This window comes from Dermochelys coriacea, chromosome 2 (genome assembly GCF_009764565.3).
Source record: "Dermochelys coriacea isolate rDerCor1 chromosome 2, rDerCor1.pri.v4, whole genome shotgun sequence".
Lineage (NCBI taxonomy): Eukaryota > Metazoa > Chordata > Testudines > Dermochelyidae > Dermochelys > Dermochelys coriacea.
In genome coordinates, this window is record NC_050069.1 from 117,266,045 (window position 1) to 117,338,133 (window position 72,089).

The 72,089-nt window shown below is 40.6% G+C and overlaps 1 long non-coding RNA gene across 1 annotated transcript; it reads right to left on the reverse strand.

The window, feature by feature from the left end:
- Positions 1-15,158: 15,158 nt before the first annotated feature.
- Positions 15,159-42,396, reverse strand: LOC119851916. Its single transcript, XR_005291451.1, has 3 exons — positions 42,291-42,396; positions 17,467-17,548; positions 15,159-15,351 (listed from the first exon to the last, which is right to left on the reverse strand). It is a non-coding gene; the product is annotated as an uncharacterized LOC119851916 (long non-coding RNA).
- Between the last annotated feature and the right edge of the window lie 29,693 nt (positions 42,397-72,089).

The following is a 72,089-nucleotide window of genomic DNA, read 5'->3' on the forward strand; positions in this document are numbered from 1 at the left end:
TTTGTGGAAGCCCGTTAATAGTAGTGACGGTCCAAACTGGAACACTGGCTGGGAACTCTCCAAACTTTGAGAAAGTTCAGATTTGATGCCAGATATGGAGTCAGTACTCTCTCAGACCTCTCTCTGTAATCAGCTTTGGAATAATGATTCCAAATATCCTTAGGAGTGTGGAAAAGTACAGATCTGGATCCAATTCTAGATTCAAACTTTGCAAATAAGGTTTTCACTTTGCAAGGGCCGTTGAAGCCAATGGAATGCACAGGCTGTTTCTGTGTCATTGCTGATTTACAGAAACTGAATTCACACTGTTGCAAGTGTGTTCCCATCCCCCCCACCACCACAACACACACACACAAAAGTGGCTCCATACCAAAAGAAGTGGGTTGCCCATATTTGAGAAAATTATTATTCAGGCTATGAAGCCTTTTCAGACAGTTGTTCAAATCAACACTAAAACAGGCAGTCTTCCTTCCCTCAGAAGTGTGGGGGCAGACAACTGAAGGGTAAAGTAGTATATCTTCCACTTCTTTTAGAGGAAAATATATCTACTTTACGTACCAATTCAGCTCCGGAGAATAATTTAATCATACTTGTAAATGGCATTCCAACAAAAAAAGTCATCAGATCTGACAGCACCTGACTGACTTATGGAAAACTAGAACTATTTGCTGATGTTAGAAAATGTTAACCCTTCTGCAGGAAAATTTTAGATGCTGACACCAAGAATCAGCAAAAAGTTTACAAAAAAAGAGGCAAATGATGTTCAAATGCCTACTCTTATCCAATACTCTTTGCAGAACTTCTTGGTGCATCTTGAGCTGAACATATTGCCCTCTGTATATGTGCAGAATTCCCTTTAGGTGACACTGCATAGCCCCAGCCAGCCCTTAGGGAGCTATCCTGAAGTGCCCTCAGCTGATTACAGTGGAATTGATTGAGCTAAGCATCTCCCAGGAGGGGCTCAGCAACTTGCTGGATTGTGTCCTTAGTTTAGAGTGCAGTGTCAGTTTTGTGAGTGGCATTCCCATCCATTTTTAGGAGACCTTATTATTTATGGAGGGCCAGATTAAGGGCCACAGGTCCATGCTGAGGGCTCTAGCTCCTCCACAATCTCCACTTATATTTTTAAAATATTATGTTTCTAGCAAGGACACGCTGGAACACATGAATTGAGTATAACTGATGCCTGTCTGAGTTTGCAGATAGCCTGAAACAATGGCTCCATGATGTGTGAAATACCTTATTTATATTAACTCTTAAACCTGCTGCCAAACCAAGGAGTATCAGGCTCATGGTACTTGGGTGGGGGTGGGCCCTATGTGGGATGCACCTAGAACCCCCTAATTTGGTGCTGCATAGGCCCCAAGTAGGGATACCCTTAAAATTTTCAGAGAGTTGCTGTGTTTTCTGGTCACTGAAGAACTAGTTTCCTGGAGTGCTATAAAGAATCCATGTTCATGGACAGTTACCATGCTGGAATGCCAACATTCATGAACAGTTCAACCTGTGGATTTTTCAAACAATGTAATGTACATCCATCTGACTGCAAAACATTTCTTCTGCTGCTGATCACCTGTATCTGAAACAAAGTTTTTTCAACAAAAAGTCAAACTCTTTTGTGTATCTTGAACCTGTGTCACCCAGTGAAACAGTGGAAGGATAATACAATCAGGCCTCCAGATCACCCAGCTATCACAAAAGCCTTTCTTGGAGCTCCACCAAGAAGTGTTCCAGCAGACAGGATGTTCAATTCAGCTGAAGATCTCTACACTGAACATCATTGCAGGTTCTTTCCAGAACCTTGACTTATTTATTTATGTTGTAATTTATCTAGTGCTGTTAGCCATAGTGATCCCAGATGCTGTACAAATTCAGACATCATTGTTTTTAAAAGTGCATTGCCAATTATTAAGTGAAATTACTAAGGGCGTTGTCTATCTTAAATACAGGCAATGCTCTCAACAAAAAGTGTGTGCAAAAATAATCCCTCCAAATTGTACTAACCATCCCTAGTGTACTGAGTCTTGCAGTGGGAATGTGTGTGGAGAACGTAGGGGCCTCTTTCAACCTGCGCACCATGAAGGGTGTCACCATGTTGACTCCAAAGAGGCCAGCAAGAAAGAAATTCAGTGGAAGGCACGGGGGATGAGGGGCACAGGATGTATCTGTGTGAAGGCAATGGCTCTAAAGCCCTGCACAGATGTTGAAAGGGGACAGTACCTATTCCTTGAGATCCTAAACTGAAATAGTGGCCTCCAAAGCAATGATCTCATCACCTGCCCATAGATTGGAGGAAAGGATTTTGTCTTGCCTGCCCTGCTCACTTGAGTGTCTATATAAAACCCAGTTTCTAACATTTTGTATGGGTAGAGTGAACAGCAATCTTAGGGCCTGATTCTGCTGAATTTCCACATCCAAAAGACTTTAGTTTCAGGACCGGAGCACTGTAACCTTCCTGCTCTAAAGAGCTCCAGTCCCAACCTAAGTAAGTAACCCTGCAAAGGAGATGTGAAGAGTAGAGCAGGTTGAAAATTTTCCGACAGAACCATTTTCTATCAGAAACACTGATTCGATGACATTGAAATGTTTCATGGCAATTAATTTTAACAGAATATAATATAACAAAATGCCAACAATAAAGTCAAAATGAACCATGTCAAGCATCTCAAAACAAAGCACTTCAATAATGTCATTTTGCTGTTTCCAATTGTTTCAGAAATTTTGTTCTGATTCAGGACAAAAGAAAATGTTGGGATTTTGCACAGAATGTGAATTCTGAGTTTCAGCTAGTTTGCGTGAATAAGGACTGTGCATGTGAGTAAACTTGCTCACATGTGTAACAGTTTGCAGGATGGAGGCCTCAGATTATCAACTCTTTTGGGGCAAGACCAAGACGCACAACTCCTTCCCTGTGTGCCAATCAATGGTGCTCTTAAATGACTAGTAGGGTGGGATCTTAGGCATTCCAATGCTGAGCACCAGATTATTTGACTTTTAGGAACCTAGAAAACCACAGGAACAGCACTGTGATCCAAACCTGAGGTACCGGCCTAGGATTCCTGTACAACGAATATGGAGAGATAGGTCCCTTAGAATAAGATCCACAAAAGCCAACACACTAGGCATGGAACTGCCTGAGATAGCCAATGGAAGATGCAGACCATAGGGGTGTGCAAAGCCCCAGCCCACTCATAGAGATAGGCGCCAAAGGGCATATCTATACTCACTGATGGTAGCATGTAGGGTATGTATAGCTACACACTGCAGTGAAAAGCAGACTGCATCTACACTCAGTGTAGTTTGTAGCTACACAAGGTAGTGAAAGGCTTTGGCAGCGGGGAGTCAATGGGAAGGCACTGCTTGGGTGTGATGAGAACTGTGTAGGGTACAGACCCGAAGGTTCTGGTTTGTCTTAACTCTACTCACCAAAGCAGTGCTTCACCATCTACACTGCTATTTATACCTGAGCTAAGGATGTGTGCAGTGCATATGCTCTACATGCTGCCATAAGGGAGTGTGTAGAATAGACATATCCTAAGTCCATACTGCAGGGAGGCGCCTATCTCTGCTTGTGATCCATGAATGGAAACCTGCCTCCTGGAGTCAGGTGACAAGTTGTTTCTTGTCAGAATGAGATGCTTGCCTCATTCCCCACAAAACCACCACAAGAGGTGTCTGTTTTATAGCTTTTAGCCTACAGGTTAGAACACTCACCTGAGCTGTGTGAGACCCAGGTTCAGTTCCCATCTCTGCTTGTCAGGCAGAAAGGATTTGAATAGGGGTCTCCCACTTCTCAGGAGAGAGTTCTAACAACTAAGCTGAAGAGCTCCCTCAGTTTCTCCTGTTGAAGCTGTTCTACTGTGGATAAATAATGAAAGAGTTGGAGACTGGACCTACGATCTTCCACCACCCACAGGGATGCCCTTAGCACTGGACTATAGAATCATTCCCTCTCTCTCTCTCTCTCTCTCTCTCTCTCCCAATGGCCATTTAAGCACATAACCACAGTGGAACAGTCATTGGGCCAGAGAGAGAAAATGAGAATGAGACTGTAGTCCAAAGGTTAGGGCACGCATGTGAGATGGGGAAAACCATGGGTCCAGTCCCCCTGCTCCAATTGCTATTTCATTATTTATCCACAGTGGAACAGTTTTAACAGGAGAGCGTGAGGAAGCCCTACATCAGAATAGCCTCTGGCTCAGTGGTTAGAGTGCTCCTCTGAGAGGTGGGAGACCCCTATTTAAATCCTCTGTCTCCTTCTAGCACAAAGGGAGGAATTGAACATGATTCTCCCACATCCCAGGCAAGTGCTCTAACCAATTGACTAAAAGTTGTAAGAGCAGCACCTCCTCCTCATCCTGCAGATGGATTTTGAATGGAAGTTCATCCAGTAGGTATCCACAAATCAGGTCCAGTGTGAGACTTAGGCAGCTGAATTGCCTGATTTTCCCCAGTTTGTCAATCATCTGGGGGCTTTGGCCTGAGATAGGTGTCCGCACACCTATGATGGGGCAGCAGTCCACATATGCCAGAATCTAAAACTTAGGTGCCTAGACAACTTTTATAGTGGAAAGTTAGGCACCGCATAAGATTAAGCACCTGTGGGGTTAGCCAGCAGCCAAGTAGAAGTTTAACAGTAGTGCCATGCACAGGAACGTAGGCACCTAACTCTGAATTTTAGACACTTAAGTTGCTTCCTAAGTCACACCCTTAGTGAGCATATATCTGTAAACATGCAATGCACTAAATAAGTGCTTACTGAGTGCATGTGGTTTACATGCTCCCCCAGCAGGGGAAGCTCATCTAGAGATCTGCCCTGCAGCCCCCAGGATGTATTGGTAGGAATAACAACTCTGACTGCATCAACACTTTCATTCAAAACAAACATTGAACATAAACCTGCAAGTGTAAGGAGTGGTAATTTTTTACCATTTTTTCCTGTTAATGATGAAAACAAATGAGCATGATTTATCTCTTTGACAAGTTATGTGGGTGTGAATCTTTAATTAGCATATAACAGGTTTAGACTCTGAGTCCCCATAGGGCGTGGGAATCACTTAAAGAAGAAAATCCCACTTGGTAATCTCTTCCTAAGAAAGCCAAGAATGTTATTTTAAAAGATACCTGTAAAGATGAAGATAGCAATCTTCATGCATGTCAAGGTAAAATGCAAGCCATTTTATCTCCCAGAAACTCAGTGACCATGCTTTGATGACAAGCCAGATGGCAGCTGTTCCCCAAGCCCTGTGCCAAGAAAGATGATTGGAGCTGCAATTTACCTTCCGTGGTATAGCTCGATGCTGGAGCATACCACAGCTGTGAATCAGGCTTCTGCCAGTAGGTGTATGCACAGTTGGTTTCCTCCCAATTTGGATTCAGCAGGTAAGAGGCTGTATCAGTACCCAGCAATTATGAAATTGGCATGCATCAGATTGTTTACTCACAGTAATATTCCTACTGGACTTTATTAAAACACCATCTGTTGTCAGTGCAGACAAAGAATCAAAGCAGAACTATCCACCGAGTGAGTGTATATGTGTGTGTTCAGCCATGTTGTAGGATTAAGTTAGGCTGCTGAAAGAACACATTTTTGTCCCTTTAAAGGTAGCTTTTAAGAATACGCTTAGGTTCCTAATGGAGTTTTTTCTCTAATACCAACTAGACAAAAAATAATTTGTGGTCAAAATGAAGTTGTCTGTCTGTGCGTCATGTGGGAATGGAAGGAAATGAGTGCATGCGTATGGGTGGAACCCAACAACATTAGTTTTACTACAAATTAAAGCTGAAATGTTTGAAGGCAAAGGCATCTGACTGAATGATGCTCAGTTAGAGCAAACTTCTGAGTTATTGTTTAGTATAAAGGGTGAGTAATAAAGGATATCTGCCAATAATAATACCTTCAGGGCTTGAGAAACAAGGGACAAGCTTTTACAATCAGCTGCTTTCTCTTACTTTCTTTTTAATTCTTCAGATGGGGATCAGATATTCCTAATACACAGCTGGTCTCCATAAATGGCCAAATGTAATTTTTTCATACACCAGCATGCCATTCCAGGTGAAATTAATTAGTCAGAATTCTTCATCAGGTAACATACTTATAAAATGTGATGCAAGTAATTAAATATGCAAATATAGGGAAGAGAGCACTAAAACTCAGATATGTCATTTCAGTTCCACAAAAAGGCATCTGTCAATTTAGAACTTGAATGCACACACTCACTCTCTCTCTCACACACATACACATACATACACACACAGACACACACACCTTTTAAAAAATAAAAATGTAAACAAGTCCCAGTTCAGATTGTAAGATTAAAGCTGTAATAAAAGGAGAGAACACAAGCCAAGAACACCCCAAGGGAGAAGAAACAAAGTGCACTAAAATGCCTAGGTTGTTTAAGAACCAAGTGTTTGGAGGTCTCTCTTTGCTGAATGAGGAAGTGGGAGTATTTTAGTGGACTCACAGGGAAAATGTACAGTACTATAAGGAGTCTCTGTAGTCTGTTTTGCTCAGTATTTCTAGACACCAGAAGGACAAATTTAGCCCTCATATAAGTATTGCACCTGGCTAAAAGGGCTATGATTTGTCCCATATTTCTTTGCCAGGCTCTGTACTGTTATGATATGGGCCATTATCTATAAAGTACACATGGGGCTAAATTCTGCCCTTAATTAAACGCATGGTGCCTCAGGTTGCAAAAGTGTAACTGAGTGCAGAATGTGTCACCATTCCTAGGACTAAGGTCTAAATCATAGACTATATGTCATGCATGCGGATTGTTGTAATTAATTATATCTCGGTTGAGATAGATCTATTATTTTAAAGGTTTGTAATAGTCGCCTATTTCACACACACTATGTGCTGCCAAAATCCAGCTCCAATTCCATTGTAAACCGCAGATGACAGCTCTTCTAAAGTTAAGATCATTAAGCCTCGATGCAAAATGTGGTTTCCTTCAACTATGATTTTCTTTATAATGGGATGAAGATAACACACCAAATGCTGCCCTAACTTACATCCCCTGCCAAATCATTGCAGTCATTTTGGCCCAGATCCTCAAAGGTATTTAGGCACTTAACTTCCCTGGGAATTTGTCCATCACTTCCTTTAGTGTAGCTGAGGTCCATATTTAGCTCCTGTGATGTATAAAACGTCCATAGATGCAAATAGGATGAGTACCCCAGAGTGACAGTTCTGGCAGAAGCGGAAGTACAGTACCACTAGCCACCTGCAAAACCCATTCTGTCATGGGGGGGTGGAGCTGTGTAGGGCAACCTACAAAGTGGACCAGGTCAGCTCCAGAGGAGGCAGAGTCAGGCTGGCCAGGAGATGTGCAGATTCAACACATCTCCTAGGGACCTTCCACTGTACAATCAACGAGCCCTCTCCTGGCCGAACTTCACAGAGCAGACAGACAGCAGGATGTGTATGAATGTATGAATCTGCAACCCAAACCACAGCTCTAATTTTAGATATCACAGCCCTGACAGCATTCCTTTTAATTACCTGAGTAATTGTCAGACTTTCTTGCATGCAGTAGGAGAACTGGGAGAAAAAGAGAACAGCACCTCAACTCCCTCTGCCCTATCCCCTTTGATGCTCAGCCATAGTGGACATAATCAAACAGCACCCTAGAAGAAATAAAACACTTTGTCATAATTTTAATGTACACAGTGTGTGGGTTCTGGCCTCCTTGCCACACCCACACATCTGGCTCTTTAGAACATTGGGCAATGTTGCTTTGAATGAAGCCCTAACGGGCTATATGGAACTTATGGTCCAGCCCTGATAAATGCTCATTCTTCCCAAATGTGAAAAATATTTGAAACACATTTTTAAAATGCTCTGCTGATGCTGAAAATCACAGTTTCCCTGATAACATCAGCCTTCCAGAAAGACATGAAACAAGGCCCCCACTGCGTAATAAGCTTTTGTTCTCCATATCCATGCAGTCTTTCAGCTTCCTTTAAGAAAAGAGACAAAAACAAACAACAAACTCTAAGCTGCCAACTGCTCCACAATGGAATTTTTTTATGATCCACAATTCCATTAGGAATTCAGCAGAGGCAACTAATAACAAGAACCAAACAACCCACTCCCCAATGTACAGCGCACAGAAATGACCTGCTAAAAAAGATGAATTCCAAATATTTTCACCATCAGCAGAGCCCTGTGCTGTTACTCTGTGGACACTGCTGGCACAAGTGCCAGTTCCCTCTCTACCTGTGTATTGACACATTCAAAATAGTCTGTCACACTGTGCAATGCAAACATGCTGAGGCTGTGCAACATCTGTGCCAACACTTCTGCATCCTTATAAATCATGTCCTGGCTCTTGCTGGGGTAACAAGGAAGAAAACATTGGCATATAATGTAAATCATTCTATGTCCTCTGGAATAGAATAATAATTGAGTTGATTTACCAGCTATGCATTGTTCCTGGAGATGTGGGGGAAGTATTGGCAAAGAAAGGCCTTCTTCCAACAAAAGAAAGGATTTGCTGAGCTATACAAAAGTGATTGAAATAATCAGCTAGGCTGAGCATGGGGGCTTCACCTCACTGCAGGCTGAAATGTAACTAATTCACCTCTGATCATGTCCAGAAGAAAAATGTACAGGATTCTAGTATTATTGAACCAGATACCTGGTGAACATGTAGGGGCAAATTGTGCCCTCATACATATATGCCTGGATTTCTCCAAAGTCAAGGGCAGCCAGCCACATGCATTCAAAGGCAGAATTTAGACATTAGATAGTATTAGACAACAATATTTGTTGATTTTAAAATGGAAATTAATAATATATGTTTTTTTAAATCATTGGGCAGAAAAAAAAATTCACCAAATGGTGAATGGCTAATAAATGGTCTTGTATTTACATTCTCTAACTTGAAATCCAAAGGTGAAATCCTGCCTCCATAGAGCTCAATAGCAAAACTTCTACTAAAAAGAAAAGGAGTACTTGTGGCACCTTAGAGACTAACAAATTTATTTGAGCATAAGCTTTCGTGAGCTGAAGTGAGCTGTAGCTCACGAAAGCTTATGCTCTAATAAATTTGTTAGTCTCTAAGGTGCCACAAGTACTCCTTTTCTTTTTGCGAATAACACGGCTGCTATTCTGAAACTGTAAGGAGAGTGATCACTTAAGATGAGCTATTACCAGCAGAAGGGGGGGGGGGAGGAAAACCTTTCATGGTGACAAGCAAGGTGGGCCATTTCCAGCAGTTACAAGAACATCTGAGGAACAGTGGGGGGTGGGGTGTTCCTCAGATGTTCTTGTTAACTGCTGGAAATGGCCCACCTTGCTTGTCACCATGAAAGGTTTTTCTCCTTCCCCCCCCCCCCCCCCCCCCGCTGGTGATGGCTCATCTTAAGTGATCACTCTCCTTACAGTGTGTATGATAAAACCCACTGTTTCATGTTCTCTGTGTGTGTATATAAATCTCCCCACTGTATTTTCCACTGAATGCATCCGATGAAGTGAGCTGTAGCTCATGAAAGCTTATGATCAAATAAATTTGTTAGTCTCTAAGGTGCCAGAAGCACTCCTTTTCTTTTTGCGAATACAGACTAACACGGCTGCTATTCTAAAACTTCTACTGATTTCAATATTTCAACCCAAAGTTCATCTTTGAAATGTAAATTTCTATTTGTATTTCAAAGTCTATAATGTACTTCATAAGTCCTTATGCATTTTCTCTCCCTCGTTTTTACATAAAAACAAACTCACTATCTCACAGAGCATCTCCCAGTTACAACAAAAGAACACCCAATTCACAGCAAAATGCTAGTTTACTTTAGGGAAAGGAATGAGCATGCAAGTAAAGCCACACATATGGAATGAAATGTGCATCAAATGTATTCAGGGATCCTCGGTGTCCTCCATTGTGCAATCATCCTACTTCATTTCCCATGCAATATGGACACCAATAAAAGATGTAAAAGCAGGAATATCTCCTGCAGATGTTTTGTGATGCTGTAAGAGATTCCCAGGCACTCTCTCACATATGGTACTTGAATGCCCAATTACCACTCATTATTTAGATAGTATATTTCAAGGGTTAAGTAATATTCTCTGTATTTCTTTCCATCTTCTCTACCATGATTCTCCAGCCGTCCATACAAAACACTCTTCAATATTCTCTAAACATTATATTTTACCGTTCTATTGCTGAAATGGAAAACATGACATGAAGTCACTATATGTCAGAGGTAGAATTTAACTTCTCATACTTTCCAACACATATACAGATCTGTAGGATAAATTGTATGATACCAGAGTTTAATTTTGGGGCAAAGAACAAGAACAAACATAATACAATTAATTAATAATAATAATAATAAGCATCTGGGAAACATCATGCTTTGTTCTAAAATAACACTGTCATATATTTCTTTTAGCAGTTTACCTGTATGTGAATACCAAATATTCATAATTGACTTTTAGATCCCAGAATTTTACCTTTATACGTTCCTTCTATTGTGAAGGACACCAGCATACTTTACAAACTCTAGGCCTGATCCTGCAAATGTTTACTACAGAGTATAATGCCTGCTACCATAAGTCCCAAGTGAAATCCTAGCCCCACCAAAGTCAATGGGAGTTTCACACACCCTCTCCCCCAAAAATGACTTCAGTGAGAGTACCCACAATAGTAGACATTATGCCTGTTAGTAAGATTTACAGACTTTGGGCCTAGGGTGACCAGATGTCCCGATTTTATAGAGACAGTCTCGATATTGGGGGCTTTTTCTTATATAGGCGTCTATTATCCTCCACCCCAGTCCTGATTTCTCACACTTGCTATCTGCTTGGGCCCTATATACATGGTGGACCAATAAAATACAGCAACCAGCTGACAAATAACACATTGAATAACTGTCAAGGTAGAGAAAAATTTGTCCCAGGCACTGCAAGAGATGCCCCTATTTCCCCAAAATAAGAAGTGCCATGATAGCTTTAATGGTTATGCACAAAGTAGCCATGTCCTTATTTGTGAATGCCTCACCTGGGTGATCCCAGAAAATAAATTACATTGCACTCAGTTTACCTATCTCAGAAGGAAGAAGTGCTTGGTCAGTTCTTCTGGGCGTTAACCCTGTGGGGCCTGGACATTTAAAGTTATTCCAAATATGAGCCTTGAACCTGCAAATGCTTACTGGCAAGTGTAGGACTTGCTACCATAAGTAACAATAGCCACATTGCTGTCAGTAGGTCTGTTCTCAGTCACAAGTACTATGCTCATGGGTGTTTGCAGAATCACAATCTCAAATTAAATATAACTTTATAAAAATGTCTCCCACATACAGCCTCCATTTCCACTATCCTGGAGTAAAGCTGTGTCCTTTCCTCTAGCACAGCAACAATACAGTGCCTAGGGCTGTCAAGCACACTTCCTATACCACAGGCATTTGCCACTACTACATAACTTTACCAACAACTATCCTTAATTCAGCTCCCTGGCGAGTTGAGCAGTGTTGCTGTTCCTTAGGCATCTGCCACACCACTAGATGGCTACCACGGCCAAGTATACCAATGTCACCATGCCTCAGTGAGTCAAGGCTAAGGATGTCAGATTCAGGACAAACTGCTGAAAAATAGGGCAAACTCACCCCTGAACTGGTGGTTCTTCTTCCATAAGATATACCAAACCAGCAACAAAATTAAATTTCTGTCTCACCACACAGACTAATAAGAAGTCAAAAATGCAGTCTCCTTAGGTATCCCAGCCCTAGTTTCACCACCCAGACACTAGACTTTATGATGACTTGTTATTTAACACCATTTTAATCAAACCAAGGGTTCTCCTGATCCCAAAGGACAACCAACCACATATCCAGGTCAATATATAACTCAGATCTTACCTAATAATCACACTGTTGCTAATCATTTAGTGTCTAATATTAAAGGTTTATTTACATGATAAAAGAGGTGAGAATTAAAATGGTTAAAGGAATGAAATACATACAGTCATTGCAAAGTTCTTGGATCAGGTTTGTAGCAGTGATGGAATAAACTGCTGGCTTATAACATCTCTGGTAACAGCCGAATGATTGGAAGGTCCTCAGTCCATTGGTTGTAATGCTCCTGTTAATGTAAGTCCATAGTCCAGAGATCAGAGCAGGAAAGAGGCAAAATGGAGATGCCTCCAGGGCCTTTTATACTTTCTGTCATGTGGCGGGTCTGCTCTCAGTACAGTCAGTCAAAAAATACAGGCACAAGATGGAATTTTGGGTCACTAGTCTAGTTACATGTCCTTACGTGCTTCAGTGCGTCATAGTAGGGGCCATTACCCATATTCTAGCTAAAGGTCCACAGGAAAGTCCACCAGGTGGGGATAAGCTTTTTCCATGGTCCATTGTGTTTGCTGATGGGTCATCAACTTGAATAGTCCATTCACAATGTGCTGGCTAGGCTGGATGTAAAATACCTTGTGGGTGCTTCCACAGATGGAAACACAGTCAATATTCATAACTTCAGATACAAAAATGATACATACATACAAATAGGATAATCATATTCAGCAAACCATAACTTTTTCTATTGACACCTTACACGACATACTTTGTACAAAATTTGTTGCAACTGTATAACAGTGGTAGCAACAATGATATCACATTTTAATCATATTATATTGCAACCAACCACTAACCTAACCCTCCCCAGCAGAAGTCGGAACATAAAGAAATAAACAGGGAACATCCCCTCTACAGTCTCAAAAGATGGTAACTAAACATCTACATCCAATCCAGCGAAATCAGCAAACATCTACTTCACATGGGATATAAAAAAATGAAAGGCCAGGTCCCAAGCCTCCAGCTGATCAATGCAAGATCTGTGGTCCTTCAAAATTCAGTACCTGGCTGTCTGGCACCAGCCTTAGCTAATCTCATCTCCCAGGATACTGTATTATTACCCACGCTAAAGCAGTAGTCTAATCAGTGCTATCAAAACCATTGCTCAATGCTAGAGACCACACACACACACACAAAACCCTATAAATTAATCAGGATTTTCCCCTAAAAGGAAAGGAAGAATGTGAGAGGAATATTATTGTTGTTTTTGTTTGTATTTTAAAAAGAATTCAGGATGCACTCCGAGACTAATTTGATGGGGATCAGAGAGAGAGAGAATACACCTTTATGGACAATGAGTGCCACTCTACTGAAAAATAAAAAACAGTTTGCAAGATAAAGTACAATTGTAATCACTATAGTTTTACAAAGAGCTGCCTATAACATCTGAATAATTTATGCCACTGTAAGTTTATTTTTGTTCCTTGCTCTTTCATTCACTCATTCTTCCATTCTCATGTACAAAAGAAAGACGATTCAAGCAGTAAGTGCTAATGGTAGCTAAGGAATAGAGCTTTACTTCATTCCCAGAGCTTAAAAAAATGTTTTTGAGGAACAAGGAATCTCCACAGCAAGCCCAACCATTTAATAGGTCACATCCTCTACCAGTGTAAATTAACATAGCTCTATTGACTCAAAGAAGCAATGCTGATTTATATCAGCTCAGGATCTGGCCCCAAGGCTTTATATTCAGATCTGCTGCATTTTCCATATTGCATTCTGTTGCTTTCATTGCATATAGGTCCCAGTTGCCTCACTTCCCGTTCTACAGGCATAATGTGGTACATATTATTACTAGGAATTAGCAGAAACACTATCAGATTCAACTTCAGTGTAAGTAAATCCATTTTTGGTGTTCAAACTTTCTATTAATTTTAAATAAATTATAAAGCAATAGTGAAATTACAAATGCATGGAGACTTCTATTTTTCTGCTGAATTCTCTTTTGTTACCACCTCTTCCCACTGACCCTCATCCTACTTTTCTCTTTTCTCTTTTCTCCTCCTGTAGTGTCCTGCCTAATACATAAACTCTCTGGGACAGGAAATGTCTTCTTTGTTACTTGGCTGTACAGTGCCCAGCCTAACGGGAATCTTATCCTTGCCTTGTTTCTAACATATAAATTATAATAGTAGATGTAACAAGTATGATACACTGTGGAAATTAATAAACAAATACAGCAATAAAATGATGAAGAAAATATGTTACATCTGTCCTCCTTAGCTTAGATTGAATTTGACAAAAATATATACTCTATCTGTGGATATACAATAATACTGAAATAGGAAGTCATGTGACTCAAGATGGTGCTTTCTCTCCTTCCATATTTCCATTTTTAACTACAGATCTTTTAAAATGGGGAAAATCCTGGTCGCCAATCCAAACTTGCTGTTTTACAGATGATTTATCCTACCTCCAGCTTTCAGCCATCACTTTTAATTTTGAAGTGCAATTGTGTTTAGCAGTGCTACAGGGATTCATTATTTTCTTTAAGAACAACAAATTTCCCTGAACAGACACAAATAGCTGTTCTATATCAGAGTTTCACATCAGGCATCTAAGCAGACTATTTTTGGTGTTTCAGTAGCATTTAGCTCTACTGTTGATGTAGCGCACAGATTCTGAAATAGATTTTCACCAATCTCTAGATGAACAACTGAATAAAAAATGGACATTGGTCAAGGCGGGTATCAAGGCTGCCTTGATCCTGATGTGTAACGATAGGGAGGCTGCTTCGAATAATTAAAAGTCTTGCACTGCTGACTTCTCTTAATTCATGGGATCCTAGTGTATATAATTGGATGGAAGTGTGAACTTGATTACACTAGTGAACTTGGTTGCTGGGGAGGGGAGTCGAGAGTGATAACAGGCTTCTTTGTCATCAAAGGGTAAAGAAATGTGACAATCTGGGAACTAGTTTTAGGACCCCATCTGCTAAACCAGAGAGAAATCAAGATTTTACAGTTCTATAAATATTTTAGTGTATGCCATCATTTATGGACTTTGGCAGCTATCATAAAATCTCTCTGACTTTTGTTACAACTGCATATAGGGCCAGAAAATTGCATCTCATGGTAAACCATAAAAATCTAAGTAAAAGCACCATTCCTTTCAGTATATTCTAAAAATATACAACCTCCCTGTCAGTACATGGCAGGGTAGTTACCATCCCAAGATGCCTGTTTCTCTTGCATTTTTTTTATCTGATCTTACCTTGGTCTTTTCAAACCCTTTTGTATTTCAGTATCCTTTTATGTTCCATAAATAACAGCCATCACAATATAACATCTGAAATAGCTTTTACTTTGTCACAACAGACTGTAAGTAAGAGACACTTGGGTGATGATAATGCTGTGGATACAGGCGGTATTTATGCTGACCTTTTGTCTAATTGCTCCTGATATGATTTTCATTCTCTGGTAAGTTTCTTTAGAACCTTGAAGGGCAGCTAGCCTCAGAGCAGATTCTGCAGCTTTAATCCCCAAGACCCTTCTGTAGAAAAATATAATGAAGAGAAAGTTATCCCAGGATTAATAATGCCCCATTAAACCTTCCATCCTGTCCTGCATTATACAATGTCTTTTAAAGAGGCCTGGCCTTCACATATCTTTGGGGCCTGTAACTGTTGCGAATGTTTTAACATCAATATCATGTGCACAGCCATGCAGCATGAATCAGACCATAATTACATGTGATCATAGAAATGTAGGGCTGCAAGGGATCTCAAGAGGTCATCAAGTCCAGACCCTGCACTGAGGCAGGACCAAGTAAACCTAGTTCATCCCTGACAGGTGAGGGTCCAATCCATTCTCAAAAACCTCCAGTGATGGGGATTGTATAACCTACTTTGGCATCCCTATAACTGGGGATTGACATACCAACCTTACTAATATGTAATGATGCTTACTAATTTACATCTCCAAAGTTCCTATAATTATGCCTTCACTATTTATTTGTTTGTTTTTAACATGAGACAGGGTTAGGATAAATTTAAATGCCACAGTAGATACAAGAAAATAACATAATGCAAAACAAGCTACGGACAAATGTTCAGCAGAAGAGAGACAGAAAAATACAGCCACCTAGTTTACTTGAGTGAAACAGGAAGCTATGCAACTTCTTGCTATACCTATGCAAAATACTGCTGGCATACAAATTCAGGTTTTCACAAACATAATGGATAAGCTGTGCAAATATATTACAAAAATTCACTGACCAAAAAAACTGAATTCATTCTGGTTGTTTTTCCATCCATTTTTTTCTTTCTATCTGAAGATGTTGTGTGGTGCCCATTATCCCTGTATCTGAGCACCTTCATCTTTGCTTTTTGAAAATATTCTAGTTACTGAATTTCCTGGCAGAAATTATTATGGAGTTAATTTTAAAGCATATTAGGTAAAATTTGCAGAAAGTGATTTTTTAAAAATCAGTCAGTGTGAGCATTGGAAAACAGATTCTACAAGTTATGCTTATCTAATCGGCAAGCAGAAATGATACCGTATGACCCAAGATTCCAATCAAAGCTAGCCAAATAGTTCCAGTTTTGAATATTATATACAATAAGCTGTGAATCATCTACAGACCAAGAATTATTCACAGAAGTTTTTCAGCAAACAACTTTGGATAACAAATATATCTGAGGTAATCCTAAAATGGAGGTAGACAATTTAGGAAAAAAAAAGAAATCATTTCATATATTTTTTCACATTTTTTTATTCTGCTCTAGTGCATGTGAGTTTTTGCTGTCTGCCTCCTTTGAAACAGAAAAATGTACCATAGTCAGTCAATACATGAAAAATTGTAGACTGAGGGCCAAATTCATCCTTGATGTAACAACTACATTGGCTGCAATTGAATTACACCAGACATGAATTTAGCCCTTCATGTTTGGTGCCCAAGTGCCTACAAGAACTATTATTTAAAGGGAGAATTTAAATAACTTTTGTAAAAGCATTTTGATTATTCTGCACAGTTGTCATAATTATTGTCAACATTTTTGCCACAATGAACCATGGCAAGGTACATCATCTCACTGAAGTACATGTTATATACCAGAAATTCTGGTGTACATTGAAAAGACTTCTGTATGTGATAAAATATGGGGGTTTTAAGTGTTCATCATCTCCCCAAATTTGCTCTCTTCTTATTTAAAGCAGTAGAAGTAAACAGATTGAGTGAAATCCCCAGAACTATTAACAATTCATGTGTTTTCTATGGCAAACTGATTTGGATTAAACAAAATTGTCCTGCTGCATCTGATTTTAAACTTCCAATCAAATTCCCATCCTTTGCCTGGTTTTGATCAATGTAGTTAATTTTAAAACCATTTAAATAACCATCAGCTAAAGCCTATTTTCTTGAAAATTTATGAATTCCAGGGGTAGATAAGAGTCATCTCAATATAAATTGCTTGATCCCAGCTCTGGAGACGTTTTGTAGCTTACAAAATTTTGAAGACACCATGTGATGTACATCTTTCCCTGAATCTTAATTCTCCTCATACACCCCAACATATTGTATAGCATGACCAACAAGCAGAACTCCTCTTACAATAAAACATTTGGGCAATAAACATAGTCCACATGGGATGTGTAACGAAAATCTTACTTTTATTATGGTCTTCCAGATGTTGCATCTTCAAACAAACATATTGTCTTTCTTCCCCTTGTGGCTTCAAAGATGTTTCTCTCTGAAAAATATTACCTTTATTCAGTGAAACTGGCTATTGTAGCAATTTACCTTAATGTTTTTTCCTTATGAATCCTCTTAAAAAAATTCTTGTCTGACTTATACCAGTGTAACTTACATTGATGACGATGGTGCTGCTCCTGATATATGAAGAGAGAAGAATCAGTCCCAGAGTCTCTGAACTTTTACAGGTATCTCTATTAGTGTTACTAAGATATAGGGCCTGATAGAAAGCCAGTGAAGTCAATGGGAGTTTTCCATGAATTTCAGTGGCCTCTGGATCAGGGTCATAGTGAGAATTAAACTGATGCTGGAGGAACCAGTGACAGCTGGAGGAAGAGCTGGGCAGCAATGAGGAACAACAAGCATGATGTGTGGAGGCTCTGATTTGCTCACATAAGGTACTGTGGGTGAAATCCTGGCTTCACTGAAGCCAGTGTCAAAACTGCCTTTGACTTCAATGCAGCCAGGATTTCACTCACCATTCCTGTGCAAATACTCAGTTTTAAGACACACTTACCACATACCTTTGTGTCAGTCGTTCAAATGTGTGCAGAAAGTAAATGCAGGAACAGTCTGAGCAAATTCATTTTTAAATCAGAAGAAATATTGGTGGTTTTCCAGTATTCACACAACTCTGTGAGCAGCTAAAAGATCAATGGGTAAACTTTAACAAAGGACTATGAGGAACAAATTAAGGGTGAAGTAGTGCTCCCACCACAACTAATGCTAACATCATACATATAAAGAATATAACTACAACAGCTTACATCCTTCATGATCAGATCATTCACCCTCCCTGCTTTCAAATGCAGTCCCTTCTGGGGTAAAATGCAACAGCCATAATACTACGATTAATAATAATACTTTCACTTTATATTTTCAAGACCCTTTACATATATGTATTAACGGAGCAACATCAACTTGATTTCTTTTTAACTGTCTAATTTTTTTTAAATCAATTTTCTGATAGAGTACCTTTTAAGTAAAAAGAAAAGGAGTACTTGTGGCACCTTAAAGGCTAACACATTTATTTGAGCGTAAGCTTTCGTGAGCTACAGCTCACTTCATCGGATGCATTTGGTGGAAAATACAGTGGGGAGATTTATATACACACACAGAGAACCTGAAACAATGGGTTTTATCATACATACTGTAAGGAGAGTGATCACTTAAGATGAACCATCACCAGCAGCAGGGGAGGGAAAGGAGGAAAACCTTTCATGGTGACAAGCAAGGTAGGCCATTTCCAGCAGTTAACAATAACATCTGAGGAACAGTGGGGGGTGGGGTGGGGGGAGAAATAACATTGGGAAATAGTTTTACTTTGTGTAATGACTCATCCATTCCCAGTCTCTATTCAAGCCTAAGTTAATTGTATCCAGTTTGCAAATTAATTCCAATTCAGCAGTCTCTCATTGGAGTCTGTTTTTGAAGTTTTTTTGTTGAAGGATAGCCACTCTCGGGTCTGTAATCGAGTGACCGGAGAGATTGAAGTGTTCTCCGACTGGGTTTTGAATATTATAATTCTTGATGTCTGATTTGTGTCCATTTATTCTTTTACGTAGAGACTGTCCAGTTTGACCAATGTACATGGCAGAGGGGCATTGCTGGCACATGATGGCATATATCACATTGGTAGATGCGCAGGTGAACAAGTCTCTGATAGTGTGGCTGATGTGATTAGGCCCTATGATGGTGTCCCCTGAATAGATATGTGGACCCATAACTATTTCACATTTGGGGACAATGTATACCTTCAAATCAGCAGCACTGCGATGGATACCCGCATGGCCCCACAGTATGCCAACATTTTTATGGCTGACTTAGAACAACGCTTCCTCAGCTCTCATCCCCTAATGCCCCTACTCTACTTGCGCTACATTGATGACATCTTCATCATCTGGACCCATGGAAAAGAAGCCCTTGAGGCATTCCACCATGATTTCAACAATTTCCATCAACCACCATCAGCCTGGACCAGTACACACAAGAGATCCACTTCCTGGACACTACGGTGCTAATATGCGATGGTCACAAAAACACCACCCTATATCGGAAACCTACTGACTGCTATTCCTACCTACATGCCTCTAGCTTTCATCCAGATCATACTACACGATCCATTGTCTACAGCCAAGCTCTATGATATAACCGCATTTGCTCCAACCCCTCAGACAGAGACAAACACCTACAAGATCTCTATCATGCATTCTTATAACTACAATACCCACCTGCTGAAGTGAAGAAACAGATTGACAGAGCCAGAAGAGTACCCAGAAGTCACCTACTACAGGACAGGTCCAACAAAGAAAATAACAGAATGCCACTAGCCATCACCTTCAGCCCCCAACTAAAACCTCTCCAACATATCATCAAGGATCTACAACCTATCCTGAAGGATGACCCATCACTCTCATAGATCTTGGGAGACAGGCCAGTCCTTGCTTACAGACAGCCCCCCAACCTGAAGCAAATACTCACCAGCAACCACACAACAGAACCACTAACCCAGGAACCTATCCTTGCAACAAAGCCCGTTGCCAACTCTGTCCACATATCTATTCAGGGGACACCATCATAGGGCCTAATCCCATCAGCCACACTATCAGAGGCTCGTTCACCTGCGCATCTACCAATGTGATATATGCCATCATGTGCCAGCAATGCCCCTCTGCCATGTACATTGGTCAAATTGGACAGTCTCTACGTAAAAGAATAAATGGACACAAATCAGACATCAAGAATTATAATATTCAAAACCCAGTCGGAGAACACTTCAATCTCTCCGGTCACTCGATTACAGACCCGAGAGTGGCTATCCTTCAACAAAAAAACTTCAAAAACAGACTCCAATGAGAGACTGCTGAATTTGAATTAATTTGCAAACTGGATACAATTAACTTAGGCTTGAATAGAGACTGGGAATGGATGAGTCATTACACAAAGTAAAACTATTTCTCCATGTTATTTCTCCCCCCCACCCCACCCCCCACTGTTCCTCAGATGTTCTTGTTAACTGCTGGAAATGGCCTACCTTGCTTGTCACCATGAAAGGTTTTCCTCCTTTCTCCCCCTGCTGCTGGTGATGGTTCATCTTAAGTAATCACTCTCCTTACAGTGTGTATGATAAAACCCATTGTTTCAGGTTCTCTGTGTGTGTATATAAATCTCCCCACTGTATTTTCCACCAAATGCATCCGATGAAGTGAGCTAAAGCTCACGAAAGCTTATGCTCAAATAAATTTGTTAGTCTCTAAGGTGCCACAAGTACTCCTTTTATTTTTGCGAATACGGACTAACATGGCTGCTACTCTGAAACCTACTTTTTAAGTAGTATCCCCTAATTTTTGTGAATTCCTTTTGAAAATTTACAGGTTTTTTCTGAGTAAACTGTAGAGCAAGGCCACCAAGCCTGCTTGGCTAGCCCTTCCGCTTATACCATGCCTGCTCGCTGCTTCTTCAGTTCCTGCTTTTCTACTTCTGTTGCTGGTCTATACCTTCTTATGGGACTTGGGAAAGTGTTTACGCATGAACGCCCCCAGAACAGTGCATAAGGGTAGCTTCCTCAAGCTAAGGCACGAGATTAGAAGAGCAACTGACACCCAACAAAACAATGAAACTGACTGTACAAAAGTGCTGTCACATAGCACAAAGAAAGAAAAAAAACTCAGGAAAAAACATTTTTTCTCTACTCTCATTCAGCTGGAGCAATCTTTGTAGTTATAACAATAACAGGTACAAAGTTTTCAGATGGAAATGTGATTTACACGTTCAAGGTGTCTCTGTAAATTAACACCTGTACTTTATACAGCAGTTTTTAGGGGAGAAAATGAAAAGGTGACTTCTCCAATTGAAACTGCAGGTGGAATGGAGTTTTTATCTAACTAGTGTTGCGAAAAAATGATAATGGTTGTTTTTTAATGATCTGGAATGATTAGAGAGTTAGTTGTAAGCATCTTATGAAAAAATTATGGGATCCTTCAAAAACACTCAGGCATTAATTCAATAATGACTCGTAAGGAAGACTGCCACATGGGGAATCACCAGCACCAGTTCCTACAGTACCTTGAGGTCGACAATCTAACTACTGAACATGCCCAATCTTGCTTACATTACAGCTACTGGTAAAATTTCTAAGGTTTGTAAATGTATGTGAATGGGTTTACCCTGTTTTCAGTCTGCAAGGGTGCTTCTCTTCTGTCTCTGGCCACATTTTAGGAAAGCATACCTATTCAGGACAGCACTTAAACACATGCTTAACATTATACATGTGCTTAAGTCCCTTGCTTAACTTTATGTATATGCTTAAATTCCATTGACTTCAATGAGGCTGTAGAAGATGAACAATCACATACTGATCAGGAGGAGTTGTTATATCTCAACTTCCCATTGAAAATACAGTCCTCTCCTTCAGCCTCCAACCCAACCCAACCCAAGTTTCCAGTCCTTCCCTTTAACATGGGGACTTTGGAGACTGGACCCTTGAATAGTCAGGGTCTTCCCCAGCTGGGCTCTCCCCCAAGGTGAAGACTCTTGTTGTTGTCACGTCTTCTTGGATTGGGTAGAAGAGGCCAGCGTATCCTTTCCACTAGTACAACCTTGGGATGCTAACCAGTCCCCTCTCTCCCCCACCCCCCGCCCCCAGACCACTTCTCACAACAGAGTAAAACAAATAATTTCAGATAAAGCTGCTGACCTGCACAATCAGTCACTTGCCTCCTCTGTAGGTTTGCTCAAGTTTGCACTGTCAGGTCTCAGGCAATGAGCTCCTGGCCAGTACTTCTCCCCACAGCTCAGGGCAGCCATTTGCCTTCTTCCTCTGCCTGCCTGCCTCTGAGCTGCTCTGCTCCCCTTTTAAGTCCCGCCTCCAGCTTCTGCAGACTTTGCAGGGGTGGTTTATTGAGATGTCTAGGCCTCCCTCTCTAAACAGGACCTGGGGTCTTGCTCTCCATGCCTAGGCCCATGGCCTCTTGGGAAAAGCAATCTGTGTTGTGGGGAGTCTTCATAGCATGGTGAAGTATATGGTTGTAATGAAAGCTAGCACTGCATAATTTTGGGGTGAGTGTCCTTCATGGTTTTCAACCAGAGAAGAGGGCATAGCCTGTCACTAGGGAGAAGGGGTTTCCGAGTAAGCAGTATCTTTGAGCATTTACAGCCAATTTCACAGCTAAACCTTCTTTTTCTATGACCAAATAGGCCACTTCCTGGGGGAACAGTTTCCTGCTTATATAGAGGACCAGGTGTTCCTCTCTCTCAACTTCCTGGGAAAGGACTGCTCCAAGTCCTACATCAGAGGCATCTGTTTGTAGTATAAACTTTTTTCTAAAGTCTGGGTGAAGTAGTACCGGCTCCTGGCACAGATAGTCTTTTAGCATCCTGAATGACCTGTTGCAGTCTTCCGACCAAATGATTCTCTTGGGATTAGTATCCTTCACAAGGTGTGTGACGGGTGCTGTAATTGTGGCAAAGTCTGGTATGAATCATCTATAATAGCCCACTAGATTAAAGATGTTTCGTACCTGTTTTTTGATTGTTGGGATGGGGCAAGTAGCTAAGGCCTGCCAATTAGTTGTTTACTCCCCCCAGTGGTTTAGCCAAGGTATATAACTTCCTGGTTCGCCATCTGGGCTGGGTTTGCAGTGAGTCCTGCACTCACAAGGACCTGTAGGACACAGGTGACATGTTGCATGTGGTCATCCTAATGACATCTGTAAATCACTATGTTATCGATGTATGCTGCCACGTATTGGCCATGTGGCCACAGTACTTGGTCCATGAGTTGTTGGAAAATGACTGTTGCTCCGGGAGGCCAAATGGCATAGTTTGGAATTGGTACAGAACAAATGGGGTGGAGAAAGCTGTCTGTTTCTGAGACACTGATGTCAGAGTACCTACCAGTACCTCTTCATGAAGTCTAGGGTGGAGATATATTTGGCAGCTCCCAGTCTTTTTAGCAATTCATCCGCCCTGGGTATAGGGTAGCCATCACATCTTAAGATGGCATTTACTTTTCTGAAATCAATACAGATGTGGGTGGCTCTATCGCATAGGACTTCTCAACTCACAATGAGGCTCTTCCACTGTTCCCAGCTCTAACAGGACTTGTAGCTCTGCTCATACAGTGTCTCACATTCTTCATGGAAGCGGTTGTCAGTTCTCACAGACCCTTTATCCTTGTTCAGTGGCATATGATGATGCATAAGATGTGTCCATCCTGGTAGTGTCAAAAATACTCCAGGGAAGGATTCACTCAATTTCTGCATTTGGACATTTTGCTCTGGTGAAAGCTATTCTCCCATCTATACATTTTGGGATCCTGGGGCCACTGGTGCCTGAGAGCCTAGTTCAGATTCAAGTCAATAGAGTGTTATGAAAAGCCTTTCTTGGGCTTTCCAGGCTTTCAAAAGGTTAACAATGTACACTTCCAATCAATTGGCCCCACTTGTTTCATCACCTCGAACAGCCCTGCTATCAGGCCAATGATTTTGACTCTGAAATTGGCAACAGTAACAGTACCCTGTTGCTAGATCTAAATTCTTGTTATAGACCTTTTCTTGGTTCTGTTGGGCTTTCCATATGTTTTCCTTTGAAAAGCCTTAAGCTTTTCTCATGACTGAAGTATGTATTGCACCACATTGGTTGTCTTTGCTCCTTGTTCCTCCCATGCTTCTTGAAGGAAGTGTAAAATCCCACAAGGATGTCTCCCATATAAGAATTCAAATGGGGAGAATCCCATGGACACCCTCAGAAACTCTCTGATGGCAAATAACAGTGGTGGAAGCAACTTGTCTCAGTGATGGGAACTGGATGTTACAAATTTCCTCAACATCTCTTTCAGTGTTTGGTTGAACCATTCAACTAGTCCATTCATCTGGGGGTGGTAAACAGACATCCTTAATGTCTGTACCTTTAGCAGAGCACATACTCTAGTTCCTTCATCAGGGGTGATAAAAAATTAGTTCTTTGATAGGTCAGGATCTCTCTCAATATCCCCACTCAGGTGAACAACTTCATAAACTCAGCCATAATGGCTGCCTCGTTCATAGAGAGGAGGGGAATGGCTTTGGGATATTGGGTCGCACAGTCCATGACCATTAGGATATGCTGGCACACTGCCACACTTTTCTTCAGTGGTCCCACCAGGTCCATCTCTATTCTTTCAAATGGTACCCCCACTACAGGGAGTGGGCTAGGGGGGCTTTTGGGGTCCTCTTGGGTCCAGCTAATTGACATTTGGGGCCAAATGTGTAGTAGTCTTTGATTTCTTTGTGTAGTCCTATCACCTGCTTAAGGGTCTTATCCCACCTGAGTGTCCTGCATGTGTTAATGGGTAAGTGAACTGTAACACTTCTCTTTGATACCTTCTTAGGATGAGGATCTGTATTTTATTGCTTTAGTTCGGTGGTCCCGCTCTAGGAGATATAACTGTGCTTGTCTATGTTTGAAGTGCAGTATTGTTTTAGCAGCTGAGGGTCCACTACTTCACTATTGTCTACTACCATTGATCCCAGGCTTGGGTTAAGGTTTCGGCATCTCTTTTTTCCCTTATAAAATCTATCTCACTGGTTAGAAGCTATATATCCAATGTTGTAGATTTTCATCATTCATTGGGGAAAGGTTAGGGCACCTGGTCTGGTGGGAGGTCCCTTCCCCAGGATCATCTGTTTCCCACAATCCAACCAGTGCCTTGGGCACCATGGTTTCTTTGGTCTCAGTGTGAGGGGTGGCCCCCAAGCATAGGTGATTACCTCCACACTTTTAGAATTTCTTTAAAGTATTTCCAGTCACTGCCTAGTATTACTGGATATGCCATGGTAGAAATTGGTCCTACAGAGAAGTTTCCCATATGTTTCACAACCAAGAATCAAACTTCTTTGGTAGTCGTACATCTCCATGTAAGCACTGGAGACAGATAGTTTCTCCTGGAGTGTACTCCTTACCTACCAACTGCTCTCTGACCAAAGTCTGGCTGCACCCTGAGTCAAGTAACCTGTGCATCTCTACTGCATTGACCTTTCCTGGTACCACTGTTGTAGCTGGGTCCTGTTTACGGGCTATGGAATCAGCCATCCAGGCTTGCCCATAGCCACATTTCATAAAGGGCAGTCACATTTCACGAAGGGGCTGTCTCATTGCCCACAGGAAAAACAACTTCCCTCAGTGGTGGTGGTTGCTGGTTCTTCACCTGGGATGAATTTGGTCTCCAGGATTGACCCCTTTTGAGGGTATAGATATTCTGCAGGTTTGCATTCTGTGTTGAACCCTGGTCCCAGAGTCTTGTTGTGGCCTCTGGCCATCATTAATACTAGGTCCAAGCTGTCATTCCCATCAGGCCTACATCCCCATCTAGCCCATGCCATGGGGTGAACCAGTCCCCTAGCTCCAGCACAACCACTCCAAGGTGTCTCAGAAGAGGGTCTGTTGGCAGGCATGTCACTATCCATTAAATTTGCCACATCCACTGATGTCTCAAGTCGATGCTTCCACACCCAGTCTCTTACCTGGACCAGGAGGATTTGGAAAAAACTCTTCTATTACCACCTGCTCTGCCACTTGTGCTACGGTTCATGTCATGGGTTGGAGCCAGAGCCAACATTGCTCCTGAAGTTTCTGGGCCAACATCCAAGGTCAGGCAGCTGGTGGATATATCTCTCTGTGGAAATGGTAGCAATGCATTGCAGATAGTTCAAAATGGTGGCTTTGATACAAGTGTAGTCTTGCACACTCACTGGCAACCTGGGATGGTCCTGTCATGTATAGGGCCAGCAGAATGGCCCAATGTTTGGGCTGCCATTGGGCTGCTGTGGCCACCCATTCAAACATAACAAGAAATGGCTTGGGGTCAATTTCTGATACCATCTTTGAAAGCTTCACTAGTATTGTGGTGGCTGGAATTGGATTAGGTTCACCTGCAGGAGGACCCACTGCTGTCCTCTGTGGTTGTATGAATTTCAATACCTGCTGAACAATACACAGTTGTTCTCATTGTTGGGCTGCCAGCTCTTAAACTAGCTGTTTTTGTTGCTGTTGTTGTTGTGTTGCTTGTTGCTGCTGTTGGGCAGCCATCTGCTCTACCAGCTGATGTTGTTACTGCTGTTGTGCCACCTGTTGCTGCTGGTTGTCAGTTACCCACCTTAACGATTTCTCCATATCCATCTTTCTGTTACTTTTGTCTACCTGATGAGATAAGGGTTTTGTTTGTTAGTTAGCTTGTTTGTTTTCTCTCTCCCGCCTCGCCCACCCATTAGCAGGGTAGGGATGAGCTTGCCCACATTTTCCACTGGTTGTAGAAGGTGAACAACCACCAACAGTGCTGCTGTAGTGGTCAGATGGAGTTGCAGCAGGTCATCTTCCCATTGAAAATACAGTCCTGTCCTTCAGCCCACCCCTCCCATCTAGGTTTTCCAGTCCTTCCCTTTAACACAGGAACTCTGGGGTCTGGGCTGGGTTCTCCCCCAAGATGAAGGCTCCTGTTGTCACATCTTCTTGGACTGGATAGAGGAGGCCGGGAACACCCTCTCGACTAGGCTCCAATCCAGAGCCCAATGGTGGGCAGCAATACCCTGCACCTTGGGGTACTAAGTAGTTCCTCTTTCCCCTGCCCCTGACCAATCCTACCCACGTCATCTTCTCACAATAGAGTAAATCAAATAATCTCAAATAAAATCTCTGACCTGCAGAATCAGTTGCCTGCCTCTCCTCTTTAGGTTTTGCTCAGGTTTGTGCTGTCTGGTCTCAGGCATTGAGCTCCTGGACAGAACTTCCCCCCAGAGATCAGAGCAGCCAGCTTGTGCCAGTATAGCTGGGTGGGACTGCCTAGGCCGAGAATTGTTCCTTAACCCCTTGCTCTTCAGTGTGGGGTTTACATATGCCATCACAAGGACATAAGTACATAAAGATAACCAGATGCTTAAGTGCTTTCCTGAATTGGGTCCTCTACCATTGGAATGAATTACTCCATTTATTTTAGTGTAGGAGGAGGCTTGGGTGTTTGGTTTGGAAAACAATCCAGATTAACAGATCTGTTGGCAACCAAGTGTGATAATACAATGGAAGGTGTCCTCTGTCTGGAGGTGTCCAGACAGCTTCACATCATCCATGTGTATCACACCACAGATTTCTCTTTCTGTGTCTTCTCATTTCAACAGCTAAAGTGACTGAAAAATGCAATAAGCATGTTGAGAAATTGATTCCCAAGCAGGAAGTGCAACTGGAAAGAATCCTATCAAAGCAGAAGCATGTTGCCATAAATGGATTCAATCAAAGGATACTAATGAGTCATAAATCAAGAGAGCACAGCTCACAATTCTGGTAATCAGCAGCAGACTCCCACATTAAACTGAAGCTTCAGTGTTTGGCTTCCTGTGGTCTATTGTTATGTCGACCTCAGAAATAAATGGAAGATGCAATTGCATTAGATGTTTTCTAACTCTAGTATTCAACTAAATGATCTGAAAGTTAACTGAGGGGATGAAATGAAGAAAAGGAATGACAGGCTTTTGGTTGATATACTGGACTGGAACTCAGGAGATTTTGGCTCTTCTTGGCTCTGCCAGAGACTTCCTGAGTGTCCCTGGGCAAGGCACTTAACCTCTCTGTGCCTCAATTCCCCATTTGTAAAATGGAAATACTAATGTTTCCCAAATTCAGAGGGTGTCATGGAGATGAATTTAACATATACGAGAGCCAGAGAAAATCCCTCCCTCCAGAAAAATATAATAAATAAAAATAAAGTAGGATTAGGGAACCCAGTAAAAATATTATCATCTAGGGATCTGATTTCCCCAACTCATGAGAGTGCACATTTGAGAAAAAAGGTGCAAGTTATGCCCCAGTGTCACACACAAAAAAAGTTACATCAGAAATGATGTTACCCATGTTCCTTTTGCAGGAGAAGGTGGGAGGGCCTTTCAAAAAGGACATGTGGCTGAATCCATTCTCCTGTATGATCCTCTTTAAAAGAGGGTTACAGAACAAACAATATTTTCCACTCTGCATATAGTACTGACACAGATTGTGGGGCCAATAGTGCAGATAAGGGACAGACTCTGGGGATCCGCTGTACACACCAGTGATAAGTATAATATATTATTTGTTATTAATATTGATGTCTTGGTGACAATGTATAATATAGTACTCACCAGGATGTGATCTATTTGTGGGGGTACTATTTTCATGATGTATTTGTTTTCTAATGAATCAGATATTTCTTGTCTTTAGGTTTTCATTTCAGGTGTCAGTCAATATTATTTGTACTATGTTGGTTGATTTTTGTGCCTAAATGTAACCATACGCTGAGTTTTCAGCAACATATGCATCATTGCCAACACCATTTCAAGCTGACAGCAATTCAAGAGTTTTGATACAGTACAGACCTGTCCATTTAAAAGTCTTCTTTTTAGGCACCATCTCTGAAAATATTGACACTACATATTAAGAAGAGCCCCCAGTTTTGGTTTCATGGATTCTGATTAATTGTCAGTTTCAGTTCACGTATTTCCACACCTGTTAGGGCAGACCCTCAGCTTGTGTAAATTGTGAAGCTGAAGATCTACCCTGTCAACATTTGTATTAATTTAGTTTCATTAGCACCCAGCCTATTAAATTCAGGATAAAACCATCAAATTTTTTTTGACCTTTTTATATTGCATGTGAACACAAGGAAGAAATCAGATGAGTACTATCACAGATTTTGTCACATGAGGAAAAATGAGATCATGAAACCCAAGCTAGAAGAATGTATGCCTATTAGTGCTGGGTAAATAGTGAATTCTTAAATATATTCATTTTGGCCATATTAACACATCCTTTGCACTCACTTTCAGTGAATCTTCACGTGATTAAGTTTTCCTAACATTAATATTCACAAAAAGTGATTTTTAAAAAAATTAAATATTTATCAAAATATTACAATAAATGAATGGATGTTCACATCCAAATAACACAAATAATCTTAGCTACTCTAACTAAATACCTTATACTAGACGAAGAAAAATGCTCCTAATATTTAAGGGATGGAAAATTAACATAATGTGTCATCCCATTAGTTATATCCATTCAAGTTTCCTTACAGACAACCATAAAAAATGTCAGAACTCAACATTTCTTTATCTCAAAATATAGATCAAGATGACAAAATCTTACCCTGATATTCAAGAAGAATTTGAAATAAAACACCAAATATTCATGGCAACTAAGGAAATGTTACATTTTACAAAAATATTCTCCATCTTTAGAATTTCTATAAAGAAGAGAAAGAATTTCACTGGATGAATAGTCTTCAAAGCAAGTAACATTTTTAGAGCTTGACCCAACCTCCATTGAAGTCAATGAAAGTCTTTCACTGATTTTGGTGGGCACTGGATCAGGCCCTTACTTAATAATGTCTATTCCCTAATCTGAATTGGAAGACTTCTGATCATCCAACAATGGTATGAATAGTCTAACTTGACTGATACCTGTTTGCTTCATTTCTGGAATACATACCTCCAAAAATACCCCACTGATTGTATTTAAATGTGAGTGGAAAAGTGTCTATGTATTAGTGGCTGCATAGCAAATAAGATAATAAAATATAGGGACTTTTCTATCACATAGAACTGCAAATGGTATTGAATAATGAAATAAACAAAATAATTAATGACAAGTTGAAAATGTTCAATAAATAGATTACTGCCTCCACCCATATCAACTATGTTAAATCACTTTAATTTAGCAGATATTAAGTTCATGAGGACCAGGGAAATGGACTTTAAAAGATTCCAGGCAGGCTGATGTCACTGTGCATGCATATGTTCTCAAGGACCAGGATCCAGCTGAGCCCAGGGAAAGGGAATCTTAGGGCATGTCTACACTGCTTTGCAGTTGAGACTATGGGGAGAAATTGCTGTGCGTGTAACCCACAAACCTTCTGGGTGTGGGGTTCTGTCCCATCTAGTGGCACTGAGACTACTTAAAGAAAGTTAAATGAGTCTGCACCACAGCCTTAGCAGCTCATGCTCTAGAGGCTCATGCATTATGCTCCAGAGGTCCCAGGTTCCATCCTACCTGCTGATGACCAGGGTCTGTCGGTGTTACATGCGCACCAAAGTGTTGTACTGTAGCTCCCCTGTGTGGATGCTGCAGGCGTGAAGTAAAAGGTTCCCCTTCACACAGGACTACATTAATGCAAACTAGGAACCTTTTAATTCACAGCTACGGCATCCTTATTGGAGAGTTACAGCACAGCACTTTGGTGTGTACTGCTATTCACAGGTAAGTATCATCTGCTTACTCCTGCTTCCAGATCATTAGTAAAACTGTGACAAAAACCTAGACCTAATGTCAATCTCTGCAAAAACTCACTTAACACGTCCTACTTCAAAACCACATTATCATTTATCATTACGTTTTACTTACAGACTTTTAGCCAATCTTAATCCATATGACAGCGCTCATATCTTAGCCAATTTGAACTGATTTTTTTAAAAAATGATTTTGTGAGTCACTGTTCCAAATGCTTTCCTAAAGTCCAGATATATCTCATCTACTACACTCCCTTCATCTACTCAGTTTGTAATTCAGCCCAAAGAAGGTACAATGTCAAGTTTATCTGGCACAATTTGTTTTAAATTCATGTTATTTTTTGATTGTGGTATCATTCTTCTCTAGAGGTTTACAGTTTTCAGAGTAGCAGCCGTGTTAGTCTGTATTCACAAAAAGAAAAGGAGTACTTGTGGCACCTTAAAGGCTAACAAATTTATTTGAGTATAAGCTTTCGTGAGCTACAGCTCACTTCATCGGATGCATTCAGTGGAAAATACAGTGGGGAGATTTATATACATAGAGAACATGAAACAATGGGTGTTACCATACACACTGTAACCAGAGCGATCACTTAAGGTGAGCTATTACCAGCAGGAGAGCGGGGGGGGGGGAGAGGGAGGAACCTTTTGTAGTGATAATCAAGGTGGGCCATTTCCAGCAGTTGACAAGAATGCAAGAATGTCTGTGGAACAGTGGGGGGTGGGGGGTGGGGGAGGGATAAACATGGGGAAATAGTTTTACTTTGTCTAATGACCCATCCACTCCGAGTCTCTATTCAAGCCTAAGTTAATTGTATCCAGTTTGCAACTTAATTCCAATTCAGCAGTCTCTCGTTGGAGTCTGTTTTTGAAGGTTTTTTTTGTTGAATTATTGCCACTTTTAGGTCTGTAATCAAGAGAGATTGAAGTGTTCTCCGACTGGTTTTTGAATGTTATAATTCTTGACATCTGATTTGTGTCCATTTATTCTTTTATGCAGAGACTGTCCAGTTTGACCTATGTACATGGCAGAGGGGCATTGCTGGCACATGATGGCATATATCACATTGGTAGATGTGCAGGTGAACGAGCCTCTGATACTCTGGCTGATATGATCAGGCCCTATGATGGTGTCCCCTGAATAGATATGTGGACAGAGTTGGCAACGGGCTTTGTTGCAAGGATAGGTTCCTGGGTTAGTGGTTCTGTTGTTTGGTGTGTGGTTGCTGGTGAGTATTTGCTTCAGGTTGGGGGGCTGTCTGTAAGCAAGGACTGGCCTGTCTCCTAAGATCTGTGAGAGTGATGGGTCATCCTTCAGGATAGGCTGTAGATCCTTGATGATGCGTTGGAAAGGTTTTAGTTGGGGGCTGAAGGTGATGGCTAGTGGCGTTCTGTTATTTTCTTTGTTGGGCCTGTCCTGTAGTAGGTGACTTCTGGGTACTCTTCTGGCTCTGTCAATCTGTTTCTTCACTTCAGCAGGTGGGTATTGTAGTTGTAAGAATGCTTGATAGAGATCTTGTAGGTGTTTGTCTCTGTCTGAGGGGTTGGAGCAAATGCAGTTGTATCGTACAGCTTGGCTGTAGACAATGGATCGTGTGGTGTGGTCTGGATGAAAGCTGGAGGCATGTAGATAGGAATAGCGGTCAGTAGGTTTCCAGTATAGTGTGGTATTTATGTGACCATCGCTTATTAGCACTGTAGTGTCCAGGAAGTGGATCTCTTGTGTGGACTGGTCCAGGTTTACAGATTTTCAGTCTTAATATTTGTTCCATTATTTTACTGAGGATTGAGGTTACATTTACCAGATGGTTACTAAAATGGTTTCTCTTCCACATTATTCTCCATCTCCTCCTCTCATTTCCTTTTAATTTCCAATACTGTATTCCAGTACTCTGTTATTTCCAATGCCCAGTGCTCTGACTTTTCAAAAATAACATCTTATAATTAAATAATTTCAAAAACAAATTCCCATAGGAATATGAAATATACCTCCTCTCATGTTGCTGCTTTGTGTATTTAATTTTTCCAAATATTTCCCTCTCTGCATTTTATCAAAAACCATATTGACTCACATCTTCCATACCTCTCTTATTTTCTTTGTAAATGCCTGACTGAAAAAGGCAGCTTAGTAGTTCTGTCATATTAAAATCATAATTGATTTTGCCTCTCTCCTCATTTGTTAATGCACCCACACTACTTTGTCACTAATAAACCTACTTATAATGAGTTTAGTCCAGAGAGGATATGTTTCTACCTCAACAAACCACCAAGCAATTTAGGACAGTTGGTAGTCTCTGTTTAAGGGAGGCCACAAACTGGAATAGAAATGTATGCTGGCCATAATTAAGGTACCTTGACGGAGCTGTTTGGGGAGTTTGCACAGACACTGTTTTTGCTATGTCCAGCTGTGGTCAGGCTAATTAATCCTTCACTCTCAAACCAGTAAAAACTAATGTTCAGTGACAATTCTGAGAAAGAAGTCTCAAATGCTAGTGCTGTGGTCATGGACCATTTTTATATGTGTATGGGTTTATCTTATTCCCTTTTGAGCTGCAGTGTGCTAGGGAAAAGTATGCTGACTGTAGAAAAGCCATTGAATACTTCAGTTATTGTACCATCCAATGTAATGCAAAAACATTAGCACATGGCCGGAAAAAATAGCCAAATGAAGTTACCCTCCACTATTTTCAGGTAAAAGAGAAAGATCACATCACTGAAGCCATGTATGAGCCAATATACTTATTTTTTCTTTGAATTATTCTACTGGAGAGATGTTTATATTTTCTGGGGTTTACATGGGATACCGGTACTGAAAACAGTAATGTATATGCATACAAACTTATACAGTAAGCTCTTTGAGGCACACACCATGATTTTGTTCTGTGTTTGAACAGTGCCTATCACAAGGGGGTCCTGGTCCATGACTGGAGCTTCTATGCACTACTGCGATACATAAATAAAACAGACTAATAAATACACCCAAAGGCCTTAAGATCCCCCTCAGTTTCTTAAAGTGAAGGAGGAAAGAAAAAATAGATATTGGGGTAAGGGAGCCTTCTCAGTAGTAGCTTCCCCTTCCTGGTATATATGCAGAAGCCCCTCACTAGGTCTGCAGGTGATTAAAGACTTGGTGGCAGGGGGAGGTTGCTGGCAGGTGGGGATAGGGGAGAAGGAGAGTGTTCACCCTTCTTCCAGCCTATGGAACAAACCAGGGGATCTACTATAGACAGAGGGCTCAATTCTCCCATGCATTACATCTTGTACAGTCATTTACGCCTGTGCAAAGTGAGGATTAAAATGCTACCACTAGGATTTGTTAGTGCTGACACTCACTTTGCAGAGTTATAAAGGCAGGGCCGAATCAGACCCACAGCCTGTAATGTGCCTGGGTCAGCTCTTTTGACAGACATCACTGGTCTCCAATAGATCCCTGTGAGACCTTCACGTTCACGGCATGAAATGCCCAGCATCTTCAGTGAGGCCTACTATGGGCAAATGTTGCGCCTCTTCTTTCCATCTTACCTTTGCCTCCCCCACAGTGGTGCTGGAACAATTTGTAAAGTGGGGGTGCTGAAAACCATTGAACCAAACTGTAAACCCTGTATATGATGGAAATCACTTCAAGCCAAAAGAACGAGGAGTCCTTGTGGCACCTTAGAGACTAACAAATGTATTTGGGCATAAGCTTTCATGGGCTAGAACCCACTTCATCAGATGCATGACGTGGGTTCTAGCCCACAAAAGCTTATGCCCAAATACATTTGTTAGTCTCTAAGGTGCCACAAGGACTCCTCATTGTTTTTGCTGATACAGACTAACACGGCTACTGCTCTGAAACACTTCAAGCCAAGGGGTGCTGCCGCACCCTCAGCACCCCTGGTTCCAGCACCCCTGCTCCCCCCCTTCCCTCAACACACACATAAACTACAGAAAAACCGGGAAGAAACTCCACGATCTGAAACTTTCCTACATGAAAATAACCTACGAAATGGTTAATATACATGTTTTTATCACTCCAATTACCATTTATAGTTATTACCAAAAGTACAGTTCAACCTAGTCTGGATTGGATATCATGCTGACCTTTCACACCAGTGCAAAGTGGGCATGAAATTTACAGAAGTTGAATGGCAATCATTTACACTCACTTTGCACTGGAGTAAACAATTACACAAGATGCAGGGAAACAAAGAATCTAGTCATGTAGCTCTGTTGTAAAACACAGAATAAAGAAAGCAAACCTAGAAAGACAATCTTTTCTAATAGTATTTTTAGTTCTCATTACACACAGTCATGGTTTCAAATGATAAAATACATGTTAACACATTCCAAAACACTTCTATTAAAATATTTTTTCAGTATTTCAGTACAGTAAATGATGCAACGCCTAAATTCCCTAGACAGTGCACAGAACATTGAGAATTAGTTTAACATTCTGACAGCCCTGCATTTTTATTTAAACAAGTTCTTCCCGACCAATTCCCTGCAGAAAAGTATTGTACCCTTTTGTTGATTGCAGTGGACATATTGCAGATCTCCAATTACCTTCCCAACAGACCACCCACTACAAGACGTTTTTGTGTTACTCGCACAGCTTGGCTCATTTCTCCTCTTACTCCCTCCTCCCCAGCCCCCCAGCATTCTCATACTCTACAAAGAGACTGACACACTTGCCTACCATCGGTGGTTTCATGGCACAGTGCAACCTAATCAATTACACCCCAACCATTAAAATAAATAAAATGCCTACAATTGTAATTATTAGACAGTTAAAAAGAAAATGCAACTCCTAATGGGAATTCGGTAGATTTCTGAACAAAACAGAATATTTTAACTGAAAAAGAGCATGTACCAAAGAAAAGACAAATGGATGAATTTTGGGGAAAAACCAGGATGCCTTTGGTTATTTATTCTTGAAAGTCAGTAATTATAGTGTTAAAGCCAAAAAAACTGTGGACTTTATGGACTGCTGCATCAGATAATGCTATTAATAGGAATATACATTAGCAATATAGTTGAGAATCAGTAATTTTACTATTTATGATTACTGCCATGTAATACTACCAAGAAATAAAAAAAGAAGCAGGGGTGAACAGACTATACTTATGTATCTGGAATACATGCTGAGGGATATGAACTTCATTGAGTATATGTAGGGCTTGATACTTCTTTACACTGAGGCCACTACATCACTCTGGCAGTGCAAAGGTACCTTAAAGTAGGAGTACACTACATATACATCCACTTTAAGACCATTTTATGCTTCTACAGTGGTGTAAAGGAACTGTAGTGTAAATGAGAATCAGGGTTGCAATTTCTATTCATATTATTGAGACGTCCAAGATCACATTCTATCTGATTCTGCCCACTGTCTGTCAGACAAAAAACAATCATTTCTTTACAGTGTTAAAAAAAAGAATATTGAATCAATAAAAAGATAATATTTTGTAAAGCTCAATTCTGCCCTAAAAAGTGACTATGCAAAAATGGTCCCTCCTTAGTCAATGCAACTACTGACTGTGTGTTCAAAATGACATCTTCATATTTTAGAGACGTATTTACCATTTTTAACCCCTGTAGAGCCAGTGTGACAAAGGATAAATCAGACAGGTTCTATTGCTCTATATGGATCATCAACCAAATTGTTTACTAAAATTCCAGACAATGAGCCCAGTGCAACTCTACTGAAGAAAAGAGGATTTCATGGATGGAACTGAGGGCAGAATTTGGCAATCAGTATCTTTATTACTATTGATGATTTATAAGGAGGAATTTCATAAAAACGTTGTTGTATTATATATAATGAAAGAAGATAAAATATGTATAGTACAGTAAAGTGACATTTTAAGTGATTTCTGACAGTGGGAGATGCAAAAACTTATGTAAATAGCTGTAGTACTATCCATCTCTGAATTGAATACAGTGTACACATACTTTAATTATCCACTTCATGAGGTGTGACTTTATTGGTAATTCAAATAACAATAACCAAACATAAACTTAAGCTTTCTACCCAAACTTTACTGTTTTCCCTGTATGTGCTCTATGTCGCAAACCCTATTTCCCCCACCTCTGAATGAGAGGAAGGCTGCAAAGCCTCTGATACCCTGGCTGGTAGTGTTGATAAGCTGTGCCTATGACTCATAAATAATTACTTTGCATCCCTATGTAGGGTTCTAACACCCATGTCTACAGTGGCTCAACAGACAAGCTCTGAGTGCTTATGAAGCATCCATATTGTTACACTAAACCAATCAGTTTGCTTCCATGTTACCTTTTCATTACTCCTAAGAGAACAAAATAATTACCCTTAAAGTGATTTGTAAAGTAAAAATGCTTTGAGTCGGTATTATAATGAAAAATACTATAGCTGTATTGCCGACAGAATTTTCGTAATGCTATGATGTCACTAATTTAGGGCCAGATCATGCCAGTCCCTAATGCATCCATGAAGAGGAATAAGAAGGACTAAACCCATTTCCCTGCATCCTTGCTGCATCCGTCTCAGGAACATGAGGGAGCCAGGCACCTGGTACTCCCTTTCAAGCACGTGGGTGGGGGCAGGTGGAACGTGAGAAGAGACAAGGCTCCACCCCCCCCCACCCTCCCAAAACAGACTGGCCAGCAGAGTTGAGCCAGTATGGAGGGGTGGGGGGAAATAAGATAATAATCCATTCTTCCATGGGCTTTCTGCTTTCATATCTTCAGTTTCCATGATATATATTTATCTAACTAGGTGTTTTACACCATACCCATCACTGTAGTAGCTGAATGCTTCAGGCACTCTGATAATATGCCCAATTTTCAATATGGAGGTGCTTTAAAAGAGAACAGTCACCTTTCAGTCTGAGCCTTCCACCACTAGGTCTTCCATTTTTCAGTGACCGATTCAAAATAGAGCTAGCAATTATTTTCCTGTATATTTCCATAATTTTGACCACCTTGAAATGTGATTTTTTGTTGAAATGTAGGCCAGGGATTCTTTTTGGGCTTTTACAAACAAGCGAGTTCCCATGTGATGATGACACTGATGAATCATTAGAATGCTACAGAAGAGCTTGGAATTGGCAAAAGTGCGGAGTGGCTTCACTGGAGTTAACTAGCATTCCTGAGAGGAACCAGACGGGCTTTTGCTTCTTTTTCTTACACACTATCAATGAAGTGTTTAATGAGTTACAATGGAAGGCAACTTTCCAATAGAATTCTTAACATAGTAGAAACAAATTACCTTTGAGATGGTTATCTTTTGGAATCATGATTAAAATGAAAACAAGACAACAGCAAACGTGTATTTATTGAGAGTACTAACTACCAGCTAGAAAAGACTGCCCTGATTTGAAGCAGATTAGTCTGTATGTCTTTCTGTGATGGCAACATAAAACTCCAAGTGAAAAATGTTGTGTGACATAACTGTAGCAGAATGCTAGCAGAAGACATCACATCAAGCAGCTGTTGTTTGAACTGGATACTTCCACTCTGCAATTCTCTTAGCATTAGATTATTTCAATAAATCAAAACACAAACCATATACTTGTTAGCTCAGATAATATTTCCAGGTTTGGGCATAATATATGGACAACAATTTTTATATTCAAACATTGGCATAAATACCATATTTATACTATCAAGTTGGAGTGAAAGTCTAGAGGAGGCTTGATGGATGAGATAGTGGTATGTAGTAAAAAAGATAGGAGTGTACTCACTGGATGATAATAAATAGTGAACAGCAAGCAACATCATTCACTGAGCACTGTCCAACCTGTGCACTGTATAAGGCAAAAGTACTCAGACAATAATTGTGTGTGATCATATAAGACTATAGGCTTGATCCTCAGTAAGTTAGTCTAACTATTTTGGAATCAATACATCAATTTACATCAGCTGAGGATCTGGCCCATATTGTATTTCATATGCAAAGGGGGCAGAGTTAAGGTTGTTTTGATACTCTTAACTTTAGCATTTCTTGACTTTTAAGTGCTTCACTTTACAACCTAGGACTAGCTTAGAGACTAACAAATTTGTTATTTTTAAAATTTAAATTTGTTAGTCTCTAAGGTGCCACCGGTACTCCTTTTCTTTTTGCGAATACAGACTAACACGGCTGCTACTCTGAAACCTAGGACTAGCTTGTGGCTGTTCTTTGAGCACTGGCCTTGAGGGGGGCACACAAGTAGCACCCACTCCTTGTGCATCTCATTCAAATGACAGTCACATGCACCATCCCTGCATTTGGGGTCATGTAGGGGCTGCTTCCTCCCTGTGCCCACAGGTGCATACATTGCCTCAGAGGGGGTGGGACATGGAAGGGAGGAGATGAGAACATTGCTATTTCCTTTCCATGCAGGTCTGCAAGGTTAGGTGACACATTGGAATAGGGAGCAGAGAAATCATTTAAGAATGGTATGCACTTCACAGACCATCTGTACACCAGGAAGCAATTGTTCTTCAGTGAGCCCCTCCACACAAGGCACCATCCCTTCCTCACCACCCTATGAGAGGTCTGATTTATTGTTTTTCTTGGTCATATGTTTTCCCACCAATTCAGTTTTCTATGAAGTTTAACATTTTTTAAACATTTGGATATTTGCCATCCTTTTATTTCTTTAAGGCATTTTATTGTACATATACATTGCAGCCGCTTAATTCTCACTTGATTTGCATATTTCTAATGTTCTGTAGTAGATGTATGGCTTTATCAGCAGTAGAACCTGGAGAATTCCTACTTCAGCCATCCAAAGACAAGAGCCCTCTAAATTCTACAAGTTTATTGAAGCTTGCCTAGCTCCAGATTTGCTCCAATATTTGTTAAAGTTCTCATGATTTTTATTCAAAGCTGTACTGAGTACACAGATTACAGTTCTCAGCCTGGTCAGCACTAAGGAAAGAAAAAAATCAAGCAGGAATTTCCTTAATACAATAGCATCTCTACAAATTCTCTGACTCTTTTAGTCTGTACACTATTTTGGAGTGACCCAGAGGATAAAAATAATACCTAATGCTCCGCAGTGGTCCATATATGTACATGGAGTTATCCCTGAACCTTACCCAAGTTCAATTTTATCCCATTCAGCCTTTAATCCTCCTTAATGAGAAAAGAGAGGTCAGCAGGAGTATAAACCTCCTTTCAGGCTTATTCCATTTATTGGGTCCAATAAATAGGACAGGATAGGGATGTTTGAAGAATTACTTATATGATAATCAAATAAATCACTATAGAGTCTGAACCCTGCAGGCTTCCTTGAGCTTTGCTAGTGACATATGCTTCTAAGCCTTAAAGGAGGTGGGTTTCTCTGTTAAGTGGTTTAATGTCTTCCCTCCTCTCCATCCTACTCTTACCCTTATTAGCTTTTTTGCATTACAGAGTAAGCTCATCGATTACAAGGGCTGGCACAAAGCGACTTAATGATGGGTCAGTCTTAATGAGAAAAGCGGCTGCTCTTGAAGTGGTGTGGCTCAGGCCTGCACCCTACTGAGACCTGGCATGTAGCGCTTAGCCTCCTTTTAGAGAGCAGAGCCATGGAAAATCAGCAGTGAACAGCCTGGTGCCTCTGAGGAGAATGGACCATGTGCATGGCTATTTAGCGCTGTAAAAGAGAGAGCATTTGCACAAATGAGAGTGAACATAAGGAGTCCTTCAGAGAAGAATGGGGCCTTGGCAAATTTATAGACTCCCCTGAAAGAAAGTGATTACAGATCATTATCCAATTGAGGCAGATTGATGGGTTGGGGTCAAAGTAATATTGCAGAGCTCACTAAAGGGACAATGCCTGTTTGTCAGTTGTATCCAGGAAAAGAAAGAGAAGGGAAACTACCACACAGAGTGCAAAACCTTAAGCTTTTCCAGCCTCTATCAAAAAGATAGTTTCTTATCTTTAGCCTTTGTGTTTAAAAACTAAAATTACAGAAGCAGTATCATTTGCTTAAAATTGGGCACTTAGTATTCTAAAGTAACTATACATTGCACAAGTAATGTATGCAAGAAACTATGGTCATTGATACTAATTCTCTAAAAGCCCATGATGAGCGCTAATATTAGTAACTACTACATTAAACGTCTATTGAACAACAACAACAATAATAATAATAATATAAAAGAAATCAAAACCATCTTGTAAGAAATATGAGCCTAACTTTCTGGTGAAAGAAGAATTGTTTTGCTAACAGCTACGGTTGAACAGATTTGATACTCTGGAACATCTGGTCAAGCAAAAGTCAACAACATGGACATTTAATAAAAGAAGAATAAATGTGTTTACATTTTTTCTTTTGTATTAATTTTTACGGCCTTTAAGAGTGGTCCGCATTCATGAACTTTTCAAACAGCAACAGAAATAGTAACAGGATGGCCTGAAAAGCAGATCAGAACATTATGATGCATTTGCCTTCCATTTTACCATATGATTTTGGAATCTAAAGAATCAGAGTGAATAAAAAAGAAATGTAGACATGAGAGAGCGGATGTGTGCTTTATATTTTATTTATTTATTGACTCTTCTATAGTGCTCATCAGCATAAAAGCAGAGAGCCACACAAACTTTAATGGATTTATCCTCAATACCCATGTGGGTGGGAAAGATGTATTGCCCCCTTTTTATAGAAAGGGCTTTGAGGTAGAGAGATTAGCGGCCTAATTCAAAGCCAGCTGCAGTCTATACTCCAACTGACTTCAACAGACTGGATTGGGCCTCAAGTGGCTTTCCTAAAGTCACACTGAAAGTCTGTGTCAGAGCCCGAATAGGAACCCAATCTCCAGCACATCAGACTGGGGCCATAGTGAAAAGACCAGCCTTCCTCTCCTGCAGTGGTTTGACAATCCATATTAAGGCAACAATCCAGCAAACAATTATGCACGTGTTTAACTTTCCTTACGTGAGTAGTCTCATTGAAATAACTGGGACCACTTCCATGAATACAGATAACTATGTATGTATTTGTTTGCAAAATTGGGGCCTTAGCAAATAAACAAACTGATCTTCTGTAAACATGTTAATTTACAGAAATATATATACAGGGGTTAGACTAGATGATCCCTGAGGCCCCTTCTAACAGCATGGTTCTGTGATTCTATGATATATTTTACATGACTCATGGAATCTCTTAAAATTGTAACAACAATAACAATGTATAAGTACTCTTGGCTTCATAGAAATGTACTCATCTGCAATAGCAAAAGGCATTTAGAATATCAGTAGAGATTCAGAATTCTCACTCCGGTAGGGTATCTGTTCTGTTCAGTGCATACTTTTCTGTTTTAGTTTCATTTTGTAATTAGAATCATCTTGTGCACTATACAGCAGCATGTTTCACACACAGCTCTCAAAATGTATCTGAGTATCCCTGCTGCAGGGAAAAGGATGAAATAGAAGGATTTATGTTTTTTGCAGCCAGTGCATTTCTATAATTCTGTGGGGAAAAAAACACTTTTTAGAATTTTAGTAATCAGATTGTCAACCTAACCTGTAATTTTGAATGCAGTTGAGTTTTCCGTGTAATTGACACAGTCGTTCTCCTCTTCACGTCACTCAGTTCGTTTTATGTCACATTGGCTTCAATGTACAGCCTGGAAAGGACCAAAATAGCATTAATCTCCCAGAAATGACTTAGAGGAGTCAAGGATATTTTAAAGGTAGATACGCAATACCATTCGGCATAAAGCACCAAACACCTCCTTGGAAATGAGTGATATAAAGGGCAGAGAGAGTAGAGTCAGTGGTGATTGGCCTACATGGGCCTCTTTGCAGAACTGGGGTTTTAACTTACACATGTACTAACTGCATTATACCATCTTGGCACTCTGCTTCTTTCCATCAGTGAAAGTGTGATATAGACCCTTTATATGCCTCATACCCTCTCAGATCTTGCAGTAAAGACAACAATTGTCTCCCTTAGCGGAGAGAGGATACCACACTCGGACAAAAGCACACTGCAATGAGATTTTTCACCCCTCCACCTTTTTTCTGCTTTGACCTAACCACATTCTTTCTTGCTATTATGAAACGGTCAAAGGTAGAATAAGCAGTAGCTACTCTCTTATAGAAGTGCTATGGGCACGATTTCTACCTGCCAGTCCTGCAGGAAATCCACATATGTGCAGCACTCCAAATGTTTTCAGAGTTAATCTGCTTTTTACTACCAGTAAGAATAACCTTGAGTACATATTGCACTGTCACAACATATTTTCTATGTGAACTGAAAAGTAAAACTGGTGCACAGAAAAAAAACTGCACATATTTTAAACGAGCAAATTCATAAACCATTTCTCTGAGAACAGAGCAATTTTGGGGGATCATAGGAAAACAGATGGTTGTTGGGGTTTTTTTGAGGCAAGCAACAGAGATTCACAGATTCCAAGGCCAGAAGGGACCACTGTGGTCATCTACTCTGACTTCCTGTATAACACAGGCCATAGAAGTTCTCCAAAATAATTCCTAAAGCAAATCTTTTAGAATAAACAATCAATCTTGATTTAAAAATTGTCAGTGATGGAGAATCCACCATGACCCTTGGTAAATACTTCCAATGATTAATTACCCTCACTGTTAAAAAATTATGCCTTATTTCCAGTCATGACTCCCTTCTGACCCTCCCATCAATAAAAATAGGATATTTAATCAATCGTATTTAAAATATATTACATAAAAAGAACAACAAATATGAAATACAAAAAGCCCCCAGACATATCTACTGGAACAAGGGAGGGAGGGAGAACATTGCTACTTCAAACACACTCAGTGCTATCTTTACTGTTGAATGGCCTTGGGGCTTGACCCAATGGATCCTTAGGTAAGCAAGAAAAAACAGAGTTGCAAACATAATCATACATCTGTTTTCCTATCATTCTAAGTGTTATATTCATCCACATGTAAAATATGAACAAGAGAATTGCAGAGAACTACACACTAGGTGTAACAGCTTTCCTAATCCAGGACGAATGCGGATTTTTTACTCAGGCAAATTTCTCTTTGACTTCAGTGACACTTTTGCTTGTGTTTGCAACTGTATGGGAGTTTGCCACCGACTTCAGTGGAGCCAGGATGTCACCCTGAGTGAACTATAGCTTTCTGGTTTGTGTTTGTTTTCATTGTTAGCAATAGCAGCAAATTACTGATCATTTGTTGTAGCTAAATACTTCCTTCACATACACATATGCACAAAGCTCCCACCTAAAACACTAGGGGTGATGTGAATGTGTGCGATGATAGAAGTTGGGCCATATTATGGTATAGAAATTCTTGTGGTTGAACAGATCTGCCAGCAAAGCAAAACTGGAAGATTTTCACTAGTTGACATTTTTAAGAAAAAGAAAATAAACATTTACTTTCTAGTGCAGTTTAACTTTTTTTTTTTAGGAGGAGAGGGAAATTTCAACTCCATGGGTGAATTGTGCTTGTTAAAATATGTGTTTGCCTATCGCACCTTAACTTAATGATCAGCCACGTTCTCTGCCTTGGAACAACACATAGTGTGCATAGAGCTGGCAGAAGAAAGAAAAGAAATTCAGATATAATTTGCTAATTAAAAAAAGTGCCAATGTTGGCAATAAGTTCTTCAATTCTGCCTATAAACAACTTGAGTGGCAGAACACTATTGTCTACAGTTTATATATTCACTGCATTCTAGGGGAGAGCAACACTTGAAAGGAGATAATTATCTGATGTTGAGCTAGCTACTCAGCTGTGCCCATTGTCTGCTGGGTGCAGATGGCAGGGAAGGGGCGACAGAGCAATGGGTTGTGGTTCTCTGACTCCATGGCTGGTTCTACACTAGTCCTGATCCTGAATCCAGTGTACTTCAGAGCAGTTTTAAATGGCTGGCTATGGACCTCAAAGGGCTGCCCACCAGTAGAGACTAGTCAGAGTGGTTCATTCTTGACACACCCACTCCCATTACAATATGCCTCCTACTCTGGGGACTTTAAGGGAGGTTGGCATAGGAACTGTCTATACTGCCTTGACACCAGCTGGGAGCTCCTGCACATTGAAAGAATCTCTCAACTTCGGAGACTGTTGTAGAAAATCTGTCCTTTTATCTTGATTTCCACCTTGTCAATAGCTACCTTCCAAATTGTAATGTGTGTATTGCTTACTAGGGGAACACAGAATTAAACAGAGAATAGTAAACTATATCCCAGAGCCACACAAAGGAAAGCAATGTAACAGATCACTCTTTGGTCCAAGTTAACAGAGACAGGCTATTGTCATGCAAGCTGTCAAATACATAACTTGACCCTCCCCTTTACCAGTAACCAGCTGTGTTACTTCAGTCACTGTGGGCTACAACCTTTTACATAACAAATGGTATTTGCTTGTGTTGTATTATTTAAGAAAACAATATTAAGTTTCCCGTCATTAAAAAAAGTCTTTACATTCGCCATAGGTTTTTCTAAAGATGATCTTTGATGATGAATATCTGAATAATAATGGGCTGTAGAACCTTTTTCACTTCTAGGTCACTGGTTCTAATCAATCCCAGGTCTATAGTAAGATTGAAAGTTGTTATTATAGGCTGGATGTTCAGTGGCCTGCATGAAATGGTTTGGTGACTTAGCTTAGTAGCTGGCTGACATTATGTAAATACTCCTAAGAGCTTGTCTACATGGCGAGTTAGCATGCAGTAAGCCAGGGTGTGAATCCCCACTGCACGAGCCTGCCACAGAGTAATTCACAGTGTGGACCCTTCTACTGTGCACTAAGAGTTTCACAGAGCACTTTGACCTACTGCTGTTTCAGTAGCACATGGCGAGCTAGTGCCTGGCAAGCTAGTGCACTGTAGAATCACACCCTGGCTTGTCACGCATTAACTCTCTGTGTAGAGAAGCCCTAAGTTTGGCAACATAATAGGCAGACTTAGCAAAGAGGACTAAGCCTGGATTGTGAACTACACTTTTTACTCTTCCAGGGCACGACAGAGATGCATTAGTGGGTTGGGGAGCACTATACGGAAATGTGTGCTTCTATATTGTCGATAGAATGAAGAGTGCAGTGTCCAAAGCTGTCCACTAACAGAAACACTAGCCACAAATCCCTCATCCCTCCCCACAAAGATTCATGTGTAGGGGGATTAGTATGTCCCCACAGCAGCCCCACTAGCAGATAATTAGACACACAACATGTAAGGCCTGCTCAAAATCTCTATGGAACAAGAAGCCCAGTCAAGAAAATGCAAATTCCCCGTCTTCACTGAGCCCCAAATCTCTTCCCTCTCTGATTGGGATGGAGGGGGTACAGCTCAGCAGTCACGTAGGGAGCCCCAGAAGTCAATCAGGCAATATATCCCAGCCTAGCCCACAGACCCATTCCAAATAGAGCAGCATTTCACACGCTGTGACACGGGGGCCAACTGAGCTAACCATGCATCTCCCAGTACATATGCAAAACAGAAACTCATCTGATCATGGAACACCACATGGCAACATGTGACAAAATTCAATCACAGGTCACAAGTTACAGAGTGGCAAAATGGAATGCTGGTGTGAATTTTTTTTAATCAATTTTTCTAAATGTTATCAACTTTTTATTGATTTTTCATCAAAAAATGGAAAATTTTAAAGAAATTAACATGTTTTCAAGAAACACATCTGAAATGTTTGGCTTTCCTTGAATCAGTATTTTTTTTTATGAATTTTTATTTTGCATTTGAAAAATTTCAACCTGATCAATTATTTGTAGATACAGGGTAATCAAATCTTTTATGAGAGATAAACTGATCTCACCCCCCACCCCCACCCGCAGGGGCCAGAAAAGAATTTCCTTCCTCATTTAAAGCACTGTACATTTGGCAAGCACTGTACATTTAAAGCACTGTACACTGTACATATGCTGTTTGTGTGCCCTTCCTCTGAAGCATCAGCTAGTAACTACTGCCAGAAGCTGGATACTGGCCTTATTGGTAAATTATGTGGTCCAAACTTCGTACTAAGGAAGTGATGTATGGAGTTATACTAATATACGTGGTATATGTCATTGTCAAACTGACCCTGTGGCCTGATCTTGCTCCCACTGAAGTCAGTGGGAATCTGGCCATTATTTTCAATGGGAGAAGGATTGGGCCCATGCCCAGGGCATTAGAAAACCATGAAATGTGAATTGGATGGAAGCCAAACTAAGGCTAAATCTACACCACGAGGTAAAGATGTGACGTCCAGCCCACGTACACATACTAACACTAGTTCTCATCTAAGCGAAGGTACCACAGGCAATGGCAGTAGGTGCTGGCAGCCCTGAGTACGTAACCCAGCGGTGTCATCGCTGCCTGTGCTGCTCCAGCTACACTACTATTTTTAGCATGTTAGCTCAGATGACAGCTAGCACCAGTATGTCTGCGTGAGCTGGGAATCACACCCCTCGCTTGTAGTTCAGACGTAGCCTAAAGGTTTTCCAATAAATAATTAGATTATGTGTTTCTAAAATTGTTTCTGCAACTGCCTTCTCAAGAGAGCTATATTAAACCATTCAACTCACCAGCCAGTTTAGGCAAACGAGTCCCTCAGAGGTCATGCCCTGAGAGCTTACTGACTTCCCGCTGTAGATGTGGCAGAATGCACCTTTTGGGCTTGTCCTCAAGAGCTTCACTGAAAAATAAAAAAGATACAAGTTGCACCGTTCTGCCTGCAGGCAATTCAAACCTTTGCACCAGCAGCAGCACATGGAGCTGTTGAAATTGAATGTCATATTTAGAAGGAGATGGCTAAGCATAGATCTTGTATTCAGAATGAGACTCCTCGCCCTTCCTCCCTTCTCTTCCTTCAGGTGTGTGGGGAATTTCAGCTGTGGAGCAACACAACAAGGAGAAGGAGAGGAGGAGGGATCGCAGCACGAATCATCATTTTAAGTGGGGAGGTTTTTCATGTTTCTTCTCTCTTCTGATCTCTGGGAGGACAGTGAATTAAGTCATCAAGTGACAAGCCCTAACTTTTTTGATAATGGCATCTGCAGGCAAGAAGTACAAAGAGGAGCACGAATTGAGCTTTTATGGGCTCACATCAAAATGTGTTAGTACAGAAAACTGGATGTAGTGAGGCTTAATTTGTTAAACTCTTGAGGGCACTGAGGCCCAGATGACGATGTCAGATCCACATGGTGGATCTTGGAAATATTTATAAACTTAAGGGCCACTTTACCAAATCTCAGCTTTTGCTGATGTGACGTTCCTTCAAGCTATGAGGATGATGGGATCCACCTTTCCTTGTGGTTTGGAAGAGTCCTCAAAAGTTGTAGAAAAATCTGTGAAAGCCTCTCATAGCTTTAAAATAGACACGCTTAGGAAGCTTCTAATATTAAGCTACCAGAGACAGCCTTCCCACTACAGACTCTTCGCTTGTGTTTGTGATATGTGACATTTTTCTAAATCTTGTAAGGGATAATCCATCACATAACACTCTTTTGGATTGTGCTTTGAGGCTGTGCTCTTTTAGCACAAATGTAAATGTACTTCAAATTATGATGTTTCCCATTAGGAAGATGATCAGTGTACTTTCAAGGGAAAATATTACTAGAGAACCCGTTGTGTTCTAGTGGTCAGGTACCAGGAAAAAACAAAAGACATAAATCCAGCCCTAAGGCACAAGTACTGAAAGAGCCAACAATTGTCTGAACCGTTGTCTACTCTGCAGTTATGTTCAAGAAATGTGGGTCTTCAAATTCTGTATCACTTCTAGATCCACACACTGATGTGCTTTTATGTAACGGCTGAGTATGGCAGCATTCATGCCATGAACAGGTCCCATTGAAGTTTTGGATAGAGTAATATTTTTTCTCACGCACACACACACACACACACCCTGGTACAAGACACTATGGAACAGTGGTAGTTGCTTTATAGCAGGGGTTCTCAAATGGGGGGTCATGACCCCTTGGGGTCATGAGGGTATTATGTGGGGGGTCACCAGTTGTCAGCCTCCACCCCCAAACTCCACTTTGCCTCCAGCATTTATAATAGCGTTAAATATAAAAAAAGTGTTTTTAATTTATAAAGGGGAGGGGGTCGCACTCAGAATCTTGCTATGTGAAAGTAATACAAAAGTTTGAGAACCACTGTTTTATAGGGACGTTTCAAGACCAATTTTCAAACCCGCTACCAATGTTCCCCAAAAAGAAACAAAGTTTCCTCAAATTTTGCATGCCACATCTGATCTGAGGATAGGGGTTGTCTGCAAAGTTTGCTAATAGTCAATGAGTTTTAAAGTAATGACATTTTGAAAATTTAGCTGTGGTTCTCTTCTTTGTAATTATTCTCTCTCTTCTTTTTTGGCTCATTTTATTGCCAAAATGACTTGGACTAGAAACTCCAAATGTATTTGCATTGTAAGATATGCTGAAATGAAATGGTTTTAAATATTTCTGGGAGGGTTAGTGGGTCAGGGAATGTTTATGAGGATATAAAGAGGAGGTGTTAAATGTATAAACAGCAACTCTTAGAGTATAAATATTGATAAATATAAACTCATTGCTTCCTCATTCTGAATTTAGCAGAGGGGCAAAGTAGAAAACCAGTGGAGATCGGGTTGGGTCATAGTGGAGGTGAGCCTGGAGGCAACAGACCAGGAGGGATATGGACTGGGAGTAGTGGATTGGGGAGCACACAAAGGGGCAGCAAAGAGCCATGCTTGCTGATCTTGGAATGGAGAGGAATTCCTTCAGGAAGGATGGATCCTAAGAGGGGTGGGTGGGCACAAGACATCGTCAAGATGGAAATAAAGGCACATATAGAGGACCCTATAAATTTAGCCAGACAGAAAAAGGGAGTCATGGAAGGTGTGCTGGGAACAGGGGGCAGGAGGGACAAATTATGTGATTTATCTGCTCAGACTAACTAACCAACACAGCTTGAACAACAAACACCAACAATTCACCAGAACAGCATCAAAAGGTGGGAAGCTACAAATTAGGCACATATGGCAAAGGCAGATGATTGCAGGGAATATAATTAAGTATTATTTAATTAATTCCTGCCCTTCCTTACAGAAAATGATGGTAACTGAATTGACTTTAATGAGCTTGTCAGGAGCACAACAGAGGAGAGAATCTGGCCCATAGTCACCTACCCTTTATTTTCATTTGAGCAATTTACTAATAATTCAAACAGCTGATGGTGAATCTAAAATGCTGACTGCTTGGAGAATTTTTTTTAAGGGATCATTTTTAGATATATTATTGTAATATTAATTATTCAAAAACATCCACCATTTTAAATAATGGTGCTTATATTTTGTACTTTAATCCCGATCTCTGGGAAATATACTTCCATACACTGTAAGCCTTTGAGTGGAAAATACAAGAAAGCCAGACTTGGACATGCCTGGTTGTTTAATTAGGAACTTAAGTCAAAGGCATCCTGCTATAGGGAGACAACTGGGCAGCAGACTGTGACATTGCCATAGCCCTAGTTGTTTTTCTAGCCTTAAGCAATGCTGATCGTGGGCATTTTGACCCTGGCTAATTGCATACTGTTTCCTGTGAAGGCAAGAAGCTACTTCCACCCAGTGCTGCACTTTTAAGCTTCTCAACTCAGGCTGATAATTAAGCATTACAGCACAAAACTATTTTGATATATTACAAGAAGGCTGTCTGGTTGTTTCATTTGTCATTTTGTCACATGTTCATAGGCAGAGATGCTGTATCACCTTTCAGAAGACCAGGAAGGCGATAAACACGCTAACTTAAAGGCGAAGGGTCAGGACACTAGTAAAATCTCTGTTGACTATATAGCAAAGAGGACTTCAGTTTAAGATCTTCTCTGAAGGAAAGACATATCTATCAGCCTATACAATTATCAGTGATAAGGAATGGGGTGCTAATGGAGTACTTCAGTGGCAGTATATACTTATCTTGGAAGCAAAAATACATTCATTATAGGGAATCATTTGCTAATAATTATATGTATACTAATTAATGTTTATATAGATAATATAGTTAAAAATCTTGACGTCTAGCATTATAAAAATAAGTTGCTCAGACAGGAGGATTTTTGGGGTGGGAGGGAGGTTAGTGCTTAAAGACTGTGAGAGTAATGACATATCTTTAATATCCTAAAAGAAATGTAAACTAAATCATTCATCAAATTATAATCGACCATAAAGGCTTCACTGGGCCATTTTATTAGTTGATTAGATAAAATTAAATTTTAAAAAGAGACCTTAAATGAATCATAACCATCTTGTGGAATAACAAATATATTGTGTATGAGAAAATTAGCTCCATCTGACATGCACAGCCACCATATGTAAAATGCCCATTATATGTCCTGTCCCTTTGAAAATCATTTTATTGGAATGTATCAGTTAAACTAAAACACATGACCCTCCTTCTTGTGACATGAAAGAAACCACTGAAGAGAAGTTTCTTCTCCCCCCACTCCCCCCCGCATGTGAACTTTCTGGGAAAAAGCAGCTTCAAGGATTTTTATCAGTGTCTGTGTAATGACAAGTGCATCACATGCATCCTGAGCCATTAGCTGCCTAGATCTGAAAGAATTTGGTCAACATTTAGGAATTCACTTAATGAAAGGCTGGCCTATTAAAACTCTGCTAGCTTTGGAAGTTGATTGAGCCTCCCCCCCACCAACTTCCTGCATCATTGTAAATGATGCTATGCAGTGCCCTCATGTGATACAGCCTAGAAGACAACAAGCTAGCATTGTAACACCAAAACATCCAAGCACCAGGTGATCCATTTCTACTCTTAGCCGGGTTACGGTTAGCTTCTTGCTCTGACCTCTGCTACACAGCACACAGCCCTTCGCAAGCTCCCACTTGAGGTCTGCTTTTAAAAAACTGACATTCTTTCTGTTTGTTATTTTAATAGATAAAAGACCAGCTTTACATTCAAGCACCCACATAATGCCTTAAATAAAAAACTAGGAGTTAATGGACCACATTTCCTCTTTTACATCCAAGTAACTTCATTAAAATCAACTGAGAGCAGAATTAGGCCCATTAACTTTTAGTTTTTAATTTGTAGATGAAGCATGATTTATCTTAAACACTCAACAATCCTGAGCTGCTTCCATCACGACCAGTACGAAGGAGACTGTGATAACATTGCACTCTGTGTTATGTAGGCACTGATGCTTTATGTCACCTGTTCATTAATGTCAAAGGTTATTTCCTCAAAGCCTGTCTCTAATGAATACAAAGCACTACAACATTAGAGATAAAAGAAAAGGAGTACTTGTGGCACCTTAGAGACTAACAAATTTATTAGAGCATAAGCTTTCATGAGCTACAGCTCACTTCATCGGATGCATCCAATGAAGTGAGCTGTAGCTCATGAAAGCTTATGCTCAAATAAATTTGTTAGTCTCTAAGGTGCCACAAGTACTCCTTTTCTTTTTGCGAATACAGACTAACACGGATGCTGAAACCTAACATTAGAGATAAAGTAGCTAAAGAAGTGGGAACACATCGGAAGGGGAGTCAGTGGCTGATATAATGCCTGATCCAGATGGGAGTCCTAAATAAATGTGTCAAAATCCCTTTTACATCATGAGACCAATGGATGACTGATATGTTTTCAGACTTTCGGAAAATGGATTTCCTACTGAAGTTACTTCATCTTTTTCTTTATTATTTTAGTGAGTTTAATCCTAAATAAAATGCCAGAATGATGGCTCTGGAGGTTGGAATCCTCAATAATGCTCTGATCCGGCTTGTATTGAAGTCAGTGGCTGAGCTCCCATTCATGAGAACAGGCTTGAGCTGTATATGTATCTGCACAGGATGTGTAGAGCACAGGCAGTAACAATGCAAGTAATTATTTCACTTTTAAGGCTTGGGAAGAGGTCTTTTTCACATGTGCTTGGCAGAGCAGCCCTAAATGAGACAGCTGATGAATAGTTTATGAAATTATATTTATGAAATTTAATTTAATTTGAGAATAAAACTACAGAGAATGTGCATTCCAGCTAATATTTCTTTAGTCTCCAAGGACTGAGATTTTTGTTTTCCAAACTGATTAGCAACTTAACTCCACAATTAATTACCCTGGTTGATTTTGATCTGTAGTTACTGGGTGAATGACACCGCTCTATGGGAGGGCAAGGTGCCAGTTTCTTTTAAATGAATGGTTATTAGACCCAGGTTCATGAAGTCATTTCTTGGCGATCTCACCAATTATCATCTTGTCTCTGATCTTCCCTTTTTGGATAAGGTTACTGAGAAAGGTAGAATAAGGTAATTGTGGTACCTTCTGGAGTCTCAGGGCAGATTTTCTTGATGTGCTTCAGTCTGGCTTTCTGTCTGGCTTTGTCATGAAGACTACATCAGTCCCACTGGTGATGATCCGCACATAATGACAGATACACGTCTAGTGTCAAGCTCATTCTTTAAAATCGGAAACAACAGCCTTTGATGCCAATGATCATGAGATTTCTCTGACTTGTCGATTGGATGGGATAAAATAGAGTTGCTCTTGATTAGTTGTACACTTCTCTCTCAGAGAGGGCCCAGGAGATGGTATTCGACATCTATCCCAAAGTTGTTTTATGTTGGGTTTCACACAGTAATGTTCTGTGACCCCCTCTTGTCCACAGTAGACATAAGTGCTAGAACTAGGGGTGGTGCCCCACCCCCGGCTTGAAGTGGTTTCTATTATATACCAGGTTTACAGTTTGGGTCAATGGCTCTCAGCACCCCCACTATACAAATTGTCCCAGCACCCCTAACAGAACATGGGGCCAATGAGGGAGATGGAGAGATGACTAGTCTATATGCAGATAACGAGCAGTTTTAAATCTTTTTCACAGACATGAGATGCTACTGTGGCTTTGTTTTCCAGTGTCTGGTCACAACTGGAATGTAGAAGGAGCTCAAAAACTTCAGCACCAGAAATGCAAGCTCATGCCCCATCTACAGGAAATCTCGTTTAGCTGAAAGTAACCAGCACAGGCTTATTGGGATCAACCGCTAGAGGGAGACACCATGGCACACAGTAACGCAGCAGCATCATTTCCCCTTTTCTATGTGTATAGAGTACACACACTGTTTTCAGTGAAGCAGGGCAGGGGAGGCCCCTATTTTGTCTGCCTTACACTCCTTGTTGTTGGCTCCCCAAAGCTATCCTCTAGTATAGAATGAATGAGCAAAAAAAAGAGAGGGATGAGCCAGTTAATGAATCATAAAGGCCTATACTTTATTGACAGGAAAAAAGTGTGGAATGCACTTTTTTGAATAAAGCCTGCAGAAATCCAGTATCATTGGTGTGGAACTGTTTTCTGAATCGAGCCCTGAGAACCCACTGTGATTTGCATTCAAGTAAATACCTACATTTTTTTGTTAACTGAACTGATTTAACTGCTAATTAAAACTAGTCAGTAAGCACAATGCAAAATTAATTAAACCATTTAGTGGATAGATGCAAATAAGGCAATAGCATGGCATGGACACTACCAAAGTAAGTGCATGCACTATTCAACATCTGGCAAAACTGTTCTCAAGGTAAATACTTTCCCCAGAGATGCAGTAGAGCAATAAAAAATCATCCTGTTGACTGCATATGATCTTTTATTGATTAAATGTGTTGGGATCCAACTCCTTCTTTTTGAGACAGTAACAAAATGGACTTCAGTGGGTTTTTTAAAATATTCTCATCTACACAGGCAGAAATCTTTAAGAGTATGGGATGGATCTTGACTAGTTCTACTCAGGTGTGAGAAAACTCTGCTCTGAAGACAGAATTATTAATTTCCACATGCGCTTTTCTATGGCTGTCATCACAATTGCATCGGACTGCTTCTCTCTCTCTGTGTAAGCATCCACACAAGGTCTGCCTCAATCTGGCTCATAAGAGTCATAGATTCCAAGACCAGAAGGGACCACTGCAATCATCTAATCTGACCTTTTGTATAATACAGACCATAGAATTTTCCCAAAATAATTCCTAGAGCAGAGCTTTTAGAAAAAAAATCCAATCTTTGAAAGTGATGGAGAATCCACCATGACACTTGGTAAATTGTTCCAATGTTTTATTACCATGACTGTTAAAAATATATGCCTTATTTCCACTCTGAATTTCTCTAACTTCAACTTCCTGCCTTTGGATCATGCTATACTGTTCTCTGTTAAATTGAAGAGTCCATTATCAAATACTTGTTCCCCGTGTAAGTACTTATAAACTGTGATCACCCCTGTACCTTCCCTTTGTTAAGGTAAATAGATTGAACTCCTGGAGTCTATCACTTAAGGCATGTTTTCTAATCCTTTAATCATTCTTGTAGTTCTTCTCTGAACCCTCTCCAATTTATCAACATCTTTCTTGAATTGTGGACACCAGAACTGGACACAGTATTCCAAGACTTATTGAAAATAAATGTTTACAGTCTAGCAACCTCCTCAGCCAGCTCTTTTAAACCTCTTAGATGCAAATTATTTGGACCTGCTGATTTTAAAATGTCTAACTTTAGTAATTGATGTTTAATATCCTCCTGACACATGAGTGCAATCTGGATCTTATATTTGTGATGACAGTTTTTATTGCTTTACATTTTCTCAAGAGGCAAGTACTTACCCTGAGAATTATAGTGCCTTTTGTTAAGTAAAATTGTATTTTCTGACATTTGTCTAAGGTATGTACATGGCCCCCATTACCATAGTATCTGAGCACACGGGGACATCAACAGTGGAGAAGGGTCTCCCAAGTCCCAAGCTAGTACCCAATTCACTGCACCACCCTCCGCTGCTATACTTACACTACACCTATTCCTCTTCCCAAATGATTGATAGGATGCAGATAGTGCAGGGGCAGCACAAACCACAGTTTCGAATAGAATGAGTAGGAACCACCACTGAGCATGCTCCTCTTAGTGTCCTGGGAGACATTCTGCTTGGCTGGGTTCTGTACAGGCAGAAGAATGCTTCTGGCAAATGGCATTGTTGCAATGGCATTCTGACCTGACTCCCTGCACAGCACTGCCTGGAAAAGTATCATCTTTTCATCAGTACAACATTTCGTTTTTTAATCCATGCTGCCACATTATTTTATTCTGGTTGGAAAAAACCCTGTCTGGTTATTTTTAGCTAAATAATGTAGTCTGCTACCCCCTATACCTGATTACCAGCTGCTTTGCATTTAACAATAGTTCTTCTGTTTGAGAGGTTACCACATCCTTTCTCATTAACATTATTGTTATGACATTCTGGGAGTTCTTTGTTTTCTTAACATTTTCTCAGCTGGCTTTGGATTGTATTCTGTTTTGGGCTGTTTCCATAATACAGACAGAATGTGTGTCAAGAAAGAAATGAACACTTTGTGACTGATGCTTAGGAAGTCTTCTGTGTAGGGTGGGGAGGGGGCAAACATCATTCCCTTTCCTTTATGAATGCTGCTGATTGTAGCTGTACACATTGCTCAGGTGTCACAATCCCAGTACTGTGTGGTGTTCAGCACACTGTACCCCCGCCCTTAATTCATATGGTGGAGGGCATGGATCAGTATTCACATCCCACTCCCCATCAGTACCTGGCCCAGGCCAGGGAAGCTAATGATCCAACCAGAGGACCAATTTCAGTAATGAATCCTGGTCACGTGCTACCTGAAGCACGTTGTGTATACACCAAGAAGATTTCATATGGTCTATTATGGCTATGTGCAATGATGTACTATATAGCATCACACGTTACTGCTAAAACAAGGTACCAGTTATGGCTGTTGCACATTGGGCAGTCTGACTATTAGCTTTGAGGCAAACCTAATGTAGTTATGCTGTCAAAGGTATGGGACTTATCTACATACTGCAAAGATGGAACTAATGCAAGCCAAAATCATTTTTCTTTTCTTACTTTAAGTACCATTACTAATATATTTCACATGCTTCAAAATGCATTATGTCTAGGGCTTCTTCTTTAAATGTGTGTGTATAAATTTAGTTTGGATACTGCTGAATACAATTTAGAGATGTAGAAACAAAAAATGGCATTTTGTGAAAAGCATTTAGGTATAAATAAATGCCTTACAGTTAAAGTTTCATGAACACCAGATAGGATCTCTTGGGAAAGCTGCTCAATACAAAAAACAAAGGAACATACACCCAATAAAACAATGTGGGGCAGCTTCAGTCTGCAGATTTTGCAATGAGTTGAATACTTCAAGAGCTCACCCAACAATGGTACCGTTAGACACCAGACAGGCCCACTGAATGGCTCAGTGTGCATCAGAAGAATTATGCAGATGGCACTATTGTTTTTATATAGCCTATTCCCCACAATACAGTGAGCACTTTCCGTGGTCCAGGGTGAAGGAGCTAGGGCTATAGCCACACCACCTTCCTGTTCCTCCCTGCTCACTTTACAACACCATACCCCTCGGTGCACATTGACATAGTTCTCCCATTGTGCTCCAAGTTCAGGATCTGCGGTTCTGATAGGTGCATGAGCTTTTGCCTCTATGCATGCACATGAGAACCTGTGACAATTTGGCCCAGAGAATGAGTTATTTAGAGTTCAGATTCTTTAGGGTGTGGATTATCCCTTACTGTATGGCTGTACAATGCCTAACTCAGTGGGGACAAGGTCTTGGTTGGGGCTCTAGGCGCTACAGTAATTCCTATGATTATTAATAATAAAATAAATATAATGGCTCACATCAAATGTCTAATGATACTGTTCTTGGGCTCCTGCGGGTGTTTCTAAAATCTGTTTTTACCTTACTAAAAATGCAGAATCTTAGTATGATTTCATTCCTTTTTACATTATTTTTAAGCAAATGTTCAAGAGGCATATTTTCTCCTGGGCCTATGGCTATAATTCTCATTGACAGTGATGGGAGTTCTGCAGATGGAGCAAATGGAGACAAGAGGCCTTAGGTGTGGTAATGGGGACCTACATATCCATTACACACACACACACATACACGCGTTAAAAGAACATTAAGTTTGTAAAGTCAAGCACTCAAAAGTTAAGAAATGCCAGAATTAAGATTGTCTGTATAACCTTAATTTTCTCCCCTTGTGCATATGCATTATGATACATGCTATTTTTTCCTCAGGACCCTGCCCCATTCAGTGCATAGGTTGGTCAGTGCTCACTGAATGAGCAGCTCTTCAATATTTTCTTTTCTCCTCATTGTTGTGTGTGTGGCCCCAGGCCTTGCTTACTTCACACTATTCAAATTCTGCTCTGAAGACAGAATTATTAATTTCCACATGTGCTTTTCTATGGCTGTCATCACAATTGCATCGGACTACTTCACAAACATTAATACATTTATTTTCATAATACCCTGTGATATGAGAGAGCATTATTATCCCCATTTTTCAGATAATTATCTAAGAAATGGAGGGATTAAGATAAAAAATATCTAGTAATTTTGGGTGCTCAATTTGAGATGCCTAAGACCTGATTTTTCAGAATATTAAGCGATATATAGAATGTTATATGCTCAGAGGAGAGCACAGCTCTCATTGATTTCAGTTACAGCTGTGAGTACTCCGAATTTCTGCAAATCAGAACCCAGAGTTTCAAATCAGGGACCCAGAAAATGAGGAACACACAATTAGTGACCACCTCTGAAAAGCTGGGTTTAAGTGACTTGACTAGTCTAGGACCTCTATTGCAGAGTCAGATAGAATCCAAATCTCCAGGACAGCATTCCACTGCCTTAATCACAAGACCATCTTTTCTCTTCCTGCCATCCCCTCATTGACTGCAAACCTTCTAACTTCTGCAACAAATGAAGCCAAGATACTACAGACAACAGCCTCATTCACTAAACAACCCTCAATTCATCCCTGGAGCAAGCCCTCTCTGGGTACTGAGTAACATTAATATTAAGCAGTGTCACCAGCCCTGCCTATAATTATGAAGATAACTTTCTAACTCAAGGCAAAACATGGAGGCTGTGGGATGTAGCTAAGGCACTTGAAACAAATTTAGATTAAAATACTGTCAGACTTTGTCCCATGATGATATTCAGAAATTGGCCAGTAAAGTGAAGTATGAATATTGGCAAATAGATCTACAATGGAAAATATATAAAGGTGTAAGGATCACGGTGGGGATTTTTCTGACCTTTTCCTGTAAGGAGCCAACAACCTGAGGAAAAGAGCAAGATTGAGAAAGTGCAGAAGTCAAAACAGTTATAACTCTGCCCAGATACTGTATGTAGCATTAACTCACCTCTGTGCCACAATTTTTATTTTTTTTTAAATAAAGAACCAAATGCACATATAAGCCTAAACTTGTATTTTTTCCATAAAATGTCATTACATTTGACAGTTCTTAGTTAGGAAAGTGCATAGACTGATAGATGGCATGAATCATAATGTCCACATGCTACAGTACCTACATGGATCAGTGTATCATCACTATAAGTGTGCTAACTACACCATTGACATTTATGTACCTGCAAATGTGGAAGTTGCCATCTTGCAGTACTGTAGCACAAGCCACTACTTAGGGTGCACGTACACACACAAAATGGATTACACTAGCTAAAACATTTATTCTTATATAGGAGAAGAGGAAGTGACCTGTGGCTGCTTGTGCCATATCTACTTAGGGCTTGTCTAGATGAGGAAAAAGCCTGGACTAACTAGTGTGAAATCATGATTGAACTTTAAATTCACACTCTAGCTATTTCACATTGACCTCCTCTCAAATTCTCCAGGCACAAAAGCCTTCAGATACTAGGGGTGAAATCCGAGCCCCCTGAAGTCAACCTGAAACAAATTAAAAACAATGTGCATCTTTTGGTGGGGTCACCAAACCAAAAAATTAATTATTCACCCAGCCATATTGTCACCATTCATAGACAGTAACATTTAAGTCCTAAAGCTAGGACCCAATCCTGCCAAGTGCCTCCTTAGACAAATTCACCTCCCACAGATGTCAGGGAAAGCTCACACAGAAATGCAACAGATATGAGTTGGGAAGACCTTTTGCATAATAGTGAGAAACTAACATAACACAACAAACAGCAAGAGATTCAGAGTGAAAGCTGCCACCCACCCTGAAGTACTGAAGGTGAGGTAAAAGCCTCATATACTGTGTTGTGTGTCGCTGCCTCAGCCTACCAGTCTTACATCACATGACTGCACAGCAACTTTTCTACTGTGACATTTCCAATCTGAGAAATAATTCATATACTTAAATATTTGAAACAGTGGATCACATACACTAATGCTGAAGAAGAGAAAAGCAGCTTTGGGCCACATTTTCAAAAGTGACTTATGTTTATGGGTGCCTCAGTGTTCACACAGGTTAAGAAAATCAGACCCCCTTCAAGGTGGGCACTCAAAAGCACTGGTCACTTTTGAAAATTGGGCCATTGATTATTATTTATAAGCATTAGATAGCCCACAGTGAGTTGCAGAATAGCATTTTGAATTTCACTGCATTTAATCTTATTTTGGTGGCATTAAATTGCTCTTCACATCCATAATTTCTTTTTTATTAAGAAAAAAATTGTTAGTCCAACTGAAGTAAAGCACATAAAAATAACAAAACTTTTGGAAATATTCTAAGATACGTGTCCAAAAACTCAGTTCAGCAAGTTAATAATGTAAAAATTGTACAGCAGGCAGCACTACCGCACATATATTAAGTGAAGAGACTTTTGTAAGCCTTTTAGGACATACCATAGTGGTATTTTTAAATATGTTTTTAGTTTCCATTTCATTAAGCAATTGCCATCAGTTGATGGAGGATTTGGGGGTTTGTTTTTTTGTTTCCCCCCATTATAATTAATTTATTGAATTAACTACTCCAAGTGAATTAGAATCTGTTACTATAACTCACCTGGTGTTGATGAATGTAACCATGTCCAGTTCCATCATCCAGCATTCAAATACCAATCAGATGACTCCCCACACTAAATCTTTGGCACATACCCCAAACCAAAAAACAGCAACATGGCAGGCAGCTGCTGCTGCACAAAAAGAAAAAAATCTTTCATAAAAGATATCTTCATTGCTAGGTCATTTAAAAATATGTTTCTTTTACAAAATAAAGCAGGCAAGGAAATACCTTAAGAAAATAGAGAAGTAATATTAAATGACGCACAAATGGCACACGCAGCCACAGGTCACTTCCTCTTCTCTTATATGAGAATGAATGTCTTAGTTAACCTAATTCATTTTGTATATGTGTATACGTGTACTCAAACAAGTACCTATCCAAGGCATGTAGTGTAGTGTAATGAATTACATTTGATAAATAAACGAGTTCCTTTAATTCTCAACTAATAAAACTGTATCTTTTCTACCAAAAAAAAGTATGTTTCCTTGTTTGTGGATGTCCTGTATGGAGATCATTAATATATTTTTAAAAATAAACAAACAAAAAAGCAAAACAAGCAAATACCTTAACAAAACACACCGTTCTCTCTCGGGAGATGATGAGAGAGAAAACAAACCACAAGTGACAAAAAACTTAGTCAGATCACTTATTGCTAGAGCTAGTAAGCAATTTTTTCACACAATGGTTTTTTGTCAGAATATGCTAATTGATAGAAACCAAAACTTTTTTGGGAACTTACTACATCCATCTAAACTTTCATTGGATAGGTTCTCAGGGCCAGGCTGGAATTTATTGTCAAAACCAAAGAGAGAAAGAGCAACCCACCCCAGAGTAGCTAATAGCCTGGTGGTCTAGGCACTCAGCTGAGAGCCTCCCCAAAGAAAAACTAACTACCTGAGAGTCTGGGCAGTCATTTGGGAGACGCAGGTTCAAGTTTCTGGGTTGAGGTCAGGTTAATAGAATAGGAAAACTTTTAAAATCTCAGAAAGTTTTGCAGGATGGGAAAACCTCAGATCTACCTATTGTACTTCGAGAAGGTACTCAGAAACTATGGTGATTCAAAAACCTCTGAAGGATAGAATAACACTGAACCCTGGTCTATACTAGGAGTTGAGGTCGAATTTAGCAACGTTAAATCGATTTAACCCTGCACCCATCCGCACGATGAAGCCCTTTTTTTTTTTACTTAAAGGGCTCTTAAAATCAATTTCCTTACTCCACCTCTGACAAGGGGATTAGCGCTGAAATCGGCCTTGCTGGGTCGAATTTGGGGTACTGTGGGCCCAATTAAATGGTATTGGCCTCCGTGAGCTATCCCAGAGTGCTCCATTGTGACCGCTCTGGACAGCACTCTCAACTCAGATGCATTGGCCAGGTAAACAGGAAAAGGCCCACGAACTTTTGAATTTCAATTTCCTGTTTGGCCAGTGTGGCAAGCTGCAGGTGACCAAGCAGAGCTCATCAGCAGAGGTGACCATGATGGAGTCCCAGAATAGCAAAAGAGCTCCAGCATGGACTGAATGGGAGGTATGGGATCTGATTGCTGTATGGGGAGAGGAATCCGTGCTATCAGAACTACGTTCCTGTTTTCAAAATGCCAAAACATTTGTCAAAATCTCCCAGGGCATGAAGGACAGAAGCCATAACAGGGACCAGAAGCAGTGCCGCATGAAACTTAAGGAGCTGAGGCAAGCCTACCAGAAAACCAAGAAGCAAACGGCCGCTCCGGGTCAGAGCCCAAAACATGCCGCTTCTATGATGAACTGCATGCCATTTTAGGGGGTTCAGCCACCACTATCCCAGCCTTGTTGTTTGACTCCTTCAATGGAGATGGAGGCAACACGGAAGCAGGTTTTGGGGATGAGGAAGATGATGAGGAGGAGGTTGTAGATAGCTCATAGCAAGCAAGTGGAGAAACCAGTTTTCCTGACAGCCAGGAACTGTTTCTCACCCTGGAACTGGAGCCAGTACCCCCCGAACCCACCCAAGGCTGCCTCCCAGACCCACCAGGCAGTGAAGGGACCTTTGGTGAGTGTACCTCTTAAAATACTATACATGGTTTAAAAGCATGCATGTTTAATGATTAATTTGCCCTGGCATTCATGGCTCTCCTGGATATACTCCCAAAGCTTTTGCAAAAGGTTTCTGGGGAGGGCAGCCTTATTCCATCCACCATGGTAGGACACTTTACCACTCCAGGCCAGTAGCACATACTTGGGAATCATTGTAGAACAAAGCATTGCAGTGTACATTTGCTTGCATTCAAACAACATCCATTCTTTATCTCTCTGTGTTATCCTCAGGAGAGTGATATCATTCATGGTCACCTGGTTGAAATAGGGTGCTTTTCTTAAGGGGACATTCAGAGGTGCCCGTTCCTGCTGGGCTGTTTGTCTGTGCCTGAACAGAAATGTTCCCCACTCTTAGCCACAGAGAGGAGAGAGGGGGGAGAGGAGAGGGGCTAGCCACGTGCTGGGGGGAGGCAGAATGCGACCTTGGAATGAAAGCACATGTGCTACGTATGTAATGTTAACAGCAAGGTTTACCGTGAAAGACTGTACCCATTGTTCTATAAAATGTGTCTTTTTAAATACCACTGTCCCTTTTTTTTCTCCACCAGCTGCATGCGTTTCAAGGATCACAGGATCTTCTCCTTCCCAGATGCTAGCGAAGATTAGAAGGAGAAAAAAACGCACTTGCGATGAAATGTCCTCCCACACTGACAGAGCACAGATGAATGTGTTGAGGCAGACAATGTCAGAGTGCAGGAAAGCACAAAATGACTGGGAGGAGAGGTGGCAGGCTGAAGAGAGTAAGTGGCGGGCTGAAGAGAGGACTGAAGCTGAAAGGTGGTGGCAGCGTGATGAAAGGAGGCAGGATTCAATGCGAGGCTGCTGGATAATCAAACTAATATGCTCCAGTGTATGATTGAGCTGCAGGAAAGGCAGCAGGAGAACAGACTGCCACTACAGCCCCTGTGTAATCAACCGCCCTCCTCCCCAAATTCCATAGCCTCCTCAGACAGATGCCCAAGAACGCAGTGGTGGGGGGCCTCCGGACAAGCAACAGAAGATTGGCATTCAATAAGTTTTAAAGTTTTAAACTTTTAAAGTGCTGTGCGGCCTTGTCCTTCCCTCCTCCACCACCCCTCTTGGTGCTTCTTTCCTCTACCACCCCTCTTGGGCTACCTTGGTAGTTATCCCCCTATTTGTGTGATGAATTAATAAAGAATGCATGAATGTGAAGCAACAATGACTTAATTGCCTCTGCAAGCGGTGATCGAAGGGAGGAGGGGTGAGTTGTTAGTTTACAGGGAAGTAGAGTGAACCAAGGGGTGGGGGGTTTCATCAAGGAGAAACAAACAGAACGTTCACACTGTAGCCTGGCCAGTCATGAAACTGGTTTTCAAAGCTGCTCAGATGCGCACCACACCCTCCTGTGCTCTTCTAACTGCCCAGGTGTCTGGATGTGCATAACCAGCAGCCAGACGATTTGCCTCAACCTCCCACCCTGCCATAAACGTCTCCCCCTTACTCTCACTGATATTGTGGAGCACACAGCAAGCAGTAATAACAGTGGGAATATTGGTTTTGCTGAGATCTAACCAAGTCAGTAAACTGCGCCTGCGCACTTTTAAACGTCCAAATGCACATTCTACCACCATTCTGCACTTGCTCAGCCTGTAGTTGAACAGCTCCTGACTACTGTCCAGGATGCCTGTGTATGGCTTCATGAACCATGGCATTAAGGGGTAGGCTGGGTCCCCAAGGATAACTATAGGCATTTCAACATCCCCAACAGTTATTTTCTGGTCTGGGAAGAAAGTCCCTTCCTGCAGCTTTTGAAACAGACCAGAGTTCCTGAAGATGCGAGCATCATTTACCTTTCCCGGCCATCCCACATTGATGTTGGTGAAACGTCCCTTGTGACCCACCAGTGCTTGCAGCACTATTGAAAAGTACACCTTGCGGTTTATGTACTCTCCGGCTTGGTGCTCCGGTGCCAAGATAGGGATATAGGTTCCGTCTATGGCCCCACCACAGTTAGGGAATCCCATTGCCAGCAAAGCCATCCACTATGACCTGCACATTTCTCAGGGTCACTACCCTTGATATCAGCAGATCTTTGATTGCATTGGCTACTTGCATCACAGCAGCCCCCACAGTAGATTTGCCCACTCCAAATTGATTCCTGACTGACCGGTAGCTGTCTGGTGTTGCAAGCTTCCACATGGCTATTGCCACTCGCTTCTCAACTGTGAGGGCTGCTCTCATCTTGGTACTCTTGCGCCTCAGGGCAGGGGAAAGAAAGTCACAACGTTCTATGAAAGTGCCCTTACGCATGCGAAAGTTTTGCAGCCACTGGGAATTGTCCCAGACCTGCAACACTATGTGGTTCCACCAGTCTGTGCTTGTTTCCCGGGCCCAGAATTGGTGTTCCACCGCATGAGCCTGCCAGATTAGCACCATGATGCCCACATTGCCAGGGCCCATGCTTTGAGAGAAGTCTGTGTCCATGTCCTCATCACTCTCGTCACCGCGCTGACATCACCTACTCGCCCGGTATCGCTTTGCCAGGTTCTGGTGCTGCATATACTGCTGGATAATGCGTGTGGTGTTTAATGTGCTCCTAATTGCCAAAGTGATCTGAGCGGGCTCCATGCTTCCCATGGTATGGCGTCTGCACAGAAAAAAGGCGCGGAACGATTGTCTGCTGTTGCCCTGATAGAGGGGGGGCAACTGACGACATGGCTTACAGGGTTGGCTTACAGGGACTTAAAATCAACAAAGGGAGTGGCTTTGTGAGAAACTGAATGGCCCCCTCAGAATAGAACTCAAAACCTCAAGGATAGAACTCAAAACTGGGTTTAGCAGGCTGTTGATTTCACAGAGGGAGGAGAAAATGAATACAAAACAAATCTGGTCTATTTTTTGTTTTGAGCCACTTCATCTATCTTTATACATTTTGCTGGCAGCAGACTGTGCAGTACGAGCGCCAGCCATCGTCATCTCCTGGGTGCTCAGCAGAATACGGTGCAGTATGACTACTGGCCATCATCTTCTGCTAGCTGCAGATTAAAAGACAGTGCACTGCCGGTAGGACTCAATCGCCATGAGACGAAACAAGGGAAATGACCTGGCTGAGTCACTCCCATGTTTGCCCAGGTGCCCGATTAAAAGAGCACCAGGACTACATCGACAATGGCTTCCAGTCATACTTCACTGTCTGCTGCCAAAAGGCAATAAACTGCTGCTGTGTAACAATGCAGTACCATGTCTGCCAGCACCCAGGAGACATATGGTAACGGTTAGCTCAGCGGGCTCCATGCTTGCCGTGGTATGGCATCTGCACAGGTAACTCAAGAAAAAAGGCACAAAACGATTATCTGCCCTTGCTTTCACGGAGAGAGGGAGGGAAGGGGGGGCCTGACGATATGTACCCAGAACCACCCGCAATAATGTTTTAGCCCCATCAGGCACTGGGATTTCTATCCAGAATTCAAATGGGCAGCGGAGACTGCAGGAACTGTGGGCTAGCCACCCACAGTGCAATGCTCCGGAAGTCAACGGTTGTCTTGGTACTCCGCCAACTACATGCACTTAGAGCATTTGTGTGGGGACACACACAATCGACTGTATAAAAACGCTTTCTACAAAACCGACTTCTATAAATTCGACCTAATTTCATAGTGTAGACATACCCTGAGTGGTCAAATCCAAGACCTTATTGCAAATCTAGAAACAATTACTGCTAGAGGATCATATGGTGTGATCTTCAATTAGTAGTTTAGCAAGAGTTTGCATCAACCCTCATTCATTAGACACAAACTTTGATCTCAATCCTGCAAAGAGCTTCATGCATGTGCAGCGGTCTAGCTGCTCTGAGCCCACTGGGCCTACATTATCCTCATTTAGAATGTGAATATTGTTCTTTTTCTGCAACATACCCAAAGTGAGTGTATGTTCTGTGTGTACTTTTCCCCCTTTGTTGCTTTACTATAAGAATCTCTCATTAAAACCCGCTCAAAGCCTAGGTTAAAGCTTATTCTGCTGAGAGACAGATGCAGGAATGATGCTTCTATTATCTAGAGTACTGACTGGTTTGTAGCCAACAACAGAAGCAACAAAATGGGATCCTGCAGAACAGGCATATATGTCGTTGCTGTTAGTATAGTAATTACAGATTTGGCATTAGTGCATGCTTTTTCTATTCGCCAAAGCATCGGATGGTGGTTTAAGAAGCAAATGATTACACCCATTCAGGCAATGCTGGGCAATCAATCATATATTGATTCCTTTGGTGCAGCATGGCAACAATGTGGTTGAATTCTGTGTGAATGAGCCAGGATGTCTCCACTTAACTGAAACCCACTTCCTAGGAATTGTGGTTCCATGAAACCACAAGATGACCGTCAGATGCAATAATTTTTAGTGATTTGACTGCAAATAGCAGCTCCGCACAGGGTTTTTTCAGTCTGCTTGCAACAATGTGAAACATGCCAAAATATGGTTAGGAGTAGCTCTATAATCAAAACAACACACACTGTCAGTATCAGATACCACATTTTTTGGCTAGACCTTTATCTTTTTGATTATATATGTGCATCTAGGCTTTTGCTAGGGATTGTCTGAATGGATCACTGGCTGATTCCTATGTTTGGTATCCGGCCACTACGAATATAATGTTGGCTTTCATGAATTTGCCTTTTGGGAGGAGTCCCCTATTGATCCCTTCACATTTTAAAATGACTGTAAATCCACATAAACAAATGTTGGAAACATTTACTTCTTATTGTTATCTATTGTTTGTATTGTGGTAGCACCTAGAAGCCCTAGTCATGGACCAGGATGCCATATGCTAGGCACTGTACAAACTTAGGACATTCCATTGCCCTTTCTGTGGCGGCAGGGAAGAGAGGGAAGGGGCTAAAATCCCAATGTGCATTTTACACAGTTCTTTTTTTTCCTGGTTCCTGTTAGGAGATACAGAGTATCCTTAATTTTTTTTATTTTGGCAAATTGTGCTTGTCCCTTACTCAGGTGTACCATGGGGTTAAGGATAAAGAGTCGAGGAGCCTTCACTCCTTATAGATGGCAGGCAGTGTTGTTGAGTAGATATGGCCTTGGACTAGGACTGAGGAGGCCTGGGTTCAATTTGTGGCTCTGCCACTGGCCAATCATGGTTGAGCCACTTAACTTCCCTGTACCTTGGTTTCCCCAGCTGTATAATGTGTAGACCTATATAGTTACAATAGTAGCTGTAAGAGAAAGAACTGAGCACGAGAGGGAACTTGGAATCCATCCACACCACAGTGAAAGTGCTTTGAGATCTAAAGATGAAAGAGCTAAGTATTAATGTTGTTATTACTGCATGACCTAGTAAGGATCAGTTGCAGTCTTCCTTAGCTACTCCTTTTCTAGTCCCTGAAGGTACACAGTACCACAAAGTGTTCAGGAAGGGGAAGTGGTATAGCCGCTTCCTCCTCCTCCATACCAAACCACAATGCAGGACGTACAGAGTAAGGGCTGTAAGAAAGCTGCACTTCCTGAATGGCTGGAATGGTTGGCTCTGTAACAAACCTTACTATGTAGAGTGCCTAAATTGAACAATTGAGCCCTAAAGAAACAGAACTGCACCCGAAAAATCTACTATAACACAATCAAAATGCAACATTGGGAGTCTGTTAAAATGTTGACAAATCAAACGAATACTCTGCCACAAAATAAACAAGCAAATATTACACTCTGAATAATTAATACTAGAGATGATGTTTAGACTGAGATCCAGATACAAACTTTGTGTCTGGCCCCTAATGCTATTATGAGTTGAACCTAAACCATGGATCCAAACACCAACAAACTGTAGAATAGCTCAAATATGTTCTTTGGTGCTTGGACTTAGCTCTTTGTAGTACTTGCAGCTTCATTGCTTTTGGTGAGATTAGCCCTTTGGAGCTGCAACTATGCTTTTCTTTATTTGTGTATAGCATTTAGAACATCATTGGCACTACCAGTAACAAAAAATAATTAAAAATCTACCTTATGACACACTGACTATAGTTAGCAACACCTTTTGGGTTATGTTATATACTATTTGTTATGATAAGGGATTTAACATTTAAAACCATCTGATGTATTTCATATAGATTTCTAAAGTTATTTAGTTTTACATTTATTCTCAATTGATCTTATATCAGTATATTTCTCTGAATAAAAATCTGTTTAATAGTTAATTTCATAATTAGATGGTAGGTTCAGGTACAAAAATAAAAGGCAAGACATTGATGTTCTAATTTACCAGATTTTAGTCATGCTAGTTGCTTTGCAAGAGAGGAGGGCAAGAATACAATTAAATTTTGATTATCCAAATGTGTGAAAGGACAACTCAGATTCATTGATTCTGAGGCTAAAAGGGAACATTGTGATCGTCTAGTCTGATCTACTGTAAAACACAGGCATAGAACTTTCCCAAAATAATTCCTAGAGCAGATCTTTTACAAAAACATCCAATCTTGATTTAAAAATTGTCAGTGATGGAAAATCCACCACTACTCTTGGTAAATTGTTCCAATGGCTAATTATTCCACATTCAAAATTTACTCACTCTTTCAATTCTGAATTTGTCTAGCTTCAACTTCCGGCTATTGGATTGTGTTTAACCTTTCTAGATTGAAGAGCTCATTTTTAAAATATTTGTTCCCCATGTATATACTCATAGACTGTAATCGTATCATCTGACTAAGTTCAACCCCTTTCCTTCTATCTCTGACTCTTTTCTAAAATCCTTGTTTGCCTTTCCTTCTGCTTGTTGCTTGAGTATTATCCAGGTTCTTCAAAATTCATAGAACCTGGGGGCAGAGATTTTCAAATAGGAAGATGTGCTTTAAACAAGAAGAGGATGATTGACAGGACTGTCTTCCTTAGATTGATAAAAGCTTCCTTTCTTTCTTATCTACCAAATTACTGTAAATAAACATGACTTTTTACAAAGACTTTCCACATTCTTTTGTGATAAATTCTTTCTGTGCCCGTTCAGGTAGATAGTCTGAGTGACTCACCTGTCATTAGCTTGTAACATAGGATAGGACATAAAGACATATTTCCCCCTGCCCTTTTTAAAAAAAATATTGTGTGAATTCCTGATTCCATTGAAATCAGGTAAAACTTCATTGACTTCAATAGGACCAGGATTTCACTCTCTGTTTATTATCATTGAGGGCCAGATCCTCAGCTGGTATAAATTGGCATCACCCCACTGACTGCAATCAATACCAAATAAGGAACTAGCTCTATAATTGTACAGTATATATCAGAAAGCAATATAGGCTTACACTCAGAATAGGGACACAATTGATCAGGAATAAATACAGGACTCAGTTAAACATCAAATTTGATCTACAGCCCATGGATGTCAAGTGGGGATGCTTAGTTTTCATAGATTCATAGTGTACCTGGTTAGCTGCACTGGATATGACACCAGTATTGAGTTGACTTTCACTAGCTTCCATTGGTACCCTTCCAGTTAGCCATATAGTGGGGTTGTTACCTCAAACACATTACACTACATAGCCACTGATGCCAACTCTGAGAGCAATAGTTCTATTGATAATTTTAATCATAATCCCATACTGGAGACCTTTACTCAAACAAATAGCCCTTACTCCCCAATTAATTTCTACTTAACTCAGTAAAGGCTACTCAGAAGTGAACATTTTCATCCATTGTCTATTACCATAGGTAATACAATAAGCTATTTCTCTGTTTGATATGATTCAAATAATCTATAAATTAAATCACAACAATGAATCAAGACAAATACACAATAGTGAGTAGTGACTGTTAAAAAGAGGACATCTCCCTTTCTGAGAGAAGATAAAGCTTCACATGACTGCTATGATGTAACTGCGCTGTTTTAGAATCTTCCTTTCATGAAATCTGTGCTAATTTTAATTACCGTTTTTGGCACATAAAAAGAATGTGTGAAAGAATAGGTCAGACACAGGATGCCCTGTGCTTATGACTGAACATCATTTTTCCCATTGTTAAATATATATATATGGCCAATACCAATTTTAATTTGTATAGAAAGATCTCAGTGAAATATGTTTACATATTTTTTCCTTCTCTCTCTCTCTCTCTCTCTCACACACACACACACACACACACACACACAAAGTATTGACCCTCTAAGTAAATGAAATGATTTACTGTTGCTTTGCATATGAAAGGTATTATTAGTATAGCAAAATCCACTGATCCCTGGAAACCCACTGGAGATGATTTTTGATATGCAGCGTTTATGGGAATAGATGCAGGCATATCCCAGAAGGTTGCTAAGAAACTAGCAGTTACATGCATTTTCCACAGATCTGGCACATAAAATATATCCATGTTTCTTGGATTAGGCAACTGTGAAGGCTATATGAAATGAGATATTCACATCAAATTCTCTTTATTTTCCTTAATCAAAAAACCCCTGAGAACTATAACTATGAATAATTTAATCTTTCACTAACATTTGGTGCAATTAATAACAGTACTTTAAAAGCTGCTTGCTTTGTGTATCTTTTTATGCATAATTAAAGGGTGTTGATATTTAAGTTTCCAGCCAAGGCGCAAGCTAGGTTTGGTTTTGTTGGCAGCAGCTGCAGCTGGCTTAACTACAACAGGATAACCTGATATTGCCCCATTTCTATACAATCAGTTCAGTTTGCTTTCTTCTGTGCTGTGCCACTTCTATTTTTTCTTAATTGTGTTGGAATTTTATGCTCTGTCTGACTCAGCGTCTGTCTGTCTCCCTATTTCACCGCACATGCAGAGAAGCACACTATGATTTTGAAGATGTGGCTGGGACATGTCTAATTTTCTTACAGGCACTACTCACCAAAGGCATTATTTTAAAAACATGCTTTCCTCTCTTGTCCCCATAAATAAGTAGGTGAAAATGAAAAGGAAGTAGATATGGTAGACAGACCTCTACTGGTACATTACCTCCTCTGCACTAGTGATTACCTATGCCCATGACTTTGGAGACACAAAATGGAATGCATCCGATGAAGTGAGCTGTAGCTCACGAAAGCTTATGCTCAAATAAATTTGTTAGTCTCTAAGGTGCCACAAGTACTCCTTTTCTTTTTTTGAAAATGGAACAAGTTGATATTCCTTTAAAAATCATACTCCAAATCTCCGTAACTCAATTTTAAATGCTACTGCTTGTTTTGTCATTTCACCTAATTTTGCTCATCATACAATCTCCACATCTGTTTCCTTTATTATTTGTTACTACTTTATTATTTTTACTTAAAAGAGGCCTTCCAATAGAGCCCCTTGGTAGGGATCTCTCTCTTGGTTCTAGTCTTTCACTGGTCTCTGAAAGGAACTATGGCTTCATGTCTATCGGACCACTGAGAATGGGAAAAAAATCAAAACTACCAACCAGTCATTTGAAGAATCCAAAACATGCTAGAGATGACTGACTAAGATGCAGCTCTCTTTTACCTCAGGACTTAATACAGTAACGATGTTGTTTTT